Here is a 70,885-nt window from a genome sequence, read left to right as displayed (position 1 = left end):
CTACTTTTACGTACTTCGCGAATTTGTTCGCGGACGCCAAGGCGTCCCAGAGAACGAAAGATCCAGGTTCTCGCTCGTGAAACCCAATGCCCAAGCTACGTATACCTCAGCTGAACCATGGCTCTAGGACTACAACCCGAGCTCGAAAAGAACGCGCCGTCTACCGAAAGCACCGCAGAGAGCGGCTCAGAGCTTCGCTAATGCCACCGCTTTCTCCGGCCTCAGTGCTCACCTCACACTGCGAGACAAAACAAGCGCAAAGAATTTATCTCCCTGTTAACGCACCACGTCATTTACCGGTCAGGCAAGTCCAGTTGTCAAGATCTTTAACAGTTATCCTGGAACAGTACGCAGGGTACTGAACCTATACCCTCGGGCCCATGCATCAATCAGCACTCATCCTCCACACACGCCTTCTTCCTTCCCCTGTCCTGCATGGATGAGCTGGACTTCTCTCCGTTCTCTGGCCTGGCCTCGCACGATACTTTGCCCATGTCCGAGCCCGTATAGTTTCCACCGCGTGCTGGTGGTGTTTATGCAGGTGGGAGGCCCCTGTATCCTCCCAGCTGCCTGCATAAGAAATTAATATGCCTCTTTTTCACAGAACGAACGTTGGTCGGATGATAAAATGTTTTCTTCACTCAGTAACTGCACTCTATTGAAGGAAAAAGAAATAATGAACTTTATTTGCCTGGTGTAGTGCTGCCCGCAGTCGGGTTCATAGGTCAGACACCACGGTGCCGGCGGCTCTGGCGACTTATCGTTCGCGTTCCACCAACCAAAGCTGCTGATCCGACAGTGTGTCAGTGAACCGTTCCTCTCAAGAGGCAGGGGTGGGGTTGGGGTGCGAGGCGAGGTTAGGTAGATGTTGACATACCTGTATCATGTGACAAAGTCTAGGGGGTCCCTTGCAGACGGGGCATTCAGGTACGTGCAAACTTTTTGCATGTGGAGGAAGGACCCGCTGCGATAAGCATGCGCCTCTGAGTACGCCCGGCTGTGCACACATTTCATATAGATGTGCCTCAAAAGCTATGTAGAGATACAAAGGCAGATACATTAGCAGATCGGCCACACGGGGTGTTTGATTTGCTGAACAGAATAGAAAAGCTAATTGCGCCCTGAGAAATAACATTTTCCTGCATGCCCACAACGCGTAAATTTCTCCCCCGATTGTGCGTACTAGCTCGGACGTGTGGGGGATCAACTATAGCTTTCAGTTGGGCACGACCAGTGGACAAGGGGCGACGTGCACCTGTGCATGCAGCTGGCATCCGGCTGGACAGGTAGGTATACATTGACGGTAGTATACGTCTCCGCAATGCGTATATTGTTGTAAATTTTTAACACAAAGAGGACGTACTGCACATGCACACGGACTGGTAAGAGCCACACCTGCCAAGGCGTATGCGCAACGAGCGACTTTATGATTTATTAACGCGTTGATCTAGTAACGCAGCGAGGGTAGAGTAGTAGCTTGACTCCAGTACACGAACTCAGCGCTACGTAAAATAGACTCTTCCGCGTTAAATTGTAGCGCATGACGCGGAAGTGGTCGCTGCTGCCTTGCTTATTTGCGTGGCCACGTGAATGCCTGCCCCATGCATTCCCGGAACGACGCCTCGCCGATGCGAGGCCGGAAGACGGACCTGCTCCTCGTTCTTCCATTGGCAGAGTGCCGCGCTGACCTGAGAGCCGGAACTCCCCGCGGTGGGCCACGCTTCGCCTCTGGTTTGGCAAGGCCGACGTCGTCGACTTGGAGGCAAGAAGGGTGCGTTGCGTAACGCTATATACTCCGAGCGGCGACGGCCTTCTCCGGCGCTCGCCCTTGTCCCCCTCCCACACGGACTCGTCGTCGTCTTTGGCGGTCCTTTAACGGAACCCACAGCGTAACGAACGCATCGAGCGACAAGGCCGCGTTCTCGCTCCGGCGCCTGACCGGACTTGGCGCCGACGCCAACCGCGCAGGCGCGAGATGTCGATCGGCTGCCCGTCTCGGAAGCGCATACGCTTCCCGATTAACTACTTTCGCCACCGCAATAATTAATAATAATTGGTTTTTTGGGGAAAGGAAATGGCGCAGTATCTGTCTCATATATCGTTGGACACCTGAACCGCGCCGTAAGGGAAGGGATAAAGGAGGGAGTGAAAGAAGAAAGGAAGAGAGAGTTGCCGTAGTGGAGGGCTCCGGAATAATTTCGACCACCTGGGGATCTTTAACGTGCACTGACATCGCACAGCACACGGGCGCCTTAGCGTTTTTCCTCCATAAAAACACAGCCGCAGCGGTCGGGTTCGAGCCCGGGAACTCCGGATCAGTAGTCGAGCGCCCTAACCACTGAGCCACCACGGCGGGTCCGCCACCGCATCAGGTATAGGTGTCGGTGAAGTTCGCGGCGTCGTATTTAGTGTACCCGTCGTAAACAGAATACTCGATGACGTCACCGTTACGGGACGACCCCATCAGCTCCTGACCAACGAGACTGCACAATCGTTCTGCTCAATTGCTAACTATGAAATGATGTGCCGTCTGCGGCCGTGCGATCCAGGTCTCTTGTCCGCTCTCTCATGCATGGGTCAAGGGGAGCGCTGCGGTCTATTTTTCAGACCTGCGTGGACCTTTAACCTTGTTGTTGGTGGTCTTTGGCCAGCTGCCCCTGCGCCATAAAGAAATTCATAATCATCAACGGTACACTCCTCGCCGCAAAGATGCAGCGCTGGACTAGTTGGGACAGCTGAGACATAATGTGTTGACTCGATTCGAAAGCGCCATTGATTGTAACGTGCATCCGTTTTTCACGGTCAGGAAAAACATCACTGTTCCCGGGTTCGAACCCGACCGCGGCGGCTGCGTTTTTATGGAGGAAAAACGCCTAGGCGCCCGTGTGCTGTGCGATGTCAGTGCACGTTAAAGATCCCCAGGTGGTCGAAATTATACCGGAGCCCTCCACTACGGCACCTCCTTCTTCCTCTCTTCTTTCACTCCCTTCCTTATCCCTTCCCATACGGCGCGGTTCAGGTGTCCAACGATATATGAGACAGATACTGCGCCATTTCCTTTCCCCCAAAACCAATTATTGTTATTATTAAAACATCACTCGACGAGAGCGCAGTTACGGCTCACTGGAAGAGCCACGTACGTGGATAGAAACAGACACGCGCAGAGGCGCCAATGAGCGGCCTAAACGGCGCGCAGCTGTGTTCGATTGGCTGGCCGATGAGTGGCCAATGGCCGCCGTACTTAACGGCTGGAGCGAAGCTCAGGAAAGTAAAACCGAAACTAAGCGGTCGAACTGTTCTCGCATGTGGTTGCCGTCCGCCTTTGGAAACTCCCTCCATTGCGCACAGGTCAGAGGCGCGTTTGAAACTCTGCAGCATGAAATTCAGGTTTGAGCAGGGCTGTTTTGAAGATCGCGTGTCGTGGCGTACGTTCGTACTTGGGCGCGGCCTCCCTTCATGAAGCTGTTCGAATTAACCGATGAGAGAAGAGCAGCTCTTGAATTAGCGAGCGTCCAAAGCCATAGAGTTACATTGGCGCCGGCCATGATCGCGCCTGGTTTTCGAATTATGTGAATTTCCGAATATATTTGGGTCAAATTAACAATATGTAACAGTATCGATGAATAAGACGCACCAAGCCGCTATTTTGATATTATATATATATATATATATATATATATATATATATATATATATATATATATATATATATATATATATATATATATATATATATATATATATATATATATATATATATATATAATTTAAAGGAAATGAGGGGCCCGTTTGACAAACTTATGAAGGGAGCCAACAGTCACGGAAACCGATGACCCAATGGCGCTGGTGAACACTCCCAAGGTTCGCTTAAACCCAATGAACAATGAACATAAATACCCACGAGAGCAGCAGATTGGACAGCCGTCGCCGTAGCTCAGTTGGTAAGAGCACCGGACGCGATTTTCGGAGGTCGTGGGTTTGGATCCCACCGGCGGCATGGTTGTTTTTTCTGCTGCTTTATGAGTAATTTTCTTTAAGCGATTTATTAATCTAAGTACTATAATATCCCACTGATAAGCACAACACATAAAAAAAACATTCTCCTATGCCCCGTGGTTTCGGTGACTGTTGGCTCCCTTCATATATATATTATATATATATATATATATATATATATATATATATATATATATATATATATTGTAGGGGTGTGTTTATTCGGTGAACCCAGATGATTCCAGCCGCTCAGGGGAGACTCGCAGCGAAGCGTCAGGCGTGGCGAAAGAGCAAGGCAGCGAACAACTTCTTCGTCCTTGAGAGCGGCAGCACGCGACGCATGTCAGTGGTTACATCGATGAAGATTACCACACTACAGTTTCCCCCCCGGGCAGAGAAGGAGCCATCCTGGCGACTCATGGTGCCGAAAGGACAGACGGATCGTAGTAGGGCTTGATTCGGTCCACATGAACTATTTCGCGTCCACGGCGACGCAAGTCCGCAGATGGCGTAACGGGCTCAACTACGTAGTTCACAGGAGATGTTTTTTGAAGCACTCGGTATGGACCGTGATACCGAGCAAGAAGCTTCTTTGACAGGCCGGCGGTTGTGGCAGGAACCCAGAGCCACACCAGGGAGTTGGGCGCATATGAAGGCGCCTCACCAGTGTCACGATGGTGTTTTTGTTGCCATTGATTTTCCTTTGTGAGCGAACGAGCGAGCTGACGGCATTCTTCTGCATACTGGGCGGCGTCCGAGAGTGGCGTCGATTCAGAAACATCAGGGCGGTAGGGAAAAAGCGCGTCCATTGTGCAGGTTGGCTCGCGCCCGTAAAGAAGAAAAAAGGGAGAGAATCCAGTGGTGGTCTGTATCGCAGTGTTGTACGCGTAGGTTACGAAGGGAAGAACGTGGTCCCAGTTGGAATGAGCGTCGTTGACGTACATGGCCAGCATGTCACTCAGAGTACGGTTGAAGCGTTCTGTCAGGCCATTCGTCTGAGGGTGGTAAGAAGTAGCGGTGCGATGAATGATGCGACATTCTTTCAGTAGGGCCTCGAGAGCGTCGCTCAAGAAAACGCGTCCGCGGTCACTGAGCAGTTCCTTCGGAGTCCCGTGGCGAAGAATCAAGTTGTTGAGAATGAACAAAGCAACGTCTCTTGCAGAGGCAGAGGGTAACGGTGATGTTTCAGTGTAGCGAGTCAGATGGTCTACTGCCACAATAATCCACCGGTTTCCAGCAGGAGTAGTCGGAAGAGGGCCATAGAGATCTATGCCAACGCGGTCAAACGGACGAGCAGGGCAGGGTAACGGCTGCAACGAAACAGAGGACTTCTGAGGAGTTTTTCGGCGTTGACAAGATTCGCAAGCGCGCACGAAATGTCTTACGAAGCGGTACATTCCACGCCAGTAAAATCGCAGACGTAGGCGTGTGTAGGTTTTCAATACGCCACCGTGAGCACATTGTGGGTCACCATGGTACGCAGCACAAATGTCGGCGCGGAGATGACGCGGGATGACTAGAAGCCACTTCCGTCCATCAAGCAAATAATTGCGGCGATAGAGAAGACCGTCACGAATGGAGAAGTGGTGTGCTTGGCGGACGAGCGCTTTGGAGGAATGACCGGGAGTAGGACTTGAGAGAAAATTCAAAAGTGCATTGATCCAGGGGTCATTCCGCTGCTCGGTAGCCATGTCGATAGTTGTAAGAGTCGACATATCGTAGGCACAGACGTGGTCAGACGAATTATCTCTAGGCAATGGCGAGCGGGAAAGAGCATCCGCGTCCGTATGCTTCAGCCCTGATCGATAAATGACATGAATGTCAAACTCCTGGAGACGAAGAGCCCAGCGAGCAAGGCGACCGGATGGGTCTTTCAGAGAGGCAAGCCAGCACAAAGCGTGGTGATCGGTCACAACGTAAAACGGTCGACCATACACATAAGGACGAAATTTTCCGATAGCCCAAATAATGGCCAAACATTCCCTTTCTGTGACTGAATAATTAGATTCTGCCTTTGTCAATGTTCGGCTGGCGTATGCCACAACATACTCGCTGTAACCAGGCTTACGTTGGGTAAGGACGGCACCAAGCCCAATACCGCTGGCATCAGTGTGGATCTCCGTAGGCGCAGCCGGATCAAAGTGGCGTAGAATGGGCGGCGAAACCAAAAGGCGGCGTAAAGTGTCAAAGGCTTTATCGCAGGCTGGAGTCCAGGCGGAAAGGTCGGAGCTGCCGGCAAGGAGCTGGGTCAGAGGAGCGATGATAGAGGCGAAGTTCAAGATGAAACGTCGAAAGTAGGAGCAGAGGCCGATAAAGCTCCGAAGCTGCTTCAGGGAGGTTGGCTTCGGGAACTCTGCAACTGCGCGAAGTTTGGTGGGGTCGGGAAGAATGCCGTCCTTAGAAACTACGTGGCCTAAAATTGTGAGTTTTCGAGCGGCAAAGTGGCACTTCTTCAAATTCAACTGAAGCCCAGCGCCGGCGAGACACGTGAGGACATCCTTTAGGCGGAGAAGGTGAGAAGAAAAGTCGGCAGAAAAAACTACGATGTCGTCCAGATAACAAAGACAGGTCTGCCACTTGAGTCCACGAAGAACAGTGTCCATCAGGCGCTCGAAAGTAGCCGGGGCATTGCAGAGGCCAAAGGGCATAACGTTGAACTCGTATAATCCATCCGGTGTTATAAAGGCAGTTTTCGAGCGGTCATTATCAGCCATCGGTACCTGCCAGTAGCCGGAGCGCAAATCCAAAGAGGAGAAATACTCGGCTCCCTGTAAACAGTCCAAGGCGTCGTCGATTCGCGGCAAAGGATAGACATCTTTGCGCGTGATTTTGTTAAGCCTACGGTAATCGACGCAAAACCGGATGGAACCATCTTTCTTGGTGACCAAAACAACCGGAGAAGCCCATGGACTGTTAGATGGCTGTATGACGCCCCGGCGAAGCATGTCGTCCACGTTGTCAGCAATGACTTGGCGCTCAGAGGCCGACACGCGATAAGGACGCTGTCGTAAAGGTGCGTTTGTACCAGTGTCGATTGCGTGCGTAACGACAGACGTGCGACCCAGAGCAGTGTGAGGAAGGTCGAAGGCAGAAGTGAAGTTCTGTAGAAGAGCAGCGAGTTGATCGCGTTGTGCGGGTGGGAGATCTGCGTCAATAGCTTGTTGAAGAACATCGGGTGGTGTCGAAGCGGTCGCTGTATCGCAAGAGCTGAGCACATTAACGTCTAATGAAGTAGGCGTTGCAGGAAGAGTATTTACAAGCGCGGGATCAAGTTCTTCAATACGACCGAGACACTCGCCGCGTAGCAGGACGGACGGGCACGAAAATGGATTTGAGACGTACATTGCACTAAGGCCATCTTCGATCTTGAGGACCGCAAATGGAAGCAGGAGGCAGGGATGGCGTGAAGCGGCGTCGGAAGGTGTGAAGAAGACAGTCGAACTAATAACGCTTTCACAGGAGAGTGGAACGAGGGCAGCAGAAAATGGAGGAATGTCTGTGTCACTGGCGACGAGGAGTTTTGCAGGCCGGGTAGGGACGTCACACAAGACGGTATCACAAAGAGGTAAAAAGGAAACTTCCGCGCGGGCGCAGTCAATAACGGCATGATGAGTGGAAAGGAAATCGTAGCCCAGGATGATGTCGTGTGAGCAGCGAGACAGTACAATAAACTCGATGGTGTATAAGACGTCTTCGATGAGAACACGGGCCGTGCACGCCGCTGAGGGATGAATGCGCTGTGATGAGGCGGTGCGAAGCGAAAAGTCGGAAAGTGCGGTGGTCACCTTACGAAGACGACGGCAAAGAGCTTCACTGATGACTGATACGGCAGCGCCCGTGTCGACTAGAGCGAGTACTGCGACGCCGTCGACAAACACTTGAATTACGTTAGTGGGAGAACACCGAGGACTTGAAGAGTTCGAACCAAGCGCAGTTCTTGCCCCGGGAACTGCGACTGTTAGTTTCCCTCAACGGTGCCGGTAGAACGTCGGAGTGGGGACGGGGAACGGCGACGAGGGGAAGGTGATCGGCGAGCTGTGTACGTTTGATTGTCACGAGATACAAATTCGGAACTGGGCGGATTTCTCGGCGAGGGCTGGTCTGTATTGTAGGAGTAGTTCCATAGTTCAGGTCGAGAAGGTGGAAGGCGTTGGCGGCAAAGGCGTGCGACATGGCCCGGCAGCCCGCAAGAGTAGCAGATTGGTCGGTTGTCCGCGGTACGCCAAGGGTTCGTAGGGCGTTGGCGTACCCTTGGAATAGGGACATGGAATGCAGACCCAGGCAAAGGCGAAGGAAGGTTGGAAGGAGCGGCCTGGTAGGAAAGAGATGCTGATGGCATGAGCGGCCTGGCCGCAACTTGGGCGTAAGTCAGTGGTGCCGTTACTTGCGCTGGCACGGGGCTGGGCGGCAGCACAGGGCTGGGCGGGAGCATGGAGCTGGGAGGAAGAACGTCAGCGATGTGATCTTGAACGGCACGCCGTATGGTAGGGGCCAAAGACGGAGCCATGTCAGGAACAAGGCGGCCACTATCCTGTAACTGAGGGACCAGCGATAGCTGGCGGGCGACCTCTTCTCGAACGAAGGCTTTGATTTGCTGAAGTAAAGGGCTGTCCTCTGATGGGGTAGAACCGCCCAGCGCAAGTGTAGAGATGGCGTCGTCTCTAACACCGGACCGCCGGGTAGAAGCGCGCTTCTTACGAAGCACGTCGTAGCTCTGGCAAAGCTTGATCACGTCACTCACCGTGGCAGGATTTTTTACCCAGAGCATTTGGCACGCGTCGTCAGAGATGCCTTTCATGATGTTCTCGATCTTATCCGCTTCAGTCATTAGCGGATCGACACGCTTGCATAGGTCCACGATGTCCTCTATATAACTAGTGAACGACTCATCGACTTGCTGAGTGCGCTCACGCAAGCGTTGTTCTGCCCGGAGCTTGCGAACTGCAGGGCGGCCGAACACTTCTGCAAAATTCTTTTTAAATGCAGACCAAGATGGCAGGTCTGCCTCATGGTTGCGAAACCAGAGGTTCGCCACGTCAGTCAGATAAAAGATTACATTGCTTAGCTTGATAGCGTCGTCCCATCTGTTGTAGCTACTGACGCGCTCATATGCCGCCAACCAATCGTCGACGTCCTGGTCGGCTGTGCCACTGAAGAAGCACGGATCACGCTGCCGTAGAGCTCCAGAACACAGCACGGTGGTTGGGAGGGGCGACGATATCGTGGCAGTGTCATCCGGCATGCTGGAAGCAGAGGGTAACGTGCGGCTTCTTAGTTCCAGGGTGGACGGGAACGTACCCAGCAGCACCTGCACCAATTGTAGGGGTGTGTTTATTCGGTGAACCCAGATGATTCCAGCCGCTCAGGGGAGACTCGCAGCGAAGCGTCAGGCGTGGCGAAAGAGCAAGGCAGCGAACAACTTCTTCGTCCTTGAGAGCGGCAGCACGCGACGCATGTCAGTGGTTATATCGATGAAGATTACCACACTACAATATATATATAAGCAGCACAGGCAGTTGGCCCAACATTGGAACCGTATTGGCAAAGGCCGGCGCTACAAATGACCATTATGGAATTATCCTGTTGCAATATTGGGCCGATTATCTGTGCTGTTGGGTAGTGAATGCGGTGTAGGAAACCAAACCACAATAAATGCAGGGGAGGCGATCGTTTGTTGTCATGGACACCTCTGTCCAACCATGGAAGAGCAGGTACTTCAATGCGAGAAGATATCAACGAGTCAAGGCTTCAGGCCCGGTTCTTTATAGACTTTCTCGAATTCTTCTACAGGGAAAAAGAGACGCTGAAGTCTATGAAGGTTTCTCTACCGGGGAAATGCCGGGATGTACGAATTTCTTGTTTGGCTCGGCTAATGTTTGACCCCAAGCGTGGATTCGGCTTCAGAAACGCTGCTGAGCTGCAATGGTTTGGTTTGGTCTATAAGGGTTTAACGTCCCAAAGCGACTCAGGCTGTGAGAGACACCGTAGTGAAGGGCTCCGGAAATTTCGACCACCTGGGGTTCTTTAACGTGCACTGACATCGCACAGCACACGGGCCCCTAGAATTTCGTCTCCATCGAAATTCCACTGCCGCGGCCGGGATCGCTGAGCTGCAACGCTGTCCGCTTTGCGCAGATTATATATATACACTATTCTATTAGTGAGTTTTCGCGACTTTACGACATTTACTGCAAGTGAATTTTTGCATCTAGGCGCGTATGAAGATTACAAAGGTACTGCTAGTAGCATTGCCGCAAGAGATGCCGCAATCTTACAGGAGGATCCGCGTTTTGGGCGAATTACGGGACAAGCCAAATGCAAAGTTCGCCCTAATCTGCACTGCGGTGGTGGATCAAAAGGCAGCGACATCTCTTTTTGCTGCATTAATATTGAGAAGCTCTTCGCCGGTCACACTATACCGCTGACAGAGTCGGTACATTTCGCGGGGCCTTCGATGTGTAACGGTTGTTGCCATACGGGCACCGTTGGCGCCAACACAGCGCACTCGCGCTTACGAAAGCGGCCCAATCGACCGGGTCATCGGAACAGTGAGATGCGTCACGGGGTTTATTTATGCACACCGCGACCTTCACGCTTCTTGTCTGGCGAGGACGCCACGCGGTGAGCTCGAGGGGTGCAACAATCTCTTTTGGTCATCTTTCGACGAAGGTGAGCTTCAATGGAAGTGGCGAGTGTGCATATAGCGTCTCCCAAAAACAACAGAGAAGCGAGCGCGGCGCTGCAGACCACTGCGGAGCTCCGATCGCGCCTTCTCTCAGCACAACAATGACCAAGCAGGGACGAAACCCGGCGGGAGGGTTGCCAAAATATAACGAACGCTACCTCGGCGATGTGCCAGCGGGGGTGTTTGATATAGCTGCGCTGCCGAAAGTTGGAGGGCCCGCTTCTCTCGATTGTTGGCAACGAACTTGGCTTCGTCTTACTGCCGCCTTTGTCTTGTACGGCCAGGTCTCCTAACCTGTAAGAACTAGAGGCGCCTGCGAACGTGCGACTTTTGCCGTCCCAGCTCTAGAGAGAACGTTTCCACGAACTGATTGGTCTCGCCTGTGTGGTATACCTCGTGACCGAAACCACACCTGAGTATTTGTTAGCCAATGCAAAATGTAGCCAGCTGGCGCCGTGAGTGGGTGATGTCGATAACGTGATCTGTATGGTCTCCCGATTCAGATGACCGTGGCTCACAGGAGACTTCGACGTTGGTGTTTCTACGAGTCCTGCTTGCGAGCCGCTTAGCCCGCCGGTAAGAAATGGCTGGACCATGGACTGGGTCCTAAGTGAATCCCGTGGACTCCTGGACCAATATAGTAGATCACGCAGGTGGCCTTTCTTTTGCGCAATAAAGTTGTTCCCAGCCATTCTACGACTAAGAACTTTTAGAATTTAGAAATTCAACAACCACGGGCTTGGGCGCCCGCCTGTGGACACACAGTGGAGGTTCTTTGTTTAAATTGTCCACAAGGTACACATTTGCGACCACGTCACGTTCCATGTACATAAATTAGAATGGGCAAGTAAAAGAAAAAAAAAACATAATATTGCCCAGCCCTCACCGCTTAAAGCACAACGGGCTACGTTCCACGGACACGATGAACAAAACTTTCCTCCTCTGTCTTGCCTTTCGCTGCCTTCATCCACCTTATCGAGCGGAGAGTGGCCAATAGGGCATACGCCTCGTTAATACCCTCCGGCCTGCTGTTTTTCTTTGCCCTCTCTCTTGCGAGCTAGGAAGCGAAGTAAAGGTCATCGCCGCGGAGACAACGAAAACTGTGGCCGCTTTTTATGCTGCGCTACTTTCCTGGAAGGTGGTGTTGAAAGTGGCGAAGGAGATTTCGACTGCAACTAACTTTTCACCCTCACCGACAAACTTGCGCCACTTTTTCCCGTGGTAACAAGCGTTAAGCGCGTGCACGTTGTCACGGAAGGAAAACGAAGACGTGCTTGCCCTCACGTGAAATTTCTAGCTTGAGAAGAAGAAGAAGAAGAAGACTGTAGAAGTTACCTTGTCAGTGCGAGGCCGCAGAGCGAAACCTAGCTGTTCTATTCTGGACTGACAAGCGTACTGTAAAGTGAGTACAGTCAGTCCTTCACGTTAGTCACAAGACAGCGCAGGAGCGCTTGTGACGCAGGTGTGCTCAGATTCGTCGGCGCGTTTCGATGTGACCTTTAACGGCCGTTACGGCCAGAGGCTGCTAGTATTTCGGCATTCAGAACTGGGGGACAGAAATACGTTTAATCCAGAAGCCAGGCTCCTAGACTGTAACAGCCTAGCTGCTGCTGAGTGTAATAGCCTAGGTAGCGCACGTTTGGTTTCTGGATTGCTTTCTGGGATGTGACGTCCCAAGGCGACCCAGTCTATGAGAGACGCCGATAATTTCGACCACCTGGGGTTCTTTAACGTGCACTGACTCCGCACAGTACACGGGCCTCTAGCAGTTCACCTCCATCGAAATGCAACCGCTGCGGCCGGGATCGAACCCGTGTCTTTCGGGTTAGCAGCCGAGCACCATAACCAGTGAGCCACCACGGCACCCCAGGTAGCCTATAGTATACCTGCTGGAGCACAACGGAAGATTGCAGTTCACTACATATTGCTGATAGATCTATGAGTGATATGAAGCGTGTTTGCAAACCTTGTTTACCAGCACACAAATATGCCAACGGGAAAGTCAAAACACACACACCTTGCTCCTCATGCGTGAGAGCCACTTGGGCCTCCGCGTCCAGGACAGCTGGCTTAAGGCGCCGAACAGTCGCTGGATACCTTAATTAACAGGTCACGGATAAGGACCAGCTGAGAGCAGTTAAATGCTTTTTATATTTACACGGCGAATCAATAGCGTACTGGAGTATCCCAGAACAGGAGTCACTGTGTTGTGCGGCCACCAACTCTCCGTATCACGCCATAGGAGACTTCAGAAATTATCTCGTGGTTGTGAGCTACACATTTTGAGTATAGCAGATTGCGAGCTGTTGGATGTCATGGCATATCTTCGTTGTACATTATGATTAAATAGGAATTGAGCTGATAGCGAGACTAGTAAAGACGTCGCCTTTACGATCAGAGCACTGCTGTCTTGGAGGCAGTCACTACTGCGGAAGCGGAGGCAGAGCGCCCAACGTTTCTTCCATGCAGGAAACGGCCGTATAGATTGACGCTGTCGGGGCGCTGAAGCAGAGGCAACGTCATCACCACCATGGCCGATGACCGCGTACACTGGGAGCGTAAGGCGGAGTTCGTTCTGTGCTGCCTGGGTGTCACCATGGGTGTCGGCAACCTGTGGAGGCTGCCGAAGGCCGTTTACGAAGGAGGCGGAGGGTGCTTCCTCCTGGCTTACCTGGTGAGCGGAGCTCTCGCTCGCGCTAATTGGGCGACGACGCGCCAAGACGCTTACGTGTCGGGCTGCTCGCGTGTCCCAACATGTCTTTTGTCTCCGCGCGTCCGCTACGTGCCTGCGACGATGCGGAAAGTGGTGAAGGCGGATCTAAGTGTGAGCCGTGACAAGATTCTGTACGCGTCGTGAGAGCGATAAGAGGTCTGGAAGAGAATCATCTTTCGCACGGCTAGGTTTTTCCCAAGACCCTTGTACTGGTCAACAGGGTTTCATCATTTTTGAAGGAAGTCTTGCGTACGGTCGGCCGAGCAAAAAACCGACGCGCAGAACCGTTCATCTTAGCAAGCCTCAGGAACGCAGCCCGTCGATTGATATGACATCAGGAGAACACACTCCGTCACAGTCAGTGCTTCTCGACAAGAGTACAGATAGCTACTGGCCTCGAAAATGTGTTTTCACCTCAGGCGAATTCTGCGCAAATGAACAAGTACACAAAGGAAATATGTCCTCAGGACAAGCGCATTTTCTGCGATGATCTCTGCTGCGCTTACTTACCTGTTTGCGCTTAATTGAAAACAGGACCACCAACGATACAGTTCCATAACGCGGCGATAATTACACCCAGAAATACCGGAAAAGCGCATTTTTTCAACAGGGCGTTGTTTATAAGCGCAATTTTTTCGCACATCGTAAAATTTCACCATAGCAATCTATACACATATATCCGCAACTCCCTCCTCGGGACACTTGTAGTTTTCCATCATTCATTATCAAAATCGTACCCATTTGGTTTCCTACTGCAGTCTTAACTACTGGATACGAGCGCAAGACAAACTTTGAAATTAAGCTTTTGTTACGCATCGAGAGGTCAGACCATTCCTATCAGTACGTTCGTAACAATATCTTGCAATATTCAACAGTTGCCTCACAATTAAAAGTGATGTCCAATTAAGAAAGCTGGACCTGCGATATTCAATTCAGTCCACTAAACTGGCTTTTTCTGGAATGATGACAAATTAAAATTACGCCTGAAACAGTCGTCAGTTTCCTGTCGTCCGCGTCAAATGCCTACGCCCGGGTCCATGCCACTTGACCGACCTCAACAGCAGACTCTCAAGCACAGACGCATCTGCTGCAGGACTGCTAAGTCACTGCTGAATAGGATGCCCGTTCCAATCGACGGGAGTAAATCGGCTCGTCTCATTTCTGCCTTCGTATTAAGTTTTATATAACTGCGCAATTTACTGCGAAAGTGTTCAGCTTCGAATGTTTTACGTAACCGCGCTGCACGAAGCATAGCACAGCTGTCGCACCACACAAACCTCTCGTTAACCTCAACCACACAGAGTCTATACCGTAAACGGGGCCTTTATTGAGCGCATTTCTCGCTCATCGCGCGGGAGCAGCTAAAAGCGATGACTCACATCCGGTTCCCAATTACGGCGGGACCCACCTCTTTAAAAGGCCGACTCGTCGCCCCCTCTGTCGTCCGCAAAGTGGCACGTGGCTCCGTAAAACGGTCGACAACGAAGCTGCCATTGTGCGTCTCCTATTCATCTCGCCACCGAAGCCAAATCACTCCATGAATGGACCAATAATGGTTGAGCAAGGCATCGACGCTGCACCTCCAGAGTCTGTCTGCTAGGAAGAGAGACGATTCGAAACCGGCGACTGCTCTGTGTTCGCTCTCTCTCACACAATGCCACGTCTGAGATGATTCTCTTGCCTTTCCAAGGTCCGCGTTGCGCTCTTTGGCAAGACGGGGATGAAGCACTTCTTCATGAGCCAGCATCGCTTTGTATTGGTTTCTTGCGCATCGAATTCTTCCCGACTACAAGCGGCGAAGACCGGAAGCTTCGAGAGGAGGGGCAGATTAGCGCGCATTTTAACGAACGGAAAGGACATTGACGGATATGATAATAAGAATAAAAATTAAACCCTACAGGGGGAAGGGGGTGGAGTCTGTCGATGACTGAGCTATAGCTTGTGCCTTAGCATCTGCGGTCGAAGGCATTCGCTAATGTGGGACACAAATGCAAAGATGTCTTCCGATAAGCTGTCGTATGTGAAATGAGGAATTATGAGGCGGCTTAAGCACGAAAAAAATGAGGAAGCCAGCCTCCGTCTGCGGCAAAGCGAATGAATGTGCTGAAGCTTTTCAGGAGTTAGCCGTAGTCAGGAAACACATTTCTTCATGCTGGTCAAAAATAAACGAACAAGTTTGAGGAGAAGACAGCTAGAGTTTTTTTTTTTTCTTTAGAAGCTATACATCGGCAGGCACAGTGTCTCTTTACAATTATCAGCGCATATATTAAAAGGTGAAAGTAATTGACAAGATAACACGCTACTATATACCAGGTATTCATGTGACGCCATGGGTGCCATTTCGTGCAGCAGCGCGCAGCTTCAGCAGTGGAAACCGCAAGTGGCGGCGCGGTAAGCATCTTAGCCTGCAGCCTTTCACCGTGGTACACGCACCACAAAATGGCCGCCACTGGGATGTCGGCAGTTTCCTGGCACGCAAAACGTGCGCTGTGCCCATTTGAAGTACATGCGTTGTGCGGGGGGGGGGGGGGGGGGTGGCTTCCGTCGAAAGGCCACAGGTGCAGGATATGTCGTATCGTGTCATCTACAGCGCCTTTAAGTTTAGTTCGTAATTTACAAATGACGCTACAAGTCAACTTTCGGTTAATAATAATAATAATTGGTTTTTGGGGAAAGGAAATGGCGCAGTATCTGTCTCGTATATCGTTGGACACCTGAACCGCACCGTAAGGGAAGGGATAAAGGGAAGATGGAAAAAGAAAGGAAGAAGGAGTTGCCGTAGTGGAGGGCTCCGGAATAATTTCGACCACCTGGGGATCTTTAACGTGCACTGACATCGCACAGCACACGGGCGCGTTAGCGTTTTTCCTCCATAAAAGCGCAGCCGCCGCGGTCGGTTTCGAGCCGGGGAACTCCGGATCAGTAGTCGAGCGCCCTAACCACTGAGCCACCGCGGCGGGTTCAACTTTCGGTTTTATATCAGTTCATTTCTTGTGCACTGAGCCCTGTACCGTGTCTTGCGTTTGTCTTGTCTGCTCCCTTCCCTCATTGTATCTGTGCTGCTCAGTTTAGTAACACTTTTAGCACTGCGCGCGCGCCGCTACTGCGCACGCGCTGATTGGTCCCGACGCGGTATGCCTGCGCGCTGCTTGCCGGCTCCTGGCGCCATCTGGCGCCCTCAGAGCGAACTGAACATGCGCAGTGGCGGCGCGCGCTACGCGCTATGCTAAATCTCTAATACTTAGGGAGAGAGTGAGTGAACTTTATTAATACAAGTTGTGCTTAGGGAAAGCCCCTGGCAGTGCCTCCTATCCCGGACTGTTGTGCTATGCACAGGTGGCCACCGCGCTGCTGGCCAAGCCCGTGCTGTGCCTGGAGATGTGCCTGGGCCAGTTCGCGGGCGCGGGCCTCCTGGGCGCCTTCCAGTGCTTTCCGCTCAGCCGAGGCCTGGGCGCCAGCGTCTGCCTGCAGGCGGCGGTGGCGGCGCTTCTGGGCAACGCAGTGCTCGCCTACACGCTGCTCTACCTGTGGTACGCCATAGACATGCCCTGGAAGACTTGCGACCCCGCCTGGGGAGCGCACGTCGACACCTGCTTCGCCACCGCCGACGCCGAGGTGCGCCCTCTGAAGAAACGCTTCGACAAACAGGGGAGATGGGCTGGTGCAGCATATACTAGACTCTGAAGAAAGAAGAAACTATTGGGGAATCACGAAAGCATCTACCGCGTGCTGAGTATAAGAAGCCGCGGCTAAGCCCGTTCAAGGCGTTAGCAGTGGAGGTATAGGAATGGTCAAAAGCTCCCAGCCCGCAGGGTCTGCTTTTGAGGAGTACACTCTTGCACATGCGGAATGCACGAAGCTTTCAAGCCTAACCTTTATACGCCCAGAGGTTTTTAGTTTCTGGCGATCATAAATACCCCATTGCAATGTTCAGAACAGACCCTGTAGCTGGGGGACTTTCATCAACAGCGTACGGTCGTGGGTCGAATATTATGGACCAAGTTTACGCGTGCAAACTCTTCTGTCGTGTTGAGTAACGGAAATATGATTGTGTGCTGCCTTGATGCACGTTAAAGATCCGCAGGAGGTCGAAATTTTTCCGGAGCCCTCCACTACGGCACCTTTCTTCCTTTCTTCTTTTACTCCCTCCTTTATCCCTTCCCTTACGGCGCGGTTCAGGTGTCCAACGATATATGAGACAGATACTGCGCCATTTCCTTTCCAGAAAAAAAAAACTATTATTACAGCCTTTATGCGCACGGGAAAAAAGTAACTATTACTTGCATAAGCGTCAAATATCCATTGCTTTCCGCAGCGGCAATGCTACGAGCAAGAGCAGAGCGGCGACGGTGCCATCCACTCAGGAGTGGCGGCCAACGAGTCGGACCACCGCGGCTGCGTCAATGGCACCGAGATGGCCGCGTACCAGTTCTTCTAGTGAGTCGCGACGGATTCTGCCCACTGGCTGTCTTCGCAAAGAGACGAGCCAGCTTTACGGAAACCTACTCGTGGAGCTAAATTGAAGACTCTTTTAACGCTGAGCTGTGCCACCCGAACTTGGATGCTCAGTATGTCTGTACTTTCTTATAGAAGATTAACAAACCACACAGTTCCCAGTGCCCTCCACTACGGTGTCTCTCTTTGGCCATACATATGCACCGTTGGGACACTAAACCTCACATACCACCAACAGCTTTGAAGGTAATGGAGTAATACAAAGCCGACGACGAATTTCCAAGCAAAGTTTATTTAACATATGTAAGTCCCAATTTTTTGTGGTATTGCCGGCGAGCTATCCGTTTGTTTTTTGTATGTCGTTTATCGCTGCCGGTACGGGACATTATCCTTTTCTGCTTGCCGTACCAGGCGAGTTACCGGTCGAATACTGGTGATCAGCTTGCTGTGCAAGGATTGTGACCACGCGGTATTGCTTATGCAATTCTTGGAACTGTTCATGGCATGTATACGGAGCGCAAGGAACTTTGCGCTCTTGGCTTGGTGCCTCAGGTAGTACTTATTTGCGTTCTCCTACACGGCACTGCCCTTACCTGTCTCATTTTCCCACACCCTCGATCTCATTCCTGAAGTCGTTAACTTCATTCGGACTTGACAGATTACCAACGAACCCTAACGAATCAATTAACAGCTTTATTGGAGACGAGCGTTAGCTAGTACTGGTTCCCTATCAAACTGTTCTCCTTCTCACTTGTGGATGCCAATCATATTAGACTGGGAGACGGGCAGCTTGATGACGCGGTGAAGGCCAGACTTGGCCGCAGGAAGAACAAAATAAAAGTGGGCGTGGCCTGTCAATATGAGACGGAAGGAAAAAAGGTTATCCTTTCGCGCTGTGCAGGTCAAACCAGCACACGCCTCTTATTTTCTCTCTCGACCACAGCAGAGTCGCTTTCACCGCAACCTACAACCAAACACACATGAAAAGCTTCGTCGCAACGCCGTTTGCCCAACAATAATATCTTTAAACGGGTATGTATACCGGAGCTCGTCGCCCACCGCTGATTAAAAGCTCGCGGCAAGACTTCTCCGCTCCATCCCAGGAAGCCGGGGATGAATAGCGCGACGGGTTTTCAGTAACGAGCCACGCTTAGGCCGACCCGCTGCGCTGCGTGCAATTCAATGCCGGCCGAGCGCGCCCGTGGAGCGGTGGTCGACCGCCGCGAATCGAGTATGCACACATATCGAACGAGCGCTGGCAACGGGCGCTCGGATGTCGCGTGCGCCCGCCGTGTACTCAGCTTACACACGTGTCGGCAGGCAACGCGATAACTCTGACCGACCGACCGTGCCACGCGTCAGGAGCACCGCGGAACGAGAGACGGCCGAAGCTTTGAGCAACGCCGGGGTCGTTGAAGGCGGCGTTGTAGTGTGTTGCGATGTATTACGTCAGAGATAGAGTACCGTGAGGTTCCCGCAGCTGTGTGTTACACGTGTGCGAGTATAGCGTAACGATTGCCTACGTAAGCTGAGCTGAACTTTAGGCACAGATGGCGGTAGTTCAAGGCGAGGGTCAACTTGAGTCTAGCGTAGAAAGGCGCAACCATTTGTTGTGGGGGTGTACGCGTTACTAAAGCTTGCCTCTCTGGATCGCCTTCGTTTTGACCTCCGGAGCTTGCAACGTCCCGTCCGAAGGATCATGCACCACAGGAGAGTGTTATTCGATATTTGAGGCGCACGATGCTTCTAAACAAGCGCCGAAGCGACCACAGGAAATGCTACCCAACACTGCACTATGGGATCATGCGATTCCTGGCCGCGGCGGCCTCATTTCGATACGCGAAATCGCCCATGTGATGTACGTGCGGTGTTTTAACTCTACGGGAAAGAACCTCAATTGAAACTAATTCGGATGCCGATTCTTCTGTCTCCCTCCTTTAACTTTTTCTTTCACTTTCATCGCCCTTGCCCGTACTCTCCGATATCCCTTCTCTCTCTCAAACGCACCCCCCCCCCCCGACACACACACACACACACACTTGAGGAGCACACAGGTTGCATCTATACGTTTCAAGAAGGAATTTATGGCAGAACACTTTTGCCGTGTCTGACGTCCAGTGTGTGCTATTCCAGCAACCCAGTCATATGGTCAACACCGCGTACCAGCTGCCTGTTTGGTGTGTGGGTGATTTACCTTTGGCACTCGCGTGCAGCGTGAAGATTCTTGGCGCGAGCGGTGGCCTCACCGAGATGCAGAGCATCAAGCTCGACATGCTGGTCAGCTTCTTCATCGTGTGGGCTCACGTGTTCGCCTTCACGCGACGAGACATCGGCACCTACCGACGGGTACGCGCACTACCTCTTCAAGACCTCTGAGGACTAGTGAATGCGTTTAATACATTATACTCTGCCACCAGGAACAGGGTTCATTAGCCACCCTGTACACAATGCTTTCTAGATGTATGTGACTTCGGCTGCGCAGGGCAATTTTCAACGACACCCAAGCTACCGCTATGTTTACGCTAGAAGCTCCGCATTTTTTTAGCCTTTCTTTGCATGAATGAGCCAGCGGTAATACTTTATTAATAAAACTACTGGGGCCTGGTAGTACTCTGATATGGGTGGCAGAAAACGAGCACATTCCCCCCACGTAGCCACAAGAAGAAGAGTACTCTTATTAACACTAGCGATAGAAACAAGTTAAAAAGGCAGTAATTACATGTTGGATTAGGTCACATCAGATTAGATACGGGCAAGGCACTAGGAAGGATGGACAGAACATGAAATTGCAGGCAGCCTTGGTATAGGCACTCGCCGCAGGTGAACTACCTTCTGCGGCACTGCGCCGTTAGCATCCCCCGTTTTTTTTTAAGCGAAAAGCATCACTACGCTAGGTGAAGCCGGGTCGGCATCAACGACCTTGAACGACCTTCAGCCCAACCAAGGATAGCCGTGTATGAACATATGTGGTACAGTTATGGTGTCGAACCCTTGACCCCTGACATTGACCGATGACCTTTAGTTCACCTTTGACATTGGGTGACCTTTGGGTTGTCCTCTGTCCGTAACATCCGATAGGGTGGTGTGAAGCCACGTGATGACATCCGATGGGGGTTTCATAAGGCCATGTGATAGCACGTCATAGCCACGCGGTCGTGTGGGCATATACAGAACGGCTGTCGCGAGCGTGAAGCGGAGCTGCCATGGACGAGCCCCAGACGCTTAGCAAGCGTGTTTGCTTTTCGCTGAATTCCGGGGTTAGCCAAGTTAAGCCACTGCCAGTTTTTTTTTTCGATTGGACACCCCATTCGCTTTGGGTGCGCAGCTGGTGTACGTCACTGTGCTGACGCCCTACGCCATCCTGCTGGCTATCCTGGTCGAGAGCCTGAGCCTACGCGGAGCCACTGAGGGACTGCGCTACTTGTTCGTGCCCGACTGGTCGCGACTCGCCGACTACGACGTGCGTGCCAACGTGCCGAGTGGCGCTGGGCGATGTGTCTACGCATGTAGCGCCACGTAGCGGCGTAGCCGGAAAACAGGCGATAGCTGGCTTAGAACCTAGTGCTCGACTCGTCGTTTTTCTAGGAGCCGCTCAAGAGCAGGCAGAGGAGAGGGTTTTTAAATTTTATTTAGGCACAACACACTTAGGATTTTGTCGCTGTAAGTGCTACGGATTAATGTCAGGTTCACTGGACAAACATTCATTACCAGCATAGTTTCGAAATTGTAAAAACAGAGGAATCCGTGAATGTCGAACTTGAAAAAAGTACCACATATGGTCCATTCGTCGATTAGAAAACAACCGCGATGTACAATAAGTCGTTTACTTGGGATTGTGTCTGGGGAGCGGATGTTGGTTGTATAATAACGAAGTGTTCCCTTTAATATCGGACAAGGCTGTGTGTAGGCAGATGCAATTCGAAGCTCGTCACCGCAGCGTTCTTAGTGGACGAATTCGCTGCTTCTGCATTGCGCGTTTTTGCACGGGAAACGTATATAAATTACATGTGCTCGTTCTGACTGCTCCAGGCAACAACATATACATAAAAAATGCTACTCCGATGGCGTTTCTCGAGCTCTGTTGACGCGCTCTCCTGATCACCTGCCAAGCAGTTCGACCGCACGCCTTCACCTGCCACGTGCTCTGTCCTCCATGATCGCTCGCGAAAGTGCAGGAAGAGCTTCATTTCCGTCTCTCTTTCCTGCACTGTCATCCACTGCTGCGAATGTAAAGATTCTAACCAAACGAACTGTTCGTCATGTGCCGGCGACAAGGAAACTTGAGACCAGCAAAATCTATATGGCTTGCACTCGTACGCATGCAGCAGCGGCTGGCTGCATATTAATAAGGTGTTCCCTTTTACAATGAATACGGCTGTACAACCTGGTGGTGACACAATCTATCGCAAGCTGCACTGGCCGTGGCCACTTGCGAAGGCACAAGACCATCCCTTGTGTCTGGCGCTTTGGTCTATACTTTTTGAAGCGAAAAGCTTTACTACGCTAGGTAAAGCAGTCGTCGCGTAGGCCGGAGAATGACCTTGAACAACCTTCAAAGCAGTCGTCGCGTAGGCCGGAGAATGACCTTGAACTACCTTCAGCCCAACCCCGTTAGCCGCGTATGACCATATGTGCGTATGACCATATATTCGACAGTTACGGTGTCGAATCCTTGACCGCTGATCTTCAGTTGACCTTTGACCTCTGACCTTGAGTGCGAAGGTGGCACATGAGCGACCCATCCGTCCACGCATGCGCAGCTCTGGATGGAGGCTGCTGTGCAGGCGCTCATGTCGTTCTCCGTCGGCCACGGCGCCATCCTGGTGCTGTCCAGCTTCAGCGACTTCTCGAACCCGATGCCCCGCGCCGTGCTGCTGGTGTCGGTGATCGACGTGGCCACCTGTCTGGTGGCCTGCGCCGCCGTGCACGCCATGGTGGGACACCTGGCCGCGCTGCTGGACGTGCCCATCCAGGGCGCCCTGCCCGCCACCTCGCGGCTGGGCATGGCGTTTGCAGCCGTGCCTGAGGCGCTCGTGCGGATGGCCAAGCCTGGGCTGTGGGCGTTCGCATTCTTCCTGGCGCTCTACCTGCTCGGGCTCACCGCGTCCGTGAGTGTCTTTCGCAAGTGCGCGTCGCCTGCGCGGAGGGCGCCACTTACGTTAGCCTGCGACGAGTCTCCTTTGGTCACTGCCCGGCGACAACGCTAAGGGCTGATTTAACCCCGTTAAGTGTCTGGCGTATCACGTGCGTTAATAAAATGTCACAATGAGAATAGCTTTTATTGATGCTGGCATAGCCCAAGGGGTTTGCTTCCAAGCCGTGTAGCGGGGTTGTTTGGCAGACTTGACAGCCTTAAGTTTGGGAGGGTTGAGGACTCAAGTTCCTCTCGCCTTCGTAAGGTTAGGGTCCCTGAGTAAGCTAGAGCAAACGCGCTGAGGGCCGAAAGGCAGACCCCTTGGAATGTACACTTTTGACAAAGGCTGTACATCAGTTCGTCCAATTTTTGAACAAACAGGCTTTTTACCACTTTTATCAAGGAATAGATAAAGTACCAACTGTAGAGACGTGGAAGATCAGTCAAAGCAAAAGCTGACGCTGACGCTCAAAAGAGTTCAGCTGTTACGTGATAGCACAGCTCATTGGCAAGGGATTAACCGGTTTAAATTTTGCTCTTGATTTATTGCATGCAAGCCTAGGTATTTAAGAGCAGTTTCAAGGTTATTAGGCAGGTAGAAATGATCATAATCCGGTCATTTTCTTTATGAATCTACCTGTTTTTTATTTTTGAAATGTAGGGACAACCAGCGACGAATTCCTGAATGTTCATTACTTTCGTCCCACGTTTTCGTTGCTCGGCCATTACACGGCTGAAGGTGTTTCAAATAATTGCGTCCTGTAACAGGCTCACAATGCTGGTTGCATCTCTTTTTTTATTATGTTACACACTGGGTCACATGATGCCGTAGGTGGTGCTGACCGAGGTGGTGCTGTCGAGCCTGAGCGACCAGTTCAACGGCCTGCGCGAGATGCGAACCATCTGCAGCCTGGTCTTCTGCATCGCCTGCTTCGTCGTCGGCCTGCCCATCTGCACCCACGTGCGTGAAATGCACATGTAGTGCATTGCAGCCCTTGACATTTTCCGCCATTCGATATATGACTGAAAAGGCCCCTGCTTTAGATACAAGCCATCTTATCTGCCTTGCTCCTATGTAATATCTGTCTGTCTGTTGTTGCCAGGAAAAAAGAAAAGGAAAGTGCACAGGCCTGCCCACTGGCTCTAGCCGAGCCACAATCGCTACCACGTGCAGATAGTAGGAGAGTTGAAAGATGGGATAGAAAGACAGGATAGTAAAGACGCGCTAAAGACAAGGCCGATCCCGGAGGTAGCGCAATACCGGGCCAACCGGTGGCGGAAGTGAAGCATCCTTCAAACTCTCCGCCACATTTCCAAAAATAAGTTCAATTGGACCCGTAACAGATACTCTACGGGGTCCGGACATTCGCCATCTCGATAACAAGACAGTAATTACTCATTGCCATCCGCCTATACCCATTCACTGGGCTCAAGCTCGCACAGGTGTCCATAGCATCGCACCTGGCATGATATCTCGTTTAACGGACGTCCCACAAACTCCCAGTACCTCTTTGCCACCACATCTACTTCTGACACATTTAACATCTTCAGCCTCCCTCAGGCAGCGTACACGTGCTCTTATTCCCCCCTGTACCTACCCCCCTCCCCCCAACCTATCACGGGTGGAGGAGGTCTCTCTGAGGCGGCTGCGGGTCGGAGTGGCCCTTACGCCTGCAGTTCGCAACCGGTGGCAAAGTGAAGTTTCCTGCGCCGGAAATATTCCCTCACTGCGAAGCACCCGCTTTCGACACCACTGTCCCTCACCTACTGTGGATATGGCCAGGAACTTGGCTCGTGCGCGTTCGTGTTCTTCAAGAGGCAGGCTTGTCCTCAAACAATGACTCCGATTTCCACTTGTGGCTGACGAAAAACATTTACGCCCGAATTTTATGCGATTTTTTATACATAACAGGACTTCATGCCTTTGTTTAACGTTTTATAACGTTCGTTACTGACATCACGTTTTATGCCGTGCAACATATTTGGAGTCACAATAAATAAATAAATAAATAAATAAATAAATAAATAAATAAATAAATAAATAAATAACTAAACCCAAGTGAAGCCATACGGCTGGACATTTAACATGGCCAGCTTTTTTGGATCAGAAAACTTCTAGTCATGCTCCTCCTTAAGTCCACCTTTCTTGGACAAAAATTTTGAATATTGAAAAATTGTAAGACACTGTTATGGACATATTGAGAGTAATGGTCCATTATTCTGATATGCAGTAAAATCTTTCTTTTAAAATGTTTCCATCGATCGCATAGAAGAGTTAAGATTGCCATAGGAAACCAATGGAGAACGCTTTTGACGAGAGCACAAGCGTGAATAGGAAAAAAAAAATACAAGGCTGCCGTTGGGTGATCCGGCATATGTTGATTGTTACAGTGAAATCTTACATTAGACCGCAGCGGTGGACTCCGGACCTTTTTTTTTTTTTTCAAGTGGGGTGGTGTGTGTGTGTGTGTGGGGGGGGGGGGGGATGGAGTGCAGATCTTCGAGTTTTCTAGTTGTTTGTTTATTTATTCTGTGCTTTATTTAAACGTTTATTCAATTTGTTTACTTTTGGTTTATACTGTCATATTTCGCTGTTCAAGAGTGTATTTGTAATGCATATAAAATGGGCAACTTTATAGATATAAAGAAGTACGTACTTTCATGTGTACACATGAGGAGTGAGACTGCATTAAAGAAGTTTGTTCATATTGTTTTAATGCTAGCAATCAGGCTCATGAACAGAACTCAGTCAATTAACAATTGCTGTTGGCACATGATTGGTTTAGGTTACTTGGCGGGGGGAGGGGGGGGGGGTGCTGTTCCGGAGTATCTGCGTACTACAAATATTTCTGTTGTTGGGACAAAAAGAAATGATTTAATGGAAAACAGCTGTCGTCAGTCTCCTCAGGCCATGTTCAGGACCCAATGTAAGGCACCAGGCGCTGTTGTATCTGCACAGGCGGGTCCATACCTTTTCTACCTGCTGGAGTGGTTCACCAGCCCCACCAACACGGTCCTCATCTGCACTCTGGAGCTGCTGATCATAAACTTCGGATACGGTACGCGACAGCCTGTGCTATTCGCCCCACCCTCCGCCATTTTTAGTGGCGCTACCCTTAGAAAAATTTATTTAGACAGTGTATAGAATGTCCATAAACTTCTGTCTATAATGTCTATAGATTCTATAGACAAACTCTAGAGAACAGTCTATAGGCAATACAAATCCTATCTATAGATTTATGGCCATACGTCATACTATTTATGGCCATAGTCCATAATAAATCTATAGTTTGTCTATAGACCATTTTTTAAATGGCAGGCAGTTTCTTTAAACCTATGCGCCGGATATCTTAACCCGGATTTAAATCCACAGGGGCTGGTTCGTATATGATCACTGGGTGATCATATATGAATCCTGTCAGAAAAAGTAGCGGCCGCGATAAGTGTTGCTTTTTCTTTCTTTCTTTCTTTTCATGCACGTGCATTATTTAACGAAACGGCATAGAACCGCACATCTTTTCTTCTTTTTTTGACACACCGTTACTATTTAACTGCGCATGCATATGTTTTGCAGGTGTCGACCGGTTAGTGTTCGATCTAGCCTTTATGATGAAGCGTCGTCCCAGTCGATTCTGGATCATTACGTGGAAGTACGTCGCCTGGCCCATACTTCTGGTGAGTGAAGTTCGGAGTTATCCAACGTGAGTAATTGAGAATAAATGTGCCAACATGATCACCCAGGTGAACTTTTTAGTTCGCACGGCGCACTTGCCGACCATCCTCTTCACTCCGTTCAGCGTCCCCTTCTTCGCCAACAAATTACTAGACTAAGTGTAGCGCCCCTGAAACACCAGTTGTGATCCATGGGCGAATTGTGAATGTGCCATTGTGTTTTCGATATTGAATGGTCCTGCGTGAACTGAGCCCAAATCACGTCTCTATATAACCGCAGCGGTTGCCAAGTGGTTTGAGCATCCGCCTCGCATGCGGGAGGTGCGGGGTTCAATCCCCAATGCCGCCGGACGCCTACCAGTAATACAAGGGGTGCAACATTTCCCAGGCCTGGTGCTCGGCTTACTCAGGGTGAAATGCTTGGTAAATGGGTATTTGACTCCACCTTGAGTATAAGAAAATGCCTTGCGCCATGGCGCTCTTTGGCCTCAGATGCCCTGCCCCCCCCCCCCCCCCCCCCAAAAAAAAAAAAAAAAACTAATCATCACCATGTCTCCAGATAAGTCACTTTGCGTGCATCCGACCTCACAGTAACCTCAAGGAGAGATGCGCAGTTGATGCGCAATGTAACGCGTGTTCGGTGCTTAAACAATGCTTAAAGCATTGCGGCAGCAACGACAGGAGAGGCTGGACTTGTACAGAAAGAGGCAAACCAACTGTACACTCCGCGTGCGTCTATGCAGCTGCTGTGCCTGCAGCGCCTTCTGGTGGTGCCGTGGCGGGGTCTGAGTCTGTTCCACTACACGTACCCGTGGCCCGTGATCGCCGCCTCACAGTTCCTGGTGGCGCTCGTCTTCGTACCGGTGCCGTTGTGGGCGGTGCTGCTCATCAGGCGCGTGGTACGATTCGCACTGACCTTTACTCGGCCCGGAACACAGCCCAACTTTGTGGCGGTCTTGTTGGTCTCTCAAACTGCGGAGCACAGGCGCTGAATCAAATGTAATAGCGGCGCTCTGGCAGCAGGCACGTCGCGTCGCAAGCGGAACGGAGGAGCCCGTCGACATCCGCCGCTGTCCACGCGAGTGAAGGCGTCGGCTCCTAAGTAACACTAAAGCATATAGTGCTCATATCTAAGCACTGCATGATGGTGATGTTTTCACTGGTTAACAAAGGTTCTTCATCCCAACCTCGCCAGTGGAGCAGCAGCAGTTAAGGACTAGCTTACACTTGCACTTAGCTCGTGTACTGCTGCTCGACGAATAGTGATAGTTTGCGCTTACCTCTCCCAGCTGGCGACCCCCTCTCATAATCTCCGAGGAGTGACTCAGAGAATCACCGGCTTTCGAAGCGGAATTTCGCGACTGCTATGACTAAAGAGCTTCGACAAAGAGCTCTGACGGTGACACCACAAAACCCCATGCGCAGGGACTTCGCAACGCACTGTGCCCCAACCCCCACTGGGGTCCCGCCGAGCCGGAGGTGTTTAGCGCCTACCTGGCCGCGCTGGGCAAGGCGTCGAGGCACCCGTCCGTCGGTGGCGAGAGCCGCACGGGTCTGCCCCCGGAAGCGCCGCTGCACATAGTGGGGGAAACCTGCAGCCGCCCATGACTTCGATATATAGCGCCCACCGGACGGCCTTTCATGTATACCTTCGTCTCCTTTCTCTTCCTTCTGGACTTCGACGAACAATCTGTGCGGACGTATTTACATTGCCTTTGTATGCGTGGGTGAAATTATGTAAACTGGAGCGCCGACTTGAAGTCGAATCTATAGACTAAATTGTTGAGCTAGGACACTCGACGCGACCGCATGTCCAACCTTGTGTCCGCACGGAGCGGTCGTGGTGGGCTGGACATTCAAAGCTGCCGCGCTACAACCGCTGTGCTCGAAACCAAGAAGTTGCACAGTGACGTAGGTGCTATATACAGTTGCTTCTTCAGCTTGGGTTTTTCCAGACGTCTGTGATGCGCGCAGATTGGTCGTAACGGCGCGCAGATCGATCGTAACTATATGGATGACCCCTCGTTCCCTTGTGTGCTCAAGTTCAAATGAAATACCTCACGAAGAGAGACAGTACCGTGAATTGAGTTCCATTCCGTGATCATAGCTGATCAACGCACTTCTATGAGCCTTCGCGCCGGCCCTCTCGCGTGCTCACGTGACGTAGTGTCTTGGACAGTTGTCCGTATTGCGCCGCCGGTTGTATGTACGGGCCAAGCGCGATAAAGCAATTAAGCACAGCGGAGACATACAAACCTGAACGCATGTGCAATGTCAGGGGGGTGCGATGCGAACTTGCCACTACCCATTCGAAGCTGGCGCCTGGCTAGTCAAATGTGTGTCTGAGCTGTAGCACTTCCCCACTCTGCTCAAGCACTCTAAACACAAATCTTTCTTGCTTGCGACCGGATGTGTGGGTTAGGCGCCTAATGTTAGCGCTTGTCGCTTCCAGCGCGCAAGGCTCGTATCGGGTACAGTGGTAGAGCACACTTAGGTTGCGCGCGGAGTGGTCGACGGTTGATCCGCTAAGGCGAAGTATCGGGCCACAGATTCAAGCACCGGTGCTCTAAAACCGTCTTTGCTGAGGATATAGGTGGAGATGGAGCTCAGGTGGAAATGGCGGAGTCACTACAAAAGGCAACACCAGGGACTGCATCTCGTAACTATTCATTTCTCAATTAATATTTATCCCCTTTATTACCGGCAGCAGCTGCCTGCGACGTCATGTTGGTAGCCAGCAAGCAATGGCGGTCGCTGGCTCTGGTATCAAAGAGGGGGCGAGGACTCGGGCGAAGAATGCTCACAAAATACAGCTCCCTGGCTCTTTCAATATGCTCCAGTGAGTACCACAAAGCAGCCTCCGGATATTTTAGAACTGTGAAAAATGAGCCGAATCCACGTGGGCGTATGACCTGAGTTATCAGAACGACTTCCCTTTGAGCTCCCATCCCAATTTTCTTGGCGGTGCTTTCTGTTAGGCACGTGCCCTACTGCTCCGCACCGGATCCCCTTACCCCCTTCCCTCATAAAAAAAAGAACTTGGACACCCTTTCGAAAAAAAAAATTCCAGAGCCGCACTCCATAAGGACTCATTGTACAGAGAGAAACATTGTAAAAGGGAACACGGGAGCGCGTGGTCGCCGCACTTCGCAAAGCGCGGAGGCCACGCGTTCCCTTGTTCCCGTCCATATTGTCTCTACCTGTGCGTTTTTCGTTTCATTGGGGCGTGACTTCAGCGCACCGGAATCAGACAAAAGTCACAAGCGGTCAATCATAGAAAACACAAGGTATAGCAGGTCTCCCTGTTTATATTTATGCACCGGCTCTTTATTGACTGCGTTATGCAGCCAATGATGTGGTCCGGTCGCCAATAAGCCAATGGTAAGGTCGCTTCCCATGGACTCAGGAAAGTACGGCTATGTCACCACTTAAGTCACCAAGTGCAGAGGAATTACAAGTGGATCCGAAATAAAAAACGATCCTTATAGAATGCGGCCCCTGGCCAGGTGCCTGGGCTAGTGGGTGCATTGTTGGGTCAGAAGTAAGCGAAAAAAAAAAACAAATGACAGAAACCAAGACTGCCATGGCGCCATGGTTTGTCCTCTCAACACATGAAAGTTCGTCTGTGTGGTGTTGATCGCCAAGCGACACATGTATAGTTGCATGGCGGCCACCTGAAACAACGGCCCTGGCGAAAGCACAACAGCGCACCAGTGACCACACCAATCCTATTCACTCCACGTCCCGATATGCTTTTCTTACCTAGCCTTCTGTTCGCAAAAATTGAAGAGCTTTCCTGGCCGACAGTACTCTTGCACGCCAAAGGCGCGTCCACAAGACTCCGATGCGTCACAGGGGCAACCATCTCGGGAGCCCTGAGGGCAAGACTCACCGAAAGGGAGGCGAGGCCAAGCGGTGTCGACGGTGTCGACGGCATGCCGTTCGTTTCCCTCGGGGAATGCCAGGCTACCCACCCTCCCAGCCTCCAGCGGCTGATTTGTTTACACGCCGCTGAGTTGTTCCTAGAGGCGCCCATCGGCGACCCTGAAGCAGTCTTCGAGAAATTACGCTACCTCATGGTACAGGACTATAAACATCTGTCTTGCTCAATGCACCCGCCTTGCCCCCTCGCACCTTTTACCTGTGTCAGAGTGTTGCGTTGGTGGAATGGCTGGGCGCCAAACAAACACTTCGGTCAGCAATGCAATCACCGCTAAATTACGCGTATTGTCGCAAATTAGCTACAGCGAGTATCGGAGCGAGCGGCACGGCAAATGCGGGCACAGTGTTCAGTGCCGAAACTAGGCCCAAAGAGTTGATTCGTACACCCGGACAAAAGCGCGGTGGAGATGAACGGCATAAACAACGTGTCTACATGACTTAGAAAGAGCGCCGAGTCCCTGCATGATGGCCGCTGGCTGTACACGCTTTTACACCGACTCGAAGCTATCGTGACAACGGTTTGGTTTCATGTGGTTTTTAACGTTCCAATGCGACTCAGGCTATGAAGGACGCTGTGGTGGAGGGCTCCGACGCTGTGGTGGAGGGCTCCGGATAACTTCGACCACTTGATGTTCCTTAGCGAGCACTGGCATCGTACAGTGTACGCGAGCTTCTAAAATTTCGCCTCCATCGAAATGCGTGCGCCGCGGCCTGTATCGAACCCGCGTATTTCGGGTCAGCGGCTGAACACGATAACCACTGAGCTACCGTGGCGGCTTTGATCGTGGCGACAATGTCTAGGATCAGGATGAACGCCCTCAACGTTGGGCGAGTGTTCCGATGGGCCGCCTATCCCTATCGACAGCTTTGCTCAGCTGGACAGCACGTATCGATATGGGGAGGAACGGCCGTTGACCCCTAAGGACGGAAGACACTGGGACAAGCTTAACATAAACGTAACCACGTAAAATTGGGAGGCGCAAATGGCTTTCGCAGCGAAGATGAGGTGGCCGCTTCGACCTTAACCCTTGGTGGCGGAGTCAGACATGCACCAGGAATCCGCACTCCACAGGAAAGTACCGCTTATAAGCGGGTCCCAACTGTGCAAGCATATAAAAGAGTTATAACAGAGTTCATGAATTCACGGCGTTCGGGAGCGATGGATTCACAGATAAAAGTGGAGGTGACTTCATCTCTCTGGGATGAGCCTTGCACTGCTAGGACGTCGCTTTCTAGAGGCAACGGCTCTTTTGAGGCCGGTATTCTATTTTTTGCGTCTTGATTTTTTTTAGTTTCTGGGTTGTTTATATCCCGCCGCGGTGGCTCAGTGGTTAGACCGTTCGACTACTGATCCGGAGTTCCCGGGTTGGAACGTGACCACGGCGGCTGCGTTTTTATGGAGGCAAAACGCTAAGGCGCCCGTGTGCTGTGCGATGGCAGTGCACGTTAAAGATCCCCAGGTGGTCGAAATTATTCCGGAGCCCTCCACTACGGCACCTCATTCTTCCTGTCTTCTTTCACTCCCTCATTTATCCCTTCCCTTACGGCGCGGTTCAGGTGTCCACAGATATATGAGACAGATACTGCGCCATTTCCTTCCCCCAAAAAAACAATTATTATTGTTTATATCGCTTTGTGATCAATGCCATGTTCGTCAGTATGTTCCCGCTCCCTCTTTTTCCACTGATGTGCAACTATACCTGCATTTCTTAACAGTGCCACAACCACTCCGTATTGAAAATATACCTGCGCTCAAAAGACACGGACTGAAAGGTAAAGACACACACACACAGCGCTGGTCTTTATCTTTCAGTCCGTGTCTTTTGAGCGCAGGTATATTTTCAATATGGTAAACCAACTCGCCCAACAAGCCACACTCCGTATTGCCCTCACGGCCATAAGGGTAACTGAAATGCACGGATTCCTCGAGGCACGGGACCCGAGAAAAGATTGGCGCGTCTGGGGCATCCCACCTTACACCCGTACCCACGCCTAAACGAGTCGCGCGCTCCGCGAAGACCCCGCCTTCCGGACATTGCTGCGGAGGCCACGTGTCCTCCTCCTTGGGGTACCGAGGAGCGAACCGACCGAAGCCGGGTGAATTGACCGCAGAGCGAGAAAAACAACCGCGGCTGCATCTCCCGAGGGAGAGGGAGCGTTCCGTCCGCTTCGAAGAATATGCGTCGCCGCCGCCGCCGCGGGCGGCCATGTGAACAGGCGCCGACTCCCACGAGGTCTCGAGACACGGCGGTCGGGGCCGTTTCCGAGAACCTGGCGCATTGCGGGCCTTCATATCGTTAGAGCATGCCATGTGAGCGCGCGCGCGGTACTCCAGGGAACGCTCACTCTCCAATTCCGCCAGGGGGCGGATTTAGGGGCAACAGTTTGGAACAGCTCGGTTACGGATGGGGGTGGTCTCTTATTCCCGGTGCACATATTGGAAATGTCAGTGCGGCTCTACAAAAACTATTCTCGTTACTTACAGCCAGCCCTATTCCTTGTCTTGTTGGCCCTGTCACACATCCCGTGTTGTTGACTATTTATTTAAGAGCAACTGTTGAAGGTGCCAAGGTTGCAGGTGCAGGTGGTCTCATAGTCGTCTCGCACTTTTTTGAAATGTCAGTGTGGCTCTGCAAAAAAAAAAAAAAATTCTCGTTCCTTGCATCCAGCCCTATTCCTTGTTGGCATCTTCACGCAGACTGCATCGTTCACTATTTATTTATTTGTTTTAACCTCACGAACATAAAGGCATTGCAGAGAGCAGTGGCTAGAAGAATATGTGAGCAAACAACGCGAGAAATAGTATGATCGGATACAACTCAATAACAAAGTGGAAGATGCACCTCAAAGGAGGCCCTCCAGCCAGTGGCGTCGACCGATTTTAATGACTCCGCGGTTAATCGGATTGCGCCTATTACGATATGCTTATTATATTATGCGATGCATTGTTGTGTTGAAGACATGCAACGAGAGGCTGCGCGCTCCCCCCCCCCCCACCCCCCCCCCCCCCACAAAAAAAAAGTTATGCACCGTTTATGAGCTGGGCAAATACATTCCGCATTACGACACGGAATACATTAGCTCCTGTACGAAACTACGCTGGCTTCAACAGCAAGAAGAAAAAGTTTAGTTCGCATTATTGCTCGCCAGCGTTGCTCTCATCGAGCGAAGAATGCCTATACGCCTTCGCGCACCCTCGCGCGTGAGTAGTCCGTGTTGCTGTGGCCGCCGTATGACCCTTTGTAAACGCGTCTCGATGACGCTCGTAGTCGCCGAACGGTCGATCGACGACCGGTCTTCTTTCTTCCAGAGCGTCGCAAACAAAGATGGAGTAGGGGGCGCGCATGTCAGCTATCCCCGGGAGCAATTACCCCCGCCGAAGAGCGCAACCAGTGCGGCCTTCAACGGCGGCGACCCCGAGATCGACCACCTCGCCTGCGTTTCCCCGAGCGGTTTGTGCCGAATGAAGAGGGCTGTGCGCGCGAAGAGGTGGCGACGGGGTGAAGGTCTCTGAGGCCGCTCGGATGCGTTGCGCCGGGTGCTTTATTTATTTGTTTTGTTTACGTATCTCGGAGGCGCGTGGTATACACGATGACCGAAGGAGGCGCGAGAATTGAGTCCCGGAGGGGGCGAACGATGGGTGAAGGTATGTGTCACACAGATTAGGCGGCGCTAAGTATTGCACACTTTTAACCCATCACTGGCGATCAATGGTTGTGAATGGTCTCTGACATAAACGATTTAAAATAAACTATGCCTTCCAAAGCTCAAAGCACAGCGTGGACTAGTTTTGAGCAGTAAAATAACCATTGGTTATGCTACGAATACCGCACCACTTGTCGGCGAGTAAAAAAAAAAAAAGTTTTTTCAGAAATAACCTGAATATACTCGACGAGATAGGTTCATCAGATGATAAAAGAAAAACGTTAAGGCCGGAAATGAAATAGGCTTATTAAGGCCACTGGAGGGTTTAAAGAGTACAACTTAATCAGCACAAACACCAAAATTTGATTGCGTTTTTTTTCTTTTTGGTAGTGCTGGGCACGGCATTCGTAAGCATAATTCGGTGCGTAGAATTCGCCTATGCTCAGTGGATACCTTATAATCGATTCCTTCGCTCGTGTAGTTTCGGTTTCATAATCCGACCGGTGGCTATATGACATCAAAGATTGGCGCATGTCACGAGAGGCGTAAAAAAATAAACAGTCGATGTAACTAATGCTCGCGCATTCTTGTCAAACCTACTCTCTGAGCAGACTGGCTTAAGCGTTGCTCTGAATAATAAAAAAAAAAAGCAGCGAATATGTGTCACTTTTTGTGTGTTTAAAGTGACCTGCACCGAAATGTGGCGTCACAGCCATTGTTTGAGCATTGAAACCAAAATCGTAACAACATAAGACACGAAATTCAATTATAAATTAATTGGGCGCCCTGGGCTATTTTCCGCCTGGAGATCCATGTATACAAATGTCTTGCGCTTCATTAGAAAGAAAAAAAAACATGGAAACAATTTTTGGTTTGCGCACCTCTTTAAATTCAGTCTTGGGCTTGCACAGCTGATTTTCGCGAAGCCAATTATAGGTCCGCACAAGCAGGGTTCAAAGACAACGCATGTCTTGAAGCGCACACGTTCCTGACCCCCAAGAGACGGTTATCCATGTTACCAGGTTAGCTTATAAGGGAACACACACGAACAGGAAGAAATATTAGTAGTAGTATAGAGGATGAAGGAAATAACCAAGAGTACCGCATAGGAATATACCCCAGAGTTTTACGCGTTTATTCTCAGTTTTTTTTTTTCTACCACTAATGTTTTGATCACGTTGCAAACCATATGCAAGCGACCTTACAGGTTATGTCATTTTTGGGAGGTGTGCTTATTATCGCATACGCATATGCAAGCGCACCAACGCCTGTCATTGAACTAACCAGATAACAAATGTGCAAGTGGATAGGCTCTGAACTGGCAACCCCTTCATGATGTCGGTTCAACAGTACTACACAGTGCGACGGCTTTGTATGGATAGCTTAGGTTGCGGTTGTACTGGGGGGGGGGGGGGGGGGGGGGTTATTTGTAGAGCATCGTTTAGCCACAAAGATGCGTAAAAGTCAACCGACTCCACCAACCTGTTCCGCTTCCGCAGAGAAGGAAACACGGTAGGAAGCCTTACTTATTGCTGGCGTAGTGCACATGAAATGTTCTGATAAAAAGTTTCGGAGAAACAAGCCCTTGTAATCCTGGAGTAGTCTGATAACCGGCGTCAGTGTCCTCTCTAGCACTAATCAACGAAGACGAACACGTGGCGCTGCTTTCTAAAGCTTATCTGTGGTTAATAGGAGCTCCACGAGTGAACCATCAACGGTGCTGTCGCACGGACATTGATGAATAGCACCTGTACCCCCTTTTTGCCTGTGAAGCTCCCGTACCCGCTGCCTATCATAATTATTATCTATGGTTATGTCTACGCATGGTCGGTTCCCTGCTTATGAGCTTCGGATGTGGTATGAAGGCCGGTCTGCATCTATCTCAGTGCCAAACATAGGTGCTCGGGTTGCTGGACTTCCGCGATACCATTAGTTGCTCTGTGTCGTTCTTTACCAACAATTTCTTTTCTTTGCCTTTGCGTCAATCGGTATCTTTGAAGTTAGTTACACCCTTCTTTTTTTTTTTCAATAAGTTTATTTTGGTCTTCACCGCTGTCCTGCCCATATCGTTTTTTTCCTTGTTTGGTTCGTTCCCACATGTTTCTATAGTATCACGCCAGCTCTATCTCACGCGTTTCCATTCTGACATGCATAGGAGAGGCTGGTATTGCAACGAAAAATATTGCCGACTGAGCAAGGGAGTTTATTTCATTGATAGCTAAGTTTGATAACTCATGCTGCTTACAGTACTGAGTATTCACCGCACCAAAGAGGGGCGCCGCCGGTGGTATTAAATGGCGCCTGGCGGAGCGCTAGCTAGGGGTCGGCTGACCAGTAGAATATGATTTCACCTGTCATATTTTTCGCCTTGCCGCCGCGTAATATCCGATGGAGGTGTAGTAGTTCATCGTTACCGTGGCGCAACAGCTTTGGATCTGTGCTGTATCACCAGCTGAACGTTCCTGGTACGCTCAGCGGGACTCTACCCGTCTTCTCGCAGTAGACCCTTTCCTCAGGCTCTACCACGAGGCGCAATGGTTACACGACGATTTGCGACGACTACAAAGAGCTGAGGAGCTGACAAAGCTACAGAAGATTGCAGACCCCCCCCCACCCCCCCCCCCCCCCCCCCCCCCCCCCCGTGGGCCTTGGCCAATGAACGCCGCACCATCCACATCACTCCGCTTGTGTTGTCCTTCGGTTTGCCCTTGAGCAACAGTATTTGCAAAACTTCGTCGAGATACGTCATCCCTGTATTGTTTGCTTTCAACGAATAGACAGTGACACTAGACTATAGCTGTGCTCATTTTTTTTATCGGTTTTTTAAAGAAGCAGTCATTTGAGCTGTTTTCGCCGTTCACTCGATTCGCTGCCAGGAGTGCGAGAAGCTGTGTCTGAGCCGCATCTTAAGAGCGGTCGTCGCCGGAGCCAAGCGCGATCTTATCGCCTCGCTATAGAGGCGCTCTTATCACGCACTCCCACGATTCCGCTCACGAGTCGTCGCCATTAAAACAAGACATTAGGTGACGTGAAACAAAGATGCCCAGGTGAAGACGTGCGAACTTCTGGCACGAGACACACGCGTCTTCAAAACGCAGGTCGCACGCGACGGTAGTTTTCCATTGCGCTCACGCGGGTAGGACCACGTGCCCACGGCGTGGGGCTGTCTTTCCAAGGGGCGACTGGGGCTCTAGGCGACGAGGCAGGCAGTTTGAAAGCCAGCAACGACACTTGCCAATATGGTCGGTTGCAGGGTCGGAAAGAAAGAAATAAGCAGTGGCAGTCAACTCTTACGAAGAAAATGCGAAATAGAGACGCATGACGCATCAATCGATCACCCCACCGATAACCACTCGCCGCCCATATGGGCTGGAATCGCAGAACAAAGCGCATTGGAAATGGAGCGTTCGATGAATCTCGACAGCTTGTGGAGGTTGCAGAGAGTGGAGATAAGATCAGCAAGCGGTGCCGCACACTATTACTGCTGCTATCTTTTGTGACTTTCCCCGCCGGGAGCGCACACAGACGTTTCTGTGCACATGTAAATCACGGTTGTGACGTCCACTGGCTGTTTGTGCTCAATGCTTAAGCTATCTTAACTACCGCAAAAAGCAGTAGAATCAACAGCTAACGAGTTCAGACAACTTGCCTAAAGGCGCCAGCCTTTTGAAAACAATCGCCCTGTACATCTGCTCACATCAATATTTCAATGGGTGGTACGCGGGAACTGGCCCATTGTAGGACAAAGGGACATATGTTGTCGCACTTGCTTACAAGTGCCAGCCAACGGCAAACGTTGCACCTACGCACCATATTTTTGCGTGCTGAGCACTACCGAACTATAAAAGAAACCATTCAGCATGCTTTATGCTTCGCTAATAGGCCTCCTTGGTATTTTGTGTGTGTGTTTTTTTTTACAATCGCAGGTATAAGTAAAGTTAGAGGCAGCGGTTGACGGCGGGAAAATTTTTTTTTCAAAAAGTGCTCTTTTTGAGCCTTTTCTATCAAATAGATCATAATACTTCTTGAAGCAATTTTCAATTCCAACTCTGCTTTGCTTATACGGCGATAAGATACGGATGTATATGCAACTTTAGAGGTATTGTTACGGAGTCATCGGTACAAATGAGTGCTCCAAAATACAAGCCCAGTGGTCGAAACGGCTTGAAAGTGATGTCATGTTCAGTCTTAGAGTCATTATGATTCCCGAGTGCAATTTCACAATTTGTATGCATGTCAAAGATGCATGCAACCTGCTCTTGTTAAATGGTTCACAAGATGCCCACGGGGTGCGAAAGTACCGCCTCAGAGGGCCCCGGGTTATTTTCGACGACCTGTGCTTCCTGCGACGTCGCACAGATAACGAGCGTCTGTTGCATGTCGTCTTCATTCGAAATTCGAACATTGCACCAATTGCCTTTCTATCACCCGTGTTGAAGAAGCAGGTTAGAAAGATGGTAACAAAGATTCTAATTTCACACCTGCCGGACGTCGTCGCCACCGCACGCATATGAACATGTGCCAAGAACAGTGAACTAGGGGATAAACACAACGCCGTAGTGAAGGACGCGGTTTCCAAGCAGCCCTACTGTTCGCTGATGCAGGCAGGGACGGTGAAGACGCCCCGACGCAGCCTTAGAGAAAACCGGCTTCCTTTCGCGAGCGCATCGCGACGACTCGCCGCCGCCGCGACCGACGCGCGGAGTGCAGCTGAGAACGAGGACGCCACTTTCGAATGCGGCGCGCAACTATCGCCATCTCTCGATTCAGAAGCCCGTAAAACACCAAGAAAAACAGGTTGTCTGTAGCCTCAACGCAGAACACAGCACGGCTTACAGCTATGGAAAGAAATGCGGGCCCGTTGGTCTAGGGGTATGATTCTCGCTTTGGGTGCGAGAGGTCCCGGGTTCAAATCCCGGACGGGCCCATAATTTTTCAAACATTTTTCTTTTTCACTATCCCTTGCATAAAGAACAGACAACTGCACAGCTGTTCTGAGGTAAGAAGGGCGGCCCGTTGGTCTAGGGGTATGATTCTCGCTTTGGGTGCGAGAGGTCCCGGGTTCAAATCCCGGACGGGCCCAATTTTTTCAAACATTTTTCTTTTTCACTATCCCTTAGATAAAGAACAGACAACTGCACAGCTGGTTCAGAGGTAAGAAGGGCGGCCCGTTGGTCTAGGGGTATGATTCTCGCTTTGGGTGCGAGAGGTCCCGGGTTCAAATCCCGGACGGGCCCATAATTTTTCAAACATTTTTCTTTTTCACTATCCCTTGGATAAAGAACAGACAACTGCACAGCTGTTCTGAGGTAAGAAGAGCGGCCCGTTGGTCTAGGGGTATGATTCTCGCTTTGGGTGCGAGAGGTCCCGGGTTCAAATCCCGGACGGGCCCGAATATATTTTTTTTTTCTTTTTGACCGTCGCTTGGATAAAGAAGAGACAACTGCAGAGCTCTTCGAATAAAGCAAGCACGGCCCGTTGGTCTAGGGGTCTGATTCTCGCTTTGGGTGCGAGAGGTCCCGGGTTCAAATCCCGGACGGGCCCGTCTCAATTTTTTTATTCTTTTCGACCGTCGCTCGGATTAAGAGACAACTTCAATACACAGAAAGTTTGCTCAGTTCGTTCTCGTACCAAAGAAGAAGCCGCAACCACACAGACCATTGCTAGTGTGCGGAATTCTCTCGCTTGCTTCTTAGATGCTCTTCGCTGCATGTCAGCAGCTGCGCTAACAGCAGGCCGAATCGTTAATTTTGTTGATTGTTGATTTTTGGACGCTTTTGAGGCAAACCAGCATAATCATGTACAACCTGGTTTGCTATCATAAGAGTGCATTGGAAGGGCCGCCAATGTAATATTTTTTTTTTTTTTTTACAAAAAGGAAAGGGTGCAGTAACTGTCTCGCTTCTCGGTGCACAAATCAACCGCGTTGCGTGGGAGGGGATGGGACCGAAAGAAGAAAGAGAGAAAGAGGTGCCGTAGTGGAGGGCTCCGGAATAATTTCGACCACCTGGGGATCTTCTATACAGGAGGAAACCTTTAACGCGGGCTGACATCGCACAGCACAAGGACTCCTTTTGCGTTTAGGGGACTGGGTTAGCCGGAAAGGATGATCAGACCAAGCAAACAAAAAATAAACAAGACAACACGCCACCTCGCTTCACACGTCCGTGTGCTGTGCGATGTCATCGCACGTTAATGAACCAATGCTGATCAAATTAAATCGGAACCCTCCACTACGGCCCCTCTTTCTTTCTCCTTCCATCCTCCCTTCTTCATGACGCGGCTGAGGTGGCACTGTGGTTAGCGCGCACGTACGGCTAATGCGCCGGAGCACCGTGGTTCGAACCTTACCGAGGCGGCAGCGTTTCGATGGAGGCGCAACTCAAAATGCGCCTGTGTGCTGCGCACGTTAAAGAACCCCAGGTGGTCGAAATTATTCGGGAGCCCTCCACAACGGCACTCCTTTCTCTGTTCTTTCACTGCCACCTTCCTTGCTTCCCTCATGGCGCGGTTGAGGTGCCCACCAAAAGTGAGACCATCACTGCGCCATTTCCTTTCGTCAACAACCACTAATTATTGGACACCAAGTGAGTGAAGACTTCTAAAGAGACGAATAGCCCGTGCACTTTGCTCTTCAGTGTGCTGAAGAGGGGAGGCGAGGTAGTGGAAGCGCGGGGGGTGGGGGGGGGGGGTGGGGGGGGGGGATTGAGTACACGGAGCAACAACCACCGCCCTGTTGCTACACAAAGGACTCCTCTCTGGCGTCACGGCGAGCCATCGGCGGCGCCGAGTTGCCAGGCGACCGGACTCTGGCGTGGACCGAGCAGCCAGTGTTTACCAACAAGAGCCCTGCCTCGTGACACGGTCGCCGCCGCCGAGTCGAAGCGGCGCAGTGTCGCGTGACCTCGCTTGCGTGCGGGCGGGCGGACTCGGTGCGCCAGCGGTCGTCGCGCGACGCAGCGCTACAGGAACGATCACGCGATCGACAGACCGTCGAGCCGACGAGCTTTCACTACAAAGACCGGAGTAAGGGCGACAGCATCAGCGCATGCACAATGCACGCACAACATGAAGACGGAGGAGTACATAGCTGCGACGATGTATTGGGGCCCATTCGAAGAAAATGAGCTGAAATTGAGCTGCCGCGTTGGGATGCGATAAACACTTGACAGAAATCGAGGAAGATGGAATTCTTGACAGCACAACGAACTTGACTAACGGGGATCCCGAAAGAAAGCCATAGTACTTGGCTTCGTCTGGGCCCGTGCAAACACAAGTCTTCGCGTCGATATGTTGATGAGAGGACAATAGCTTCTTCCCGTCCCTTTGCTCAAGTTTGTGCTCAATTGTGATAGGGCGTCTATGCGCACCCGAAGTTTTTGTAGCCATGCGCTGTTCTATGTTTCTATTCTTTGTACTAATCTTTCTTGTATCGATGTATTTATCTTGTATCCTTTGTACATAGGCTGACTGCCTGACCCTCCCGCTTTCTGTATCTTCAAATTTCTCTCTCATATTTTTTATCAGCCGACAATTATTTGTCTCAGCTATCCCTCCATGCCGTCTCCCGCCCGCCATGGCCGCTGTTCAGTTACCAGTCCTGAGCAAGGCAGCTGCGGATGGCGGCCGGCACTGTTTCATACTATGAACTTCCCCATTTCAATTATTCTTGCCAACTGTAGTTCTGAATAGGCGCTGTCACTCCCACTGCCAGATATCTGCAAGGTTAGCCGGTCAATACGCTCTGTCCGAATGGGGGAAATAATTTCCGACCCCCACCCAACGTGTGCATCAGCAAAGTCGCTGATACTCACTGTCATCAGTGCCAAAATCCACTCACCGGGCATGGCCTTCGCTGCTTCTGGCCATATCACTGTGAGAATGACTCACACCAAAGCCGCCTTGCTGACAAGTGTCTCGTGACAGCACCACATGACAACAGGGTCACAGCAACACCTCATAACAAACACAGAGGACCCATAACCGACAGCATCCTTGTCTAGCTGGCCCCTCTGAATAACACCCGCATTGGCATATGTGAACGCGGGAGATTTCCGTTCTGACGTCTTTTACCACGAGGAGACGTGCACGTACAGACGCTGCTGGAAACCAAAAGCAGGCCAGAAATAGAAACTATTGATACATCTCTCTAGCGCTTTGGAGAGCTACAGGACCTCGTGTGAGCGGCAATCTGCGGCGCTTAGACCTTGATTATCGCTTCCGAGGCGTATCTAGAGTGTAAACTCGTTGACCTCACTGGCCGTCCTAGTATAGCTTCCCTAAGTTCTTTTTCAGAGGAAAACCACTGCTGGCAGCATCTTCGCAGCCGCCTTGACCAGATTATCTTGCACAGATCGACAAGATTACGACATCCGGTTGCTGATTGCCAGAAGATTTCTTATCTTCTACTGACGGGTATTAAGGTCGAAGTTGTTTCCCGCAAGCCAGGCGCGTCACCCGCAGATCTGTCATGCGACCAGCTCGTAGCTCGTTCCTTCCTGGTCGTATGCCAGACGCAACCAGCTTCACGCCCTGAAGAGAGCTGCAATTGGTCGCTATACAAACGCTCCTGAGCTGCGGAGTACTAACTCGGCAGCCGCGACTTTGTAGGCGCAACCAGGGCGCAAGTGGTAGCCGCCATGCGAGGTCTCGATCAAACCGCGTTTACGGCGATGGTGCGGGTCGTTGGATCAGGGTGGCGACCGACGCGGTTCGTCGAAGCTGTGCCGCCGCATCGCATATGCAACCTCTGCCGTATCCTCCCCGAAAGCAATGTGTTGCTGCCTTGTCACCACGTTCTGTGCGACTCGTGCCACGCGGGCTGCCAGGTGCGGGAGAACGGCGGCGTGTGTGCCCTAGATGGCATCCCCTTCAGCCTTCAAGACTGCCGGAAGAATCAGCTGCCCACAAGCACTGCGGAGACGGTCGGGGTAAGTGCCTGCATGGTATATAGGCTTGACGACGGGGTGTAATTGGGATAGTTAGTGTAGATTTGAGAACGTTCGTTGTGTTGGATTTAGCGGTGCATACACATCTAAGGCTATCATGCGCAGAGGTCATGATCTGAGAACGTGACGAGAAGACAGTACGCTAACAAAGGACGAGCTAATGACATCATTCGAGGCCAGGTACTGTATAAAGCCCAGCGAAAAACAGCGCTTGCTCCTCTGAGGCCCGTTTATCATCTGCCGAGACGAAGTAAAGGCAATCACTCCAAGAGGAATGGCTTGTGGTTTGTGCGGAATGGGAAGAGATAGCGAAATAATGAAAAATGAGAGGTGAAATAAGGTGAAGTAATAGCACGTATGTCTATAGACAATTCCATTGGGCGAGGGAAATATCAAAACGCATCCTATCTGGGCTGCCGCTTCCATCGCGCTAGCTTCGGGTGCACACGCAACAGTTCAGCGAATAAAATGGTGACACCCAGGGAGTCCTTATTGGAAAGGTCTTTGCGTCCTCTGTATCTGCCCTGATCTCCGGACAGTCGGCACAATGAACTTTGTCACGCCATCCGAAGTCGCACAGTATTAGTAGAGTGGGGAGAGTGTTAGTCCGAACGTTATGGAGAATGTGGGCTTACTCAGTGTTGGGTGACGTATGCAGCTGGGACAAGATTGTGCAGACTGTCATGCCTCAACGCGCTGCTTCCTCATCATGCCCCATTGCCAGAAATTCAAGACAGCGCCCGGTCAAAGCCGCTCAGCATAGCGGCCTATAGCTCTTCCCCGTGGCAGCCGCTTGGTCATTTTCTTTCTTCCTGACGTCACGGATGATGTCAACGAGCTATATTTTACTCCTTAAAGCCACGCACCACGTGTTGACAGGAAAGAGAACTAGAAGCGCCTGTCCCGAATTCCTTACAGAACGCGCGAGGCCTCTGTCAGACTAACTGTGCTAAGGTGCTTCTACGACGCTCTCGTATCGTTGGACTTATGGATTCGTAAATGGGCCTATTGTCCCCTTTAGGAAAGCCCAGCCGAAAGCTTATAAAAAGAAATGAGACAACTACGGGACATTTATCGCGAACGGTGGTATAGAGACTGCACTGCACGAGCGCTATGTTTCGGTTAAGTTTCGGCGTTAAGGATGGTAAGCGCACTAGTAAATAAGAATCTGAGGCGACGATTAAAGGAAAAGGTCCCTGCTATTGTTTGGTTATTTTCTTATGTCGTTTTATGTGTACACCCCGTAGTCAGAACTGACAATGCTACTAAGTTTTGTTTAGTATTGAGTAAAAACATGATTGCGCGGTCGTGCAGGATGGGTACAATCAGCCTTTTGCTTTATATATTATATTTGTGCAATGAGTGCGCCATTATGAGCGAAAAGGTGGCATGAATCTCTCCTCTGTCTATACGTATACAACCTTTGTTCTAACAAAAACCTCAATAAAGTTATTCCGTCCATCTATCCATCACTGTTATTTACGCTTAGGTAACTGAACTTCAAGCCCCCAACACTGTACGCATCACTGGCCGCACTTGCAGCGGCGGGCGACGATGATTGCCGAGCTCCAGGTTTTAATGCTATAACATTAGAAGCCTGATCGGGGGAAAAAAACTGGTCATAAAATTCGCTCATTTGCTGGAGGCAAGTGAAGTCCCCAGATCGGATCAGTCCCATTGGTTGGTGCGCAGTGACGTCACCATACCGGATGAACCCTATTGGTTGGGCTAAAGTGACGTCACCAGACCAAAGGTGATGTCATCAGACCGGAAGTGACTTCACTTTTGGTAGAAGCATCAAAAGCTTGCAATGCTATCCCAGTGCCAACATAATGTAATTAGCTGTCCTCGTTAATTCATTTCTTGCGTCTTTCTGTCCGCTTCCAAGGCGCACTGCTGGAACGAAGTCCAGGGCTGCGGTTTCGTGGGAAAGCTGGGCGACATGCTGCGCCATTACGAGCAAGACTGCGCCTTCCACGCGGTCCTGTGCCCGAGGTGCGGCAACTGGGTACGGCGCTGCAACATGCCGAACCACTACGCAGCGGGATGCCCTCCCGCCGGTCCCGCCGCTAGGGCCAGCGAGCCACCGTCCAGGCCCACCGTAGTCGATGTCACGTCGGTGCTGCGGCAATTCATGAGCCACGTCAAGGCGCAGGACCAAATGCTACCCTCCCTTCAAAGCACACTGAATACTCTTCACGAGAAAGCAGGGATCCACTCCGCGCGTTTGGAGCAGGTCGCCGGCGATGTCAGGGAGAGCGAGCAGAGGTTGAAGCACGACCTAGCTCGTACTGCCGAGCACCTGGCCACAAAGATAGCCAGGGACGTGAAGGTTCACCAACGCGACTCGAACCAGTCGGCAAATGTCGGCAGTGGCGATGGAACCGTGGGTGACGGCAATGACAAAAAGTTGTCGACATGCTGGCGCGCCGAAAAAAGACACATCCTTCACAAGCTGGAGCTGGCAGCCGACGACTCGATGAGCTGCCTGCGCGACATACGCCACTGCATGGCACGTCTCCTGCATGGTCGCCAGCTCGCTGACGATCCGGGCTGCGAAGCGCTGGCTGGAGTCCACTACATGTCGACATGGGCCGGCGGCAAGGATTCCGCATTGTATCGCTTGTGCGTCACCGGCGCGGAATCGCTCCTGACGTCTTCCGCGGTCTACCCGGGCCTCTTCAGTTCAGCCAAAGTGTGGTACTCGCGCAGCGCGTACTTCGTGGCTGTGCTGGGGACGACCAAGTGGGAGGACAAACTGGACCTGTATTTCAGGTGAGTGACGCCTCCGAAGTCGTCTTTTCGAACACACCGCTAGTTTGTCACTTTTAGGTGCGCTGATGTGACATTTGGTTGTTAGAACGCTGATCAAAAGCACTAAATCTCGTCTCGTGTTTAATCGGTGTACAGTATTTGAAGTACTGAACAAGCCGTGCAGTTTCTTTGTGTTCGGAGACTGCGCCGAACTTCCTGAAATCTGTTTATTGCATTGCCGAACTTCCCAGCGTAGAAGGGTAGTAGTGAGGGAAGTAATTTATCAAGTATTGATAATAATCAAAATTAGCACGGCTATGTCCTCTGGAGGACAATGGCCTCTAGCATTGAATTTCAAGTAGCTGTGTCCCGGGCCAGCTACAGCAACCTCATATCCCAGAAAATATACTAATCTGGCACCTGTCATCTGCGAAGTTGGCACAACGAATACCACTAAACTCAAAGAGGACCTCCCTCTAGCAATCGGCCACCATGTTTTTGTCGTGTTTCAAAAAACCGATTTTTTCCACTTTTGTAAGTATTCTCTCCTGTTTCATTCTTTGGTTTTTCTCGCCATTACTTGTCATTTGCCTCTTTGCCATTGGTCAGTATTGGGTCTCTTCGCAATTGGTCGCCGCCTTTAACGCCATATATGGCGGATAACGTTGTTTCCTGGCTGCCAACCCTGATGTACGTCCCAAGCCGCATCTACCAATGCATCTACCAGCCGCATCTACCAAAGCTTCGCATTGAGAAAGACCAGTACCTGCTTGAACGGCACATTTTTTCCAGACAACTTGATCCCTAGTAGAAGATCCGTGAGATTAAATGTCGTACAGACATGTATAAAGCATTATTCATTCGAGTGGCGATCAATGAATGGAACAGGTTGCCAGCCGGCGTAACCGGCTGCCGCACAGTAGATCGCTTCCAAGCTTTTATATCAGATGTGTGACATGGCGCGCAGTTGTATTGAGCGCTTTTTTCATTACACTGGTGTTTTTGTTGTCGTGGCGCAGTTGTCCCCCTTCAGTGCATGTATTTCATTCTGCATTATTATTTCTCATTTCATTTTTCTTATTGTATATTTCCCTCACTTCGGCCACATTAGGAAATGTTATCTGACATCTGCCCCCCCCTCCTGCCACAACGCCTTCGGGCACTGCAGGATTCTGTAATAAATAAAACAAATAAGGATTAAGCAGGAATTGAACCGTGGTTAACGCCGGTCTCTGTACGCATTGACCCGATGCTCATTGGCTGACACCATTGACGCAGGTGGTGCAGCACCACTGAGTGTCCTGCTCCTGCGCCGAAACAGTTCGGAGTGACACTGGTGCACGCAGACCGCCGCCAGGACAAGACCATGGAGCGGGACCACCGGGAAGGCCTCTTTCCCGCCGGGGGCCACCACAGGTTCTGGACGCGCTTGTCGGACCTGCGGAGGTCGGGGTTCGTGCGCGAAGACACGCTCACGTTCAACGTGGCCGTGTCCGGCGACCTCCGACCTTCGCAGCGAGGCAACGGGATTTCAAAATGACCTGCGGTGTACGCACTTCGGACCTGAAGTCCCCGCTCTACAAAGTGTCGCTGCACATTTCCTGACAAGGCTAAGCAATGTATACACGTACCCCGGCTTCATGACGTTGGTCTTGGTGTTTAGTTGAATACTTTTTTATTTCTATTTTTTCCGCATGACGGTGGTCTTGGTGAAAGACGTTCTTTATGTTTATTTTTCCGCATGACCTTGAAAAATGTTAACCAAATAAAGTGTGCCCTATTCGACCTGGAGTCCTGATTTCCTTTGTAGCATTTTCGGAAAAATTAAAGCACAGAGTTGATGACATAGCAGAAGAAAACGCCAAGCTTGAACAGTACATGTTTTTAACATACCGGAGACGCGGTATAGCGGAGAAGTATACCGGTTTACCGGACCCCTCCTGCGCACACGCAGTGGCATTGTTGGAGGCGGGGCCACTGCGAATGCGCAGCAGGTGTGTGGTAAACCGGTATACACGTCTCCGCTACTACCTCTCCGGCATGCTGAAAATGATCTAGGAAGAAACTGAAGGCAACACAGCAGAAATAATCGGCCCATGACTGAGCTCTATTCAGAGCTTCCTGTTTCCAGCACATAAAAGTCTCTTCATTCATTAAATTGCTCATCATTTTTACCAACCAATTCGTTGTTTGCTTTAATAGTCGGTCTTTTGCTTTCAGTGCTTTCATTGTAATATACTTTTGACCACAAGGACGTCGCCACAGGAGTCCTGGTCAATCACTCACAGTATGCATAGCCCACTTTTCATTTGAGGACGACACCAAGAAACTGCGTTCAATACAGCGGACGGCCGGGGTGCGGTGGCGTCTGTGTCAAGGTCTATGCCCGGGATCAGTACTTCCTGGCTGGACGAGAGCACGCATCTCTTGTGACCTTGTATTCCATGACCGAACGTGTGATGTAATCATTAACTGAAAGCTAACTTTGCGCGATAGCGTATAGGGATCGTTCCGCTGTAAACCCTGCTTCGCCCGCCCTCCAGCGTCTGTAGGAAAAAAATTCCAGAATTCCTGAGACCAGATCATAGAGAAAGAAAATAGCCGGCATTGGGGTTCGAACCAAGGCCCTCCGCATGCATGTTAAAAGGGCATCAACCCTTACAAATATTTCTTTAGACAGTCTTATAGACTACATAGAAGTCCATAGACTCTCCACAGACAAACTCTAGACAACAGTCTATAGACGATACAAATCTTATAGGCAGTCTATATAGACAGTCTATAAATTTATGGCCATGCACTTAGTAGACTTTTGTCTATAGACGGTCTATAGACCTTTTTTGTAAGGGTAGTGAACGCATTGTGGTGGGCATCACGTAGTAACGTGTGTTTGGGATGTGCATTTATGTTATAGTACATAAAAAACAAAAATATGCTAATTTCTCCAGAAATTATGCGCCAGAAATTGTGCGGAAAGAATAGGCAGCGCTAAGTGCTTCATTGTGCTGAAACAAATGGTGTGTATGTGCATGAGTATGTATTGCGTAGTATATCGTGCAGTTTAACCAAGATAGTGATTGGGGACCGGTATTCGATAATTTTTATTGGTGGTTGGTAATCGCCAACGTAATCGGTAATGATGACTGTAATCGATGCCTCTGATCAGTAATGTGATTGCTTATTGGTAATCGGTGAGAAATGAGAAAGAAAAGGAGTAAAGAGAGAAGCAAAGGATGAGATTGCGCTATGGCATCTACTCTTAAGGCGTATACCTTAAGCGTCCTCCTAAGTTTGTTTTGCTCCCTTTCTTAACTTTTAGCATTTACGAGAGAATGATACGCGACCCACTCCGCTGTCTGAACCAGGAATTGGCAGAACTATAACTGCTACATGGCATGGGTAAGAAGTCTCCTTCTTCGCTTTGCCTCGAGCGGAGCCGGGGCGCCCTTGATCGAAGATCGCCCACGCTGCGCACCATTCGTATATACGCTTCTAAGCCGCGGCAACGCCAACGAGCACGTGGCGGAAACTGGCTCTTTTCGAGCAGTCAGTCAACGTTGACGCTAGTTAGCGCGTCCTCGTCTTCCACAAGGCGTCGGCGTCAATGCGGCCAACGTAAGGAAAAACGCAGACTGCGCGAAGCCAGGGCTCGCTTCAGGCGGAAAACGCCGCCGCCCCGTGCGCCCAGAGATCAGCTGTTTTATTTCACTACGATTATTTTCCCGATTTATTATTTTGCCTCCTCTTCACTTCCAGAGTGACTTCGAGAGAGAGTAGCATTTGTGACGTCAGTGGTTACCACTATAGCAAACAATCACAAAGTGAAGAAGGAAGGGGAAAACCCCGGGGCCCTTGCCAACGTTTCGACAAGAGTACTTGTTTTCGTCTGGGCAAAGCGTTCATCATTAGAGAGTTTTAGCATAGTGAAGACATACTAGAGGAGACGTAAAGACCGGTTTTACGGTTAATTAATGATTGGTCGCTCGGGACGATCAACTTGGGCCACACAAGGTCCACCGCTGGGAGCACCTGCCATCGCAGGGCAGTGGCGCATCGCTTAACCGCCGCACCACTGCGCCAGGAGGGGTATCATGACTCCCAGGGATCTATGACTGTAAAGTAGAGAATGACTTTCAGCAGATTTGGGAATTAACGCATTGCGCTATCATGTCACACCATTAGCGCGTAGCTTAAATGTACTCTCCAATTTTTATTTTTTGCACTCTGCGCAGTAAGTCTCCGTGTCTTTGGAAGAGGAGAAACCTTTCGCCTGAGTACTATTCCCACTTTGTACTTCAGGCATGACGCGCAAAGTAGACCCGGCATTTAACGCGACGAAACACACGTGCCAACACCTTTAAACGCGTGACGAAGTCATGCTTTAATACCAGCCTCTCCGTCCGCGTCTTCTTGCTTCGTCTGGGCCCTCTTACGGTCAAACCATTCCTAGAAACCTCCAACGAAACGCGAGAACCATTGTTTACCGGCGCCTGACGGAAATTGGCGGTTGTTTGAGCAGTCATTCGTCGCTGACGGCGGTCAGCTCGGTGTCGCAAAGAAATCGCAAGAACGAAGCCATGGCGAAGAAGACAGATGGAGAGAGGCGGCGCCTGGATCGACGCAGGCAGTGACGCAGGGGGACAACATACCGCGCCGCCCCCTAGCGGCGCCGTGGCGCCTGTTAGCGGGCGGCCGAACACCAGGGAAGAACTTCCCGTGGGACAGAGCGCGTGTTCTCACAGGAGGGCGAATAATGTTTGACCAAGCGGACTCTGCGTGCTGTCCACCGGCGCGTTTCTACCAATGCAGCAACCAGTTTGATCTGCGTTGTATATGGCGCACATTTCCTGGAACTGAGCGCGGGTACCACAGATGAGGGAGAAAAAGAATAGTAAGAAGTACATCATCGATCTGACAGCGACGAATGTTAGGAGGAATGCAAAAGAACCCTCGTTGACCTTTGACTATACGTACAGTCTTTGCCAAAAGTAACCGGGCTGCGTGGTTTGCCTCTCGGTCATATAGCAGAGCCCTTACGGCTTCCCTGCAGATCAAAGATGTTTTGGAAGATGAGAACAGGCGTTCTCCTCGTTGTCCTTACCATGAAGAGATTTAGAGCTTGAAGGCTGGCATGAGAGCTTCAATACACCACTGAGAAGAAAACCGTTTAGCATGGTTACTTTTGGCAAAGACTGTACGCGGTCCTCGAATTTGATGCCGGCTCTTGGAGAGCACAACCGTCCAGAACAACATTTCCAAGACAACTCTCAGTTGTGTTATTAGAGTGACTCTTACATTGCTGGAACGGTGCACACTTTCACACAATATGAACCAGTAAATTCGGTTCAGGAAATGGTACCTAGTCATAAAATGTTTGCGAGAGATGCGGATGACGATTATAGAGTGTTCTTAGAATCGCAGCGATTAGCTTTGAACCCATGTCTGAACAAAGTAATCTGGAAAGATAGTCCACAAAATAACGAGTAAGGGTAAAAAAGAGATAAGAACAAGTTCTGCAAGCGGCAGACCACTGTACATCGCATCAAGAAGTTAAGCGCGATTTCTTTTTGTGTGTGTATCTCCTTATGTACTTTGTGAACGTTCGAGGCTGAAAGCGGAAATATACACTGCAGTACCGACTGGAGACAACGTGGAGACTAGGCCGACCCATAGACTTATATAGTGGGTGACTCGACCGCGCCTTAGTGTAGGCTTCAAAACGGAAGTTTGGATATTTCAATGCTGCATGACGAACGTTATTTTTGAGTTTCTTAAATTTCCGTAATGATAGCCAAGCTGTCTATTTTCTCCGCAATATTTAAGCGTGACACTCATACTTTGCGGTACCTCCCACCAATGGAAAAGGGTTTTTGAGACACAACATAAAACAGACGCAAGGCTACAAATCGCACTTTTTTGCAGTTGCATCGTTTTAGAGGCGTTCATATTGCGTATTAAGTTAGAGTTGCAGACCGCATAAATTTCGAATTCGATGTACAATAAATGAGCGATTGTTTCTGCTCTGCCTTCAATCAGTTTTTTTTTTATTACGTGCTAATATTATCCTTTACTAATATGTTCCGTTTCTTTCTAGAACCCTTTGTAATTTACAACTCTCTTCTTGTTCGATGTGTTTCCTTTTTACTATTGTTTTTGACCGGGAAAGAAGTTTGATTACAGCGTACCAAAATATTCTGCTAATTATAAGTTGCCCTTCATTCACGACGCGAACAGCACAGTATACACTACGTGTTCCGCCCGGAAAATATGTCTTCGGCACCCTAGGCTACAAGTGGTAGAAACTGCAACTGGTGTTAATTAGCCCCTTTTGGACTAACTGCTTTAACATATCGTGTTGTTAATAGCGGAAAGACGCGAATATACACTACACAAGAGCTGTTACCAATATGATCGTGAAACAACAAGTTTAACGCACCACACTTCTGCGTTGCCATAACTGCTAGTCTCTCAAAGAGCAGCCATTACCTCCTTAAAGGACTAATTACCAAGGAAAATCAAACACAGCCTTCCCAAGGACTAACCGTTCCTGGAGAGGACTATGGGATGCAGTTACTCTTATTTTACGCATTACACAGCGAGAGCTGTATTCACGTAGTCCGTCAGGTTCCGCGCTGTCGTCGGTGTCGTCATTGTCTCCTCCACATGCCACATTCCCCTAAAGCGTAAAAATGCACAAACGTTGAAAAACTCCAGGGCAAAAAGATACAATAGCTACATGCTCTGGGGCCACACACTCCGACGGTGGTAATTTAGGTGAACGGATTCAAACCGGAATCTCTAACCCGCAGACCATGATGCAGAGTAAGCTTGCCGTCAGCCACGAATCCGCGCAATAATTATTAGGCTACTGCGACCACTTATGTTTGATGAGTGGCATTCATGCGTGACGTCTTCGCCGTGTTAATCATTTTCAGAACCAGGCGGTGCTGATCACTCGTGGTATACCCTGAGGGTAAGCGGCTGTAATTGTCTGAGCAAGAGCTGCACGCGCGAAATTACTTAGCATCGCGCGAGATCAGAGGTTATGACGAGCGTATTCAATGCATTGGCTATAGCTTTCTGGCCTACGATAGATGCAGGAATTCGAGCTCTTTTTTTTTTTTGCTCTTTGACGTTCGTGTGTCAGATATGAAGGAGTGAGCGTAGCCAGGTCGTATGCTACAATGAGGGTAAAAAAAAAAAAGAGCAGAAAAATTTGCTGGCGCGAAACAAGCCTTCTCCTATCTGCAATCAGGCCTGACGGCGTCCATTGTCAAAAAAAAAAAAAACTGGGTCCATTGTCAGGCGGCGTCCTCGGAAATAGCCGTCATTAGTTCGACGGGCGCCGCCGCGCCCCATGGCGGCGATCGGCGCGCGAGACAAAGGCAGCGCGCGGCCATTAGGCGAGCAATTAGTGTTACAGCCCCCCCCAAGTATTAAGACCGGTCGACTTGTCCCGAAACAAGGCAGTCTGGCTGCTTGGTCCCGAGTGTAACGCTTCTGTATTGCAGGCCGTACATACGTACCGCGAGAACGCGTATAGGTCGGGCGCCGCCGAGCAAACACGACGCTTCACGGCAGCGTACCCCCCCGCCATGAAAGCGTAATTGGGCCGTCTTTAATCGAGTTCCTTATATGTACGAGCCCGGTGCTGGCACGCGCCTTGCGCCGACCAGCTCATCTCAAGCTGGGGCCTGTTTGGGCCGGTTGTTGTTTCCCTTCGAATGGCCCTGGTCGCGAAGGAGATGCACGCGCTGGTGTCGGCGAAGGCAACTGGTGCGGGACGCCAGCCTTGTACGTGGATACGTGGTCCTGTCAAGGGACTCAGCTGCGTCACTACGTCAGTATTGCGCTACATGATCACACATTGGCCAGCGCAAAGATCGTAGTTTGACCTTGGCCCTCATTCTGGAAATCTCCAGTGAGTGGACGTGTCTAACTGAGCGAGGCTTAAATGGGTGTGTTCTTTTGCTCAAAAAAAAATGGTAAAGAGAGTTGTCTCCGATGTAGTTGGTTGTGTAGAAGCTCCTAGCGCCTTCAAGCACACCAACCTAAGCTTTCTGGCGATTTAACCAGTAACCAGTTACTAAACTTGGCAATTTCTTTTGCGCCACAACTGCTGACGCAATGGCCTGTCAATTGCAACAGAAATCACATAACAGGAAAGAAGAATGAAGTGTCGTCATGCATCCGTCACCTCCGCATTTAGGATCCAACTAATCGGCGCGTATTGATTTGGACGTGACTACGGAGTGAATACAGAATACGGACCCTTAATTGCGGCCGATAGGACAGCGCCGTTTCCGCGCACGTCATTCAGGTCTTCCTGTGTGTTCCTTGGGGGTGGTCGGTGCTGTTATGAGAAAGGCACATTAACTCACTCCCTCACGGTGGGCACCAGGCACACGCCGTGAGGGAGGGTTGACCGAGGGTGTTGGTTGACCTCCTGTGGGGCCGCATTCTATAAGTTGTCCATTTTCCGTTGTCCATTTCGCGTCCATTCTGTCCACTGTCAGTGATCACTCAGATATAACCTTTGCTTTCAAGCGTTTGTGGCAAGCGAGTCGACCATTGTGTGGTTGGTGACCAGACCTTAACTTTGGCTGAAAATGGGTGCAAAAATTGGCAGTGGCTTAACTTCGCTAACCCTAGAATTCAGCGAAAAGCAAGGACGCTTGCCAAGCGTCTGGGGCTCGTCCATGGCAGCTCCGCTACACGCTCGCGACAGCCGTTCTATATGTATACACACGACCATGTGGCTATGACGTGCTATCACATGGTCTTACGACACCCACACAGGATGTCACCACGTAGCTTCACATCAGCCCATCGGATGTTCTTAAGGTCAAAGGTGAAACCAAAGGTCACCCAATGTCAAAGGCCGGAGGTCAAATGTGAAAAGTCAACTAAAGGTCATGGGTCAAGGTAAGGGGCGAAGGGTTCGACACCAGAACTGTACCACGTACATGGCTAACGTGGTTGGGCTGAAGGTCGTTCAAGGTCATTCTCCGGCCTACGCGACGACTGCTTTGCTTATCGCAGTGACTCTTTTCGCTTCAATATATGCAGCCAGGAGTGAGGTGCATCACAGCACTGTCGACAGCAGGCTATTGGGCCTTACCACTGGCTGCCATTGGCTCCGATATGCAGCCAGTGGTGTTCGGCTGCCAACGAGCCATTGGCCGGTTTCTTTCCACAGACACTCGAAAACCGCGCGTATATCTGAGTGACCACTGGCAGAGGGCAGAATGGACGCGAAGTGGAACAACGCAAAATGGACAGCTTATGGAATACGGCCCCTGGTGTTCTTCAACGTGCGCGGACATCGCACATTACACACGGAGATTTATGCGTTTCGCCTCTACCGAAATGCAACCGCCGCAGCCGGGGATTCAATCCCGCGACCTTGGGCTATGCAGCCGGATCCCAAAGGCAGTGAGCCAGCAGAGCTGGTGCCGTGTATCCGTGTATGAGCAGGGCACTCTGTGTGCAGAAACAAAAATTCTGGACAGGATAATCACGTCGTCCCTGCTACTCGACGGTATGGGCTTTAACGATCGAGATCTGACGGCGGAACGGAACAAACCGCCTGAGCGAAATATTGTAATTTCAAACGGCGAGTCAGCAGCGCGATCTATATACGTTCATCGATGCCAAGGACGCGCGCTTGCGCGATCAGTTGCAAATGAATCGAGATGCCCTTTGACCTTCCCGGTTCGATTCTCTGAAGACGCTTGAGGAGGGAGACCATGCCTCATTTTCTCGCATATACGATTCGCCGTGCGCGAGGTGCAGACAACGCCCTCATCTTTTTCTCCCTCTCCCCCTCTCTCCTTGAGAAGGGCTTTAATCTCCAGATTGGGGCGCGTACGAGGGAAGGTTACCAAGTTGATCGCCACTGACAGGACCATTCTTCAGGAGGAAAAAAAAAGCGTACGCTTTACCTTAGGTGGGGGCGTATGCAGAAGTCTGTGCAGATATCGTTGGCGCGACGCGCCGCTCATACATCCATGTTGCTTGGCAGTGTCAGTAACGCGCAATCGTTTCCCTTCTCTGCCAAAGAGATCGTTTAAGCTTAGAAAGTTGTTTCGAACAAGAGCAGCTGCCCAAACAGAAAATCAAAAATAGTCTGAAGAGGGGGAGGGGGGGGAGTTATTGCCGGTAGTTTGTTGTTACCAGCCTGTGCAGGTCTGTCTGCGGGTTTTACGTTTCTATAACGAGAGTCGTGGGCGACACAACGCACGCTAGCGCCTCCTGTCCGCTGCCATGGCAGCGAGTACATTTTATGAAAGCAAACGCAGTTATACAACTACCAAGTTAAAGTGCTGATGTTTGTGTATGCACTATACGCGAGCAAGATCTCCCGCCAGCAGACACGCTTTGCACTCTTCCGCATAGCTTGAATACCTACCCTGCGCCCACACTCTACTCTGCACAGAATTTACCGTACGGTGCTATCTCCGGGCGCGAGCTGTGACATAATGGGAGATACACACGGACTTTATTACAGTGCGCTGATGCGCGTACATCACGAGTGCAGAACCTTGGAGCAAACACCCTGAGAACCTGGGATGGGCTCCTGGACATAGTACCGTTCGGGTTGCTTCCAGAGAGCTGACAATCAGGGAGACGCGCTTCTAAGACATACTTCAGGTCATAAGAGGATACTTCTTGAGATGACACTTCCAAGCACAGTGCACTGTGAATGTATTTTCTAATGTGCACATAAAAAAATGGAACTTCTTCAGCGGGTAATTAAGAAGAGGCCCCTGAGAATACCCTTACAAAAATTTCTTTAAAGAGTCTACAGACTGGCCACAGGCGAAACTCTGTGGTCAGTCTGTAGACTGTAGTCTGTAGACCAGCAACAAGTTTTATTGACCACAGAGTTTTGTCTCTAAAATCTACAGACTGTCTATAGACGAATCTTGAAAATAGTCTATAGGCTATACAAATCCTATATAGAGCCTATGGACATTCTTCAGATTTATGGGCATACACTCTTATTAAAGTTTTGTCTATGAACAGTTTATAGACTGTGAATAGACAAAAGAAAATATCTATAGGAAGGCTTTAGAGTCTATAATAACTGCATAGACTGTCTATAGACCGCTTCAGTGTACCTGGTGTGTAAACTGCTGCTCTGTTGCTTTTGCTCGTAATCGGCAAAGGAACGCGACGCCATTTTTTTTTCCTGCGACGCCTATGGGCTACAGGTTTTGTGCTAGTTCCTGGGCTTAGGACAAAACTGCAGCGCTTGGCTAAGTTTAAAATAACGCTGCTTTACCAGACTTTGAATGGACAGCTTGCGAAATACGTTCGAAAACCTCAGGGCTGACTGATTTGGCCGTGTCCTGGACCGTGCAGACAAAGCTACGGCGACTCGTTACGGAAGACTCAGCCGCCATGACAATCAATATCCAGAGAACAGTGGTTTCAACTCCAACCATTATCCCCACCTACACCACGTAGATAATGTAGTTACCATCATTTTGCGCGTAATAATAATAATAATAATAATTAGTTTCTTGGGGGAAAGGAAATGGCGCAGTATCTGTCTCATACATCGTTGGACACCTGAACCGCGCCGTAAGGGAAGGGATAAAGGAGGGAGTGAAAGAAGAAAGGAAGAGATAGGTGCCGTAGTGGAGGGCTCCGGAATAGTTTCGACCACCTGGGGATCTTTAACGTGCACTGACATCGCACAGCACACGGGTGGCTTAGCCTTTTTCCTCCATAAAAGCGCAGCCTCCGCGGTCGGGTTCGAACCCGGCAACTCCGGATCAGTAGTCGAGCGCCCTAACCACGGAGCCACCGCGGCGGGTCGATTTTGCGCGTAGGACAACACGCACGTAGCGCTATTTCCCAGCATTGACCTAAGAAGAAGAAAAAAAAGAGAAGAAAGCTTGTAGCGTTGGCGCAGCTGCATTCGAAACTGGGCATTGAAGCTAAGCTGAAGCACGAAGCTCGTCGCAGACGACGTGATCTAGAAGAAAGAAAAAAAAACAAAGAAAAACCAGGAAACGTTCGGATTGCGGAACCGATGGCGACGGAGGCAGTTTTGCAAGTCTTCGCGTCTCGCATTCCTCCGAATGTTACAATTTATCATAACGGCGAAAAAGATTATACAAGCTTGCATCCTTAGTTAGTGCTCGGAGGAAGGGAATAAGCTTTTTCAGAATTTAAATGAAGCATTCAAGGCGCTGCGGTTTTCGAAAGACAGCGCTGATAACGCAATCGAATGGGTGGGACAAATGCAGAAACCGCTGCCGCATACGACACGTGTGCGGAGAAAGCGGACTCAGTAAAGATATCGGCTCGCGATACCCCAATTAACATTCTATATGACCGCGAAGACGGATTATCGTGACACTAAGTAACGCTGATATCTTATATGCTGAGCTGCGCAAGGTCTCGTTAGGACTTCTGCAAGGCTTACCGAAAACGTGCCACGACTTCATCTATATGCCAGGTATTAGGAACAGCTCGCTCAGACCGCGATAAAAAAATAATGAAGAATGACAATGCGTTTGGCAATGGGCCGCGCCCGGACACCGGGGATTAAGAGGTGTGGCTGTGAGATTTATATCCTTGAAAGTTGTTGCACAATGTTCTCGTTTGCAGCTGGAATTATCATGCCGTGAAGTGACCGCTGCTGTCGTGATACGTGTGAACTATCTAGAAGGATGTAGCTTCGCTTTACGCTAACTAACGGCTCTTCCGCAGTCATAATTAATTTTGTAACGCGGGAATGTTAATTAGTGCACCGACAAGAGATGATGCGTTTGTTCCTTGCCATTGGAAAAACTTTGGACAGCCTACAGACTGTCCATTGACTTCTGTCTATAAAGTTTATAAACTCTCTATAAGCAAACCCTAGAGAATGGTCTATAGGCAATAGAAATCCTATAGACCAGTCCACAGACAATAGATTTATGGCCATGCACATTTAGTAGACTTTTGTCTATAGACAGCCTATATACTATGAATAGACAAAAATAATTACAGGAAGGCAGTATAGTCTACAAGAATGGTCTACAGACTGTCTACAGACCTTTTTTGTAAGGGGAGGCGCATTGCCTTCTCGGAAAATCTCCGAGAATTTAGAAAAAGAAAACGACCACCTAAAACCATTCAGCTTTATTCCAGTTTCTATATAAGGTTTAACTTCTACCTGCGTTGCTATATTCCTCTTAGGAGTTCTCAATGCTGGATTACTTGTGCTGTAAATCCATGTCTGTGACTGACTTGCCAAAATTGGGTGGGAGAACAGGTTTTTGTGACACGTGCTAAATTTAAACACCTGTCGAGGCCACGGTGAATACCGCAGTAGATTGCGACGAGAAGTTCAGTTTGCGTAAATAAAGAAAATTAATTCTTTTTCGTGCTCTGCAGAATCTTAATGGCGTTTTGTGCTTTTGCGCTGCATTCCACACCCGTGTCTAGAGCCCCCGATTCAGGTAAGTAGGTTGCTCTATACGCAACTAAAGCAGTTAATTGTTGTTGCCTTTGAAGGAATGGCACATGTTAGTCACGCTAAGCACTTCCATCTAAGTCCTAATTACCTCTTTTCTTACCGCTGGAAGACTGGTACTTTTGGGGTAGTGTGCGTGGATAATTTATTCACCCAGAAAATTAAAAAAAATTCTTTATTGCAGCACATCACAGTGTAGCTAAGAGATTTCTGTTTTCAATGACGCATGAAAAAAGATATTTACCATTTAAAATATTGCATTACTGCCACATGAACAGCGCGAAGATTTGCCTCACGTACTCCGAAAAAAAAATCCCTAAATCTACATTATACAAACTTTCGTCTATGATTGTAATTACATAAAGGAAGGTAAAATTAAATATTATTAATTACTAATAACTGGAAGTCTGTCCCTGTCATGCTCTTAATAATTCCATCGCTTAGGGTATAAAGATGGGCCCGGAACAATCCTTCGTGAGGCGCTTATGTCAGCATGAAAAACGGCTAATATGCAAGTTGCTATCAACGCATAGAAAGGAGCCGTACTTTGCGCCGTTTCATCATGCAGGATGTGCTCGGCGTTGGCCTTACAGCGTTGCATCATGCTCGAGCAGTATGAATCTGGCGTTCCATCTGGAGCGGTTGCCGGCGCACCGCGATGACCTTCTCCTGACCTTCCGCACACACTCTCGCCGCACTGGCGGAGATGCATAGTCCGTTTCACAATTTAAAATTCTGTGAAGCATACCGAGAGGTGCACACGCGGATGCTGTCAGTGAATAATAATAATAATAATAATAATAATAATAATAATAATAATAATAATAATAATAATAATAATAATAATAATAATAATAATAATAATAATAATAATAATAATAATAATAATAATAATAATAATAATAATAATAATAATAATAATAAATAATAATAATAATAATAATAATAATAATAATAATAATAATAATAATAATAATAATAATAATCAATCTTTATTTTTTGGTGCCCAGGAACAACCCATAGGTCTTGGTGCTGGTACACCATTCACACGCACAAAATGTAAATTTATTTCACTACAAAGGAAGACACTCAGGGGAGGTAATGCAGCAGTCAAGGCGATAGAAAAAAAAGACACATAAACTAGGCGTGACAGCAAGCATGAAGCAAAAAAGCGAAAACAAGAAAACAGCGAGAACAGCGGTAAATGAAAACAGCTAGAACAGGCAACAGACATATAAATAACTAATGAAACAATAAACAAAGAGAATGAACGACCGATAACAGCCAAGTACAGCATATAGCAAAATACAAACAAGAATAAAGCCAATACTAATAAGAACGAATAAGAAACCTCTGAAATACAGGCTAGAAATACAATCATACACAATAAGAAACGTAATTAGTGAACGCGTTACAGACAATCAGGCGTGAGTATACAGTATTAAAGAAATAATAATAATAATAATAATAATAATAATAATAATAATAATAATAATAATAATAATAATAATAATAATAATAATAATAATAATAATAATAATAATAATAATAATAATAATTGTTTTTTTGGGGGGAAAAGAAATGGCGCAGTATCTGTCTCACATATCGTTGGACACCTGAACCGCGCCGTAAGGGAAGGGATAAAGGAGGGAGTGAAAGAAGAAACGAAGAGAGAGGTGCCGTAGTGGTGGGCTCCGGAATAATTTCGACCACCTGGGGATCTTTAACGTGCACTGACGTCGCACAGCACAGGAGCGCCTTAGCGTCTTTCCTCCATAAAAACGCAGCCGCCGCGGTCGGGTTCGTCAGTGAAAGACTTGAAAATTTTAACAGCCAGCATGCTACTGCGATGGATACCTTTTTTTTTTTCTTTAGGCCCAAACTGATTATGTGCACGCAGTTTTACCGCGGCCTGAACCGTGAAGATTGGATTTGGTTTTTAGGGGATTAACATCCAAAAGCGACTCGGGCTGCGAGGGACGCCGTAGTGGAAGGTTCCGGATAACTTCGACCACCTGGGGTTCTTTAAAGTGAACTGACATCGCGCAGTGAACGGGCCTCTAGAATTTCACCTCCATCGAAATGCGACCCCCGCGGTAAGCATCGACCCCGCGTTTTACGGGTCAGCAGCCGAGCGCCGTAACCACTGAGTCACATCAGCAGTTGCTTTGAACGGGCTTTGAAAGAGCTTTGAAGCTTTGAACTGTGAAGACATCACTGTGAACAGAAGAGGTAAAACATTTAGGCCAACCCCGCAAGCGGTTTAAACCTCTTTCGTTTGAGATTAAGAGCTGACAAAGTTTGCTCGCGATGGATCTGACGTTCTTATGGATGATTAAAGTTGCGAATAGGACCCAGGGATAAGATGAGGTATTGGTCCGTAAGTATAAATCCAGGCAAGAGGAAAAAGTTAAAATTAGGTCGATTTTTATTTGTTAAAGAATGAAATAATCGTAAAAGAAAGTAGCGACCATTAAATAGTGATCAAGGTCGACCATTTGTGGCACCATTTTCTGATTTAGTACTGCCCTCTGTCATTACCTGCACTAGTAGGCAGAAGTCACCTGCCACCGCCATAAAAGTGTGCAAACCGGTAAATTATCCTGAAGTTACTTTAGAAGAAGCTTGGAAAGCTCCCTTCGAAATGTCCAGTTCCCCCTAGAGTAAACGATGTCTGGAAAAATGGCAACACGTCACACCAGAACAGCAAATGTGCGGTCACAACGCCGTACATTCAGCTTGTAGCATCGTGTTATACTACCGGTGCGATCTTGGTCTGAGCGTTCTTTCGTACAACCACCTGCGGTTCAGTCATCTTGCAAAGCAAGGGTCGGAACCACCTCAGAGCGGTCCAGCCAGACACATCACAATCGACAACAGCCTACTTCGGCTTGAGAAGAGCCTCACTGGATTCGCGTGTAGAAAATGGGCACAATTCAAAAACATTCTTTTCCAGCGAGGCTGTTATCCGGCCCGAAAACATCTTCACATTTGACCAGAATCGAATATTGACCTCGTAGCAAGTACGAAAATACGATACAACGACCGTGGCAAGAGGAACTGTCGTTTATTGCTGAGCATCGCTTATGTACAAACAACCAATAGCGCACCGGCACCACTGCGCAGACAGTCAGCGCAGACCGCGCGTGGCCGGTGAGCAAATATTCCCATCCACTCCTCTGGCTCCTTCCCCTCAGGCGAGGCGCTCTTTCCTTGTCTGTCTTTCTTCTTTTCGCCGAACAACCGGGGGAGGTAATACGCGAAGAAAATCGATATTAGAGTCTTTTAGCTTAGTGCGTAGAACTGTCGCTTACCACACTTATCGCGTGGTGCTCGGGAATCACGCTTCCACCTGCTATTATTTTATCCGACTATGTGGCCACCTCGGTTAACATGGAAGCCACTTGGACGCAGCCATCTTGGATTCTACCCATGGAATCAGCATAACTCGCGGGCTAGAAACGCGACCGGTAGAGCTAACGCTATATATATAAAAAATACGTGCTAAAAGAATTCGCTCTATTCCATTTAACTGCACCTGTAATATGTTCCTTTTCCTGCTGTGTGGAATATTTTCTCTTTTAAGTGGGCGTTAACTCTTATCCGGAATCGCTGACAAGTCTGCATATTGTAAGGAGCTAACAGCGATTGTTACCAAAATTTTCGTGCAATGCTTATATTAGTGCGATATCACAAAGGCCCCCAGTTTCAGATTTCGCAGATGTCTGTCCGTGCGAAGCCTCTCACTGTGACCTTGAGGTTGCTCTTCCCGAGCAACCTGGGTCTCACGAGCCACACAGGTCGCAGCAGTGTGTTAGCAACCATCTGTATTGCTCGTTTCTGTCAGATTGCTCAGCCGCAATATCAAGTGAGTTGGTAGCTCCGTCAGGCCGCAATAACGGCTTTTTTTCCCTTTCTTCTCAACCATGCACATGTACTTGACTTAAAAAAAAATAGTTTAATCCATAGCAAGTTAGAAAAAAATTAGCTGTAGTTTAAACTTTGGTTAACAACGTTCGTGAGAAGCGAAAGCTTCCTGTGCATGGCACACTGCCGAACGGATTGTCTGTAAAGCGTCGATGAAATTGATCACAAAGTCAGTCTTCCGGCGCTCCGTCTCACATGAAACAATCTCCGCGTCCAGTACCGAAGTTGAAGAAACCTCTGACTCAGCGTCGCTGGCTAGTTAAAAAGGTCACGTGACCTCTCGGCCAATCATCAATTTAATCTCCACCTGCCACGGTGGGCAGATTGTGATGACGTCTGTAGGTCACATGACCTATCTCAACCAATCAGGGGAGTTCAAGGATAAACTGCACTGACGCTGCCCTTTTGAAAACCTAGCGTAGTGAAGCTTTCGCTTTAAAAAAATAGCTAGATAGTACATAATATAAAGGCAGGAGAGATACAGCTGATGAGCTGCAAATGCTCGAAAAAACATGGATGAAAACTTAAGTAGACAGGACGTGGGCCGTGTTGCTGGTGTTAGCAGGAATACACGAAAGTAAGCAAGCAAGCATAAAAGCGAGCGTGAAAACCAAAACTTAACCCATTGTGTGGCAAGTTATGTTTAGGCTTATAGGGGTTGAACGTCCCAAAGCGACTCAGGCTATGAGGGACGCCGTAGTGAAGGGCTCCGGAAATTTCGACCACCTGGGGTTCTTTAACGTGCACTGACATCGCACAGTACACGGGCCTCTAGCATTTCGCCCCCACCGAAATTCGACCGCCGTGGCCGGGATCGAACCCGCGTCTTTCGGGTCGGCAGGCGAGCGCCATAACCCCTCAGCCACCGCGGCGGCTCTGTGGCAAATTATCTCTGGACATGTTCCTGCCAGTTTATGTGCGATGTCATGCTGCTCCTGGTGGGAGATCACGGCAGCGACGAGCACCTGAGTTTATATCCTTCGTAGCAAACGGTTTTTTTTTTTTTCTGCAAAACTATACGCGAGCGAAGAGTAGTAGCGCAGTTTATTTTTTTTACGGTGACGTCAATCGAGACCAGCGAACACGCACGAGAATCTGCAGTGTTTCATTATCCGCGGGTGGGATGTCACTTGAGATGCACGATTACACCTACAAGCGCTTCTCTAGCGCGTCGCCAACTTGGCAACCTACACGACCTGTTTCATCGAGTTCCCTCTGATCGACGCTGTCTCGGGCGTCCGCCGCGGACGCCTCACGATTCGAAATTCATCAAATGAGGGCACCACATGCGTGCTAGAATTTGCGTTGCAAAATCACGGAAGCCATATCGCTCGACGCATTCTTTCCTTCTGTCGAGAAGCTTCGTCATCACGTTTAGTCAAACGCTCGTACTGTTTCCTTTGCATTTTTATGTTCTGTTCACTCGAGGAACGGTGAAGCGTGATTAGCCCTGCACCGTAGACGTTGTTGCTCATTACGGTGCCTCTGGATTCCTGGTAGCTCTGTTGCCCTATACGGCTTCGTATTACGAATTGGCCGGCTGGCGTCGCAGTCTAGGGATCTCCTATTCACCGCACGGGACTCTAACTCCTTTGGCTCTGTGAATTCGCACGAATCTACACAGCTTTCGATTGCTGCTGAGAGAACCCACAAGCGGAAGCTTTTATTTATTTGTATTGCCTATTTCTATGCAATTTCTCACACGTTCCAACTTGCAGTATGCACTCCATTGCCTTCACCTGTTCATCGCCCAATGTACCAGAGAGAATGGTGTATTGTTCGAGGCAGGAAAAAGGCTTCAGAAAAGCGAAAGTTTGCGCAAGAATTCACAACGAAAGAAGACACCCGTACTTTTGAACACGGGGCGACGAAACGCAAAGAAAATGAGCATGCGATATAAGCTGCCTGGTTTCTCATAGTGGACAAAGAAACGGGAAGGAACGAATTCGATTTCCCTCCCAGAGGTGCATGCGCCCCTTATAGGAATATCTTCGGGCAGTCCATAGACTTTCTATAGGCACTCCTTAGACGGTCTATTGAAATATTTGTACCCTGCGCATTGTCTGCGACGCGCCTGTTGAATCGAGGAGGCGCATACTGTGGCGATGTTCTGACCGCAAAAAAATATAGAAAATAAAAAATGATGCGACGAAATTTTTTCCTGCGCTAGTGGAGACAGACCCTCCCTCTACCTCGTTTCGTAATAAATCTTACCCGCACTCAGATTTGTTTCGAAAATCATGTATGCGTTCACTGGGTACGTTTGCACGAGCAGTTCATTACGTGATGAAGCGAAAACTTCATTGATGTACTCACTTTGTGCTATTACAAAACGCTTTTCAAGAGCGAAGGTTGTCATTCGTCTTCCACGTTGAGACGCCTGCGTTGCAAAGTTGCGCAGACGGCAATCGCTGTGGAGGCAAAAGAAAGAGATAGAGAAATCTTTAATGCGAGGAAGGGTGGAGAGAGAATGCAGTAGAATGTGTTTGTAGTAGCTGGAAATTAGTACATTAGTTATTAGCCCATCGCTGTCCTGCGCCCTCTTTACAGTGGTGCTCGCGTTTTGTCGCTGCTTCTGCTTCGTCTGTGAGGCTCTTTAATTACTTATGCATAACTAATCCTTGAATGTATCCAGATTTAGAAAAAGTTGGAGTGTCAGAGACTTCTCCAACATCAAGAGAAAGACCCAAGGATTGAAGACCTGTGAATAGTCGTTCAGTTTTGGAACCCGCTAGGAGTAATTCATTTTGTGTGCGTACTCGTTTGGCGTCCCAGGATTCTTTGGGGTCAAAGTGTGCCTGGTGATTTCGAGGAATCACGATGAAAGTAGCCGAAGTCCATCGGGTTTGTCGCGCGTGCGCAGAAGCGACCAAGGAGCTGGGTTCATCCTTCTAGATCCCCCCCCCCCCTCTCTCTCTCTCTCTCTCTCTCTCTCTCTCTCTCTCTCAATAGATCGATCAATCAATCAATCAATCAATCAATCCATAAGTCAATCAATAAATCAATGTACGGAGTTGCGTCTAGTCAACAAGCACAAAATGAAATGCGGACTGAGTAGTGAGCACTGAGAACTTCCCCTGTCTCAGACAGCAGCCCTCTGAAAAACGGGTGCCCTGCTTCGGCATCCACGCTAGACTAGCCTAAGTCAGATTAGATCTGTGGCTATGACAAGACACCTTAGATCGGATAAAAATGGGTAAAAGTCAGACATCCCACTCGTTCCAAAGAATCCATTTTGACAGTAATGTGATGTGAAGATTCCAAGTAGTCGAAAAAAAAAAAAACCCTTGTCTTGATGAGCTGCGTAGTACTCGGGGAACTTCGCCTCCTTCAGTTCCCTGAAAAACCCTGATTGAAAAGGTAATTGTTCCTTCTCAGAAAAACCTTGATCCCAAGAAAAGGGCACTACGCTTACGTTGTTCCGCGGAAGAAAGAAAGAAAGGAAGAAAGAAAAAAAGAACGAAATAAAGAGAGAGAGAGAGAGAGAAAGAAGAATAGAGAGAAAAAAGGGGGAAAAGAAAGAAAGAAGGAAAGAAGGAAGGAAAGAAAGAAAGAAAGAAGGAAAGAAGGAAGGAAAGAAAGAAGGAAAGAAGGAAGGAAAGAAAGAACGAAAGAAAGAAGGAAAGAAAGAACGAAAGAAAGAAGGAAAGAAAGAAAGAAAGAAAGAAAGAAAGAACAAAAGAAAGAAGGAAAGAAAGAACGAAAGAAAGAAAGAAAGAAAGAAAGAAAGAAAGAAAGAAAGAAAGAAAAAGAAAGAAAGAAAGAAAGAGCCCGAGGAAACGCCGATTCTGAACGGCTGCGTCAGCGTTTGCAGTCTCCACGGGTAATCCATGTTGGCATTTCCCGAAAGTTGCTCGTCTTAAGACGACAACAAACGTGACGGACTCATCCTTAGTGGTAAGTCCCAGAGTCGCATACGGCGCCAAAATTCCAGAAGCGCGGAAAAAAACAGCGGAGCAGCCGCCGCCCTTTCGGAGTATGCAGCGGGAACGATAATGTGCGCGGCGGAAGAACTCCCCAAAACAAGCAGCGCAGCGGAGGAGGGAAGGCGAAGAAGCTGCGTGGGACGCGCTGACCTTTACTTCCCTCAGGCCCGTCACGCGCGCGCGGGCGGGCTTCCCCGCAGTGGCGATGCAGGCTCGCGTCGATCCTTTCATCTTCACTCTCCGCCTCCCCTAGTCACGCGGCACTGGCACCAAGCGCGTGCGTACGCGCGTAGGCGTAGGCAGGCTCGGGGGCCGCTGGTTCGCTTTCGTTGGCGAAAGGTCGGCCACCGAGCGACAGTGACCTTTGGGGAGGCGAACGGCGTCATCGCTCCTCCGAGACTCTCTCACTACGCAGCGACGCAAAACACTGCCCCGGGAATGACGCGTGTCTGGCGCGTCGGTTGCTCTTGTGGGAAGAGACGCCGCACTGCGGTGTCTGCGGGTCCATGAAAGGGAGTATTTCGGTCGACATGTTCCGGTCGACATGTTCCGGTTGACATACTTCCGGTTGACACACTTGCCTGTGTCCACGCTTAATTCCATTGTACCAGGAAAGCGTGGTTGGCGTACGATTACCTGTAGCACAGCTTTTTGTAGGCACACATCTGTTCTGTCCTGTGTTATATACGCTCACTGGAGGTTTCTCTTCATAAACATTATATAAATTTTAATCACCCTTTTACTTTCTTTTATTTTCCTGTATACTCGCGTTTTGCTCTTCAATATTTATGTTTATTACCGTGTATGGTCTTGCTGCCTGCCAGGCACTGCCGCTCAAGCCACCAAGCCGCCGCCACCAAGTAATATCTGTTTTGTGCTATCGGCATCACGTGCCTGAATCCCACGCATCTCTTTTAAACATAGCTATCCATACTAGGCGTTCCACCCGTTGGTGCACATGCACTCAGACGATAATGGTATAATTCCATTTCACGCTCGTTCACTCAGCCAACCCGTGCCATGAGCCCTATCAGATCATTTTAGCAAAGCATTTGTGCATTTGCTCTTTGCCTGAGCGACGATGTTAACCAGCCTACCGCAATAATTTCGCACTATTTATGTCCTGCAAGTAAATTCCTTGTCGCGCTTTTTTTTGCCGATTGTTTATACTCCTGTCATTCCTCAAAGCCCGATTTCAGTGTTACACTCTACTGTTATTATTGTAGCTGTTATGCCGCTTGCACTACATCACTTCCTTGCGTTCCTGTTCCCTTCGTATATGTGCGTCAATTCGTGCGCTGCTAAATATCTACTTGTTTATATTTCCTCGCTTATTCTGTTACCAAACCACCTTTCTTGTTTTGCACTGTACGCATTCATTACACTTGGTTATTATTATTATTATTATTATTATTATTATTATTATTATTATTATTATTATTATTATTATTATTATTATTATTATTATTATTATCATCGGCTTATGGGGTTTAACGTCCCAAAGCCTGAGTGGCTATGAAGGACGCCGTAGTGAAGGGCTCCGGAAATGTCGACCACCTCGGGTTCTTTTACGTGCACTGACATCGCACGCACACGGGCCTATAAAACTTCGCCTCCATCGAAATTCGACCGCCGCGGCCGGGATCGAACCCGCATCTTTCGGGCCAGCAGCCGAGCGCCATAACCACTCAGCCACCGCGGCGGCCATCATCATCATCATTGTTGTTGTTGTCGTTATTAATACTGTTACTGTTGTCATTATTATTATTATTGTCATTGCTGTTGTTGTCACACTTCACCTGCAACTTCCTAACATTCCTGTTCACTTTGGCGGTGCTGAGCGTCGTTTGGTGCTGGCATGGAAACCTACTTGTTTACACTTTTCGCCCGCTTATTCTGTTATACAACGCTGCCTGTCTCGGCGAACGGGTTCCGCATCCGTTCTCATACCTCGTGTTTACAACACCGGCGCAGCCGAGGAGGCCCAGACGCCAACACGGCTGGCCGCTTTGTCTTCGGGTTACAGCGCCAGCCCTTGAACCGCGTCGGCCGCAGTGTCGCGGTAGTGCTCGCGCCGACCGACTGACCTTTGTGCGCGGCGCCCACAACAGATCAATGCCGGAAAGCCCTGCGTCGCACGCTGCGACTACGGGTTTTCCCTTCGGAGAATCCCATTTTCCCCTTCACGTTCAACGTCACTCTATTTTTTTTCCCTGCTCACAATACGCGCCCTCGCCTTTCTCCTTTCCCCTTCCCTTTCCTTCCCTTTGTCTTTTGTTTTCTTTGTGAAGCCTTACGGGAAATCATGTGAAGAATTGTTATCGAAGCTTTTGGCCGACAGTCCATTTGAATTTTTTGTGGTTTGGATGCTAGAGGTTGTGCAGTTTGTTCCCTAATTGAAACCCTGGTTCTAGGCGAACTATACACTAGGCCTTGGGGGCTACCGAAACAGCTTGAAATTAAACTGTGGAAAGCGCAGCGATATTTCGAAAATGCCAGTGTATACGTTGGTAGACACGAAGAGAACATATTGTGGGTTATGGAACGAACGCGAGTTCACGATATCTTTATTCAAATCAGTAACAGGATATGGACATGGAAAGAGGATGTAATTCGAAGGCGGACATAGTTTTAATGTTTCCTTAGCTTAAAGAAGTGGATTCCAAGGGATGGCTAGCGTATCAGAAAGCGGTAGAGTCTGGTAGGCAGAGGAGATCTGAAAGTTTGCGGGGGTAGGGTGATGATTATGATGATGGGGATGATGATAACTATGTTGATGTCAATAAAGTCATGTTAGGTGTAGTATTTCGTTGTCTGCATAGACGCAACGAAAAGACCAGAACGAGAGAGAGAGAAAAAAAGAAGGCAAACACGGCTAGGAAGCCATGGTTGCCATCTTGTTTTTCATGTTCTGGGTTTTATCCTATCTTACTACGGTTGTCATCGCGCCAACCGCTCTGCAAAGAAAAAAAAAACGAAATTGATACTCAGCCGTTTCTCATGTGATGGTTGCTGAGATGTCCCATGAAGATGGCTGCTTATAAATTAGTGTCTGTATGCTTCAATAAAAGCAGTTGGCAGTGCTATTCCTGTACTATGTATCACTTGTTTCGCGCCGCAGTGTCAACATGGTATGCGTTATGCTCTCCAGTTTTGCGGCTCCTTCACAAGCATTATGGCTAGCAGAAGTCAAGCCATCTTACGCAAGAGCTCGCCATCGACCAATACATTTACGCTTGTAGATATCGCCGCAGCTCCAAAACTTCACAGATGATGGAGAATGTTTCCAGGAAGAGTGCTCTAAGAAAAATATGCGTCGGCAGCGATAACAGAGCGGCAAAAAACGAGGCAATAAAAATGCAGAAAGAGGCGAAAATATTTTCTGCGGATGCCAGTGAACGAGATAGTTGTCGTTATGACGGGTAAGGTATTTGAGATGCACGAGCTTATAAAGGTAGGCATTTCAAAGATAATTGCTTAGGCAGTTGTTTCGAGCGATGCATTGTTGTCAATCTTACAAAGAGAACATAAAGATGACGTCCCCATGTAACTGACAGTCTCTAACATCCTGCTAGTTGCGTTCTTGTCTCTGTTATCTCTTAGTCATGCAGAAC

The 70,885-nt window shown here is 49.5% G+C and overlaps 2 protein-coding genes, 5 non-coding genes and 1 pseudogene across 7 annotated transcripts; 7 read left to right on the top strand and 1 right to left on the bottom strand.

Annotated features, from left to right (window-relative positions):
• The first annotated feature begins 13,475 nt into the window (after positions 1–13,475).
• On the top strand, positions 13,476–28,263 carry LOC144107428 (sodium- and chloride-dependent glycine transporter 2-like). Its single transcript, XM_077640422.1, has 11 exons — positions 13,476–13,505; positions 16,731–17,009; positions 17,710–17,831; positions 20,063–20,195; positions 21,175–21,309; positions 22,610–22,957; positions 23,816–23,944; positions 25,943–26,042; positions 26,558–26,658; positions 27,399–27,554; positions 28,081–28,263. The coding sequence occupies exons 1-11, from the start codon at positions 13,476–13,478 to the stop codon at positions 28,261–28,263; spliced, it is 1,716 nt and encodes a 571-aa protein (XP_077496548.1).
• Positions 24,211–24,376, bottom strand: LOC144108940 (U2 spliceosomal RNA; annotated as a pseudogene).
• Positions 28,264–39,097: 10,834 nt separating the features above from the next.
• On the top strand, positions 39,098–39,169 carry TRNAP-UGG (transfer RNA proline (anticodon UGG)). The gene has a single exon. It is a non-coding gene; the product is annotated as a tRNA-Pro (tRNA).
• Positions 39,170–39,252: 83 nt separating this feature from the next.
• TRNAP-UGG (transfer RNA proline (anticodon UGG)) lies at positions 39,253–39,324 on the top strand. The gene has a single exon. It is a non-coding gene; the product is annotated as a tRNA-Pro (tRNA).
• An 83-nt stretch (positions 39,325–39,407) lies between these two features.
• On the top strand, positions 39,408–39,479 carry TRNAP-UGG (transfer RNA proline (anticodon UGG)). The gene has a single exon. It is a non-coding gene; the product is annotated as a tRNA-Pro (tRNA).
• Positions 39,480–39,562: 83 nt separating this feature from the next.
• Positions 39,563–39,634, top strand: TRNAP-UGG (transfer RNA proline (anticodon UGG)). Its single transcript has one exon. It is a non-coding gene; the product is annotated as a tRNA-Pro (tRNA).
• An 80-nt stretch (positions 39,635–39,714) lies between these two features.
• Positions 39,715–39,786, top strand: TRNAP-UGG (transfer RNA proline (anticodon UGG)). The gene has a single exon. It is a non-coding gene; the product is annotated as a tRNA-Pro (tRNA).
• A 2,970-nt stretch (positions 39,787–42,756) lies between these two features.
• Positions 42,757–47,729, top strand: LOC144106834 (uncharacterized). The gene is made up of 3 exons (XM_077639780.1): positions 42,757–43,172; positions 45,079–45,965; positions 47,223–47,729. Exons 1-3 carry the CDS (start codon positions 42,882–42,884, stop codon positions 47,482–47,484), a joined length of 1,440 nt encoding a protein of 479 aa, XP_077495906.1. The 5' UTR covers positions 42,757–42,881; the 3' UTR covers positions 47,485–47,729.
• Positions 47,730–70,885: the final 23,156 nt, after the last annotated feature.

Source organism: Amblyomma americanum, chromosome 10 (genome assembly GCF_052857255.1).
Source record: "Amblyomma americanum isolate KBUSLIRL-KWMA chromosome 10, ASM5285725v1, whole genome shotgun sequence".
Taxonomy (NCBI): Eukaryota; Metazoa; Arthropoda; class Arachnida; order Ixodida; family Ixodidae; genus Amblyomma; species Amblyomma americanum.
The sequence above is the reverse complement of the archived record's forward strand: the minus strand, read 5'-3'. Positions and strand labels throughout refer to the sequence as shown.

Excerpts from the sequence above, each read along its gene's own strand:
- LOC144107428 (XM_077640422.1), top strand. The coding sequence starts at position 13,476 with ATGCGGAAAGTGGTGAAGGCGGATCTAAGT. Across the intron at positions 26,043-26,557 it reads GATCATAAACTTCGGATACG|GTGTCGACCGGTTAGTGTTC; the intron begins GTACGCGACAGC and ends TATGTTTTGCAG. Across the intron at positions 26,659-27,398 it reads TCGCCTGGCCCATACTTCTG|CTGCTGTGCCTGCAGCGCCT; the intron begins GTGAGTGAAGTT and ends GCGTCTATGCAG.
- LOC144106834 (XM_077639780.1), top strand. The coding sequence starts at position 42,882 with ATGCGAGGTCTCGATCAAACCGCGTTTACGGCGATGGTGCGGGTCGTT. Across the intron at positions 43,173-45,078 it reads GCACTGCGGAGACGGTCGGG|GCGCACTGCTGGAACGAAGT; the intron begins GTAAGTGCCTGC and ends TCCGCTTCCAAG. Across the intron at positions 45,966-47,222 it reads AAACTGGACCTGTATTTCAG|GTGGTGCAGCACCACTGAGT; the intron begins GTGAGTGACGCC and ends CCATTGACGCAG.